General features: G+C 38.3%; 1 non-coding gene and 1 pseudogene across 1 annotated transcript; both read left to right on the top strand.

Moving 5' to 3' along the window:
- The first annotated feature begins 29,996 nt into the window (after nucleotides 1-29,996).
- On the top strand, nucleotides 29,997-44,971 carry LOC103297399 (elongation factor 2-like; annotated as a pseudogene).
- A 21,898-nt stretch (nucleotides 44,972-66,869) lies between these two features.
- LOC114227276 (U6 spliceosomal RNA) lies at nucleotides 66,870-66,977 on the top strand. The gene has a single exon (XR_003613327.1). It is a non-coding gene; the product is annotated as a U6 spliceosomal RNA (small nuclear RNA).
- The last annotated feature ends 5,112 nt before the right edge of the window (nucleotides 66,978-72,089 follow it).

Raw genomic sequence — 72,089 nt, forward strand, 5'->3', positions numbered from 1 at the left:
TCAGTCATCCAAGTAACTATGAAGTCGGTATGTGGGTTCTAGATATATGTTGAAGGCTGAGTCAACAAAATTTGCTGGTAATTTGGAATGTAAGAGAAAGAGATCATGTAGAGTGATTAGTTTTCAGACTGAATTGACTAGAAGGACAGAGCTGCCATCACATGAAATGGAGAAAGCTGCACATTGAGAGGAATTGGGGAACAGAGGTTATAATAGAAATTTTGGATATACTGATTTTAAAAGGATTTTTAGATATCCCAGTAGAGATGTTGAATATGCAATCTTACCTAATAATAGACAAACATGTAAATTGACCATACCTCCGCTACTCCACCAGCCAATCAGGAGTGATATGCAAATTAACACAACAAAGGAGGAAGTTAATTTGCATACACAGGCACTGAGTGATGGGGGTGGGATGCTTGGTCATCACCATGGCGATGACGCAGCCGTTCTGCCCCACCCCCGGTCTCTCAGGGCCTCTGGGCAGTGTGGGAAGGCAGGGCCAGAGCAGAAAGAGGCAGCTCCAGGGCCTGAGCGGAAAGGGGCTGGGCCGGAGTGGAAAGGCGGTGCCGGCAGCCAGGGAAAGGAAAGCCCATTCTAGCACGAATCTTCATGCATCGAGCTTCTAGTTAGATATAATATTCTGGATTCTGAAATATTCTGTCAAATCGAGGCATATCAGTAAGTACATAATAATGAAACAAGATTAGATAACTAAGGGAGTAACTGCCCATAGAGAAGGGAAGAGGATCAAGGATTGAACTCAATATGAAAAGGGTGAAGGGAAGAGAAGAAACAAGCAAAGGAGACTGAGAAGTAGCAATCAGTAAAATAGGAGGGGAAAAACGATGCGGTATCCTAGAAGACAAGGGAAGAAAGTGTGCCAAGGAAGAAAATTCTGTTGATAGTTCCAGTAACACAAGAACAGAAAAGTAAACATCTGATTTAGAAATGTGGATGTCATTTTTGCCTTGATTCAGTTATTTTGGGGGTGTGATAGAGATGAAAGTTTAATCAAAGTGAGCTAAGGTAGAATAAATGATTTGGAAAAAGCAAATATAGATGATTCTTTCTAGAAATTTTGATCCAAAGAATAGCAATGAAATATGGTGGTAGCTGATAGAATAGGGTTTTATCCATCTTAATATTAGAGTAAAATAATTATATGCTGCATCAGTTAAGATTCAACCAGGGAAGCAAAACCACTAAGAGTATACTAGAATAGGTAGTTTAGGAATAGGAATTTTGTGACAGTTATTTTATTTGCCAACTTGACTAGGCTAATGAATAACCAGATACCCAGAAAAATTATTTTGGGGTGTCTGTGAAATTGTGTCCAGAAGAGATTAGCAATTGATTTAGTAGACTAAGTAAAGAAGATATTTGTTACAGTGGAGGTGGCCATCATCAAATCTGTGGAGGGATTAAATAGAAGAAAAAGGTGCAGGAAGAGTTAATATGCGCACTGCTGACCTGGGACATCCATCTTCTGCTCTCAGACATCACTGCTCCTGGTTTTTCAAACCTTTGAACTCAGACTCAATTAAACCACTTACTTTCCTGATTCCCCAATTTGCAGATGGCAAATCATGGAACTACTCAGCCTCCATAATCATGTGAGCCAATTCCTACCATTTATATGTATGTATTCCTATATATCTATGTATGTGTGTCAGGGTTCTCCCAAAAAACAGAACCAATAGAATAAAAATACTATTTTATTATATATTATATGTTATATGTTGTATATTATATCATATAATATATTGTATATATTGTATATTGTATATTGTACATTATATATCATAGATCATAGATCATATTCTATATTCATATTCTCTATTCTATATTATATCCATCCTACATATAGTATATCATATATATCCTATTTTATTACTTCTGTTTCTCTGAAGAACCCTAGTACAAATTTACACATTTCTGAGAGAAGCTGAGAAGTTAAGTGTCCAAAAGCAAAAAGGCAGAGTTGGAAGGCCAGATAAAAGTAACTAAATTACTAACCAGACTTCCTGAAGCACTTAAGTGGTTGGGTAGTCAAGGGTTAAAAGTAAATCTGAAAAGGTAGGCATGGCCAGGTGTCAGAGTGGCACCATAACAAAATGCTAATGGAGAAGACTATGAAACATACAGCTTCTGCTTCTGGTGTTGTGCCTGAAGTTACTGTTGGTCAGTAGGAAGAAGACTAAAGAAGGGGAGAGGGAGGACGTGGAATCTTCCAGAACCTCTGCATCTGTTTCACACCACAAAAGAGAGCAAAGGAAATCTAGAACCTACCGCTACTAATGCACCTGTCTCACATTACATCCAAACCCAATAATCTCCAGAGAATGATGTCTACTGCTGCACTTCAACCTTCCAAATCTCATGCAAAATTTCCTTTTAGCTCTTACCTGGAGCCATACAAAGAAGAGGTTTCTGTGAAACTCTTAGCCAAATTGATCCAGTGTGAAACCAAACATATATGCTAATCCAATAGAGAGAGAAAAGATGATGATGTAGACAACAGAGAGGAGTAGATTTATAACAACGACCTTGAGTAGGCAAGAGAGCATCATAGCTATTATACAACTGAAGGAATTACGTTAGAACAGAGCAAAGGTGTTTGGGTTTATGAAAACTTATTTCCTGGAAATGGCAATCATCTCTGCTGAATGCACTAATAACAAGTATTAAAATCAAACATTAAAATCATCACATTAGAAAAATGTTGGTGTATATTAGGAGGTAATTACCATTTAGCTGGATACAAATCTTCATAGGTCAGTTACTAATAACAAGAAATGTATTTGTTATTGTAGCTCAATAATTTTATGGTGTATAAAATAAAAATGAAGGTACAAAAACATAACACAGTTGTTTATTTCTGAAGATTAAATAACCTCCACTGACCCTTATTTCAATGGTCATCTATAGTCTCATGAATTCAATCTGTTTTCATTTTTTTCTCTATTATATGGATCAATCCTCTGGTGAGTATATCTGATTGCCTATTTGGCAACTCCACCCCTAAACTCTCAAAGGCAAACCTGATTCAACCTGGCCAAAATCTGAGCCATGGTTTTAAGGACAATGATACCCCCTGCAACTGTGGTCCTTATCTAATTCTAATAACTATGTTTTCAAGCCAGAACTACAGTAGCATTCCTACCTTTAACACTCTTACTCGACCCCCATATTTAATTGCCTTACACTGTTCCTTTTATCACTTACACATCTCTAGAATCTGTTTTCACTTATCTCAATGAACATCAACCTAAAACTTTCTCCTGGATTACTAAAGTACTCATGTTTTTGGTCCCCATCATCATATTACTGCACTCTCACTCTAGTCCATTCTCCTCACTGCATCTAAGAAATCTGTTTGGTGTTTCCTTATAATTTTAATGAATGAATCAGACCCTTGTTGTTAAATGGCATTCTTTGTGTGTTTTTTATTACTCTCAAAATAATTATCACACTCTTAACAAAAACTACCAGTTTATGTGAGATCCAGCTCATCTCTCTCCCCAAACAAAAACTGTGGGAGAAAAGAGAGATTGCTATTGTTATATTGAAATTCAGTGAGTCCAAGAGAAGATGTCACAGTCAGAAGGTCGAATTTTGGAGCCTTTATTTCAAAAGCCTATGACTGCGAAGGGCTAACGCCTCTCCAAACCTCGTGATCCCAAAATGAAGTTAAGGGTAAGCTTATAAAGACAAAAAGAGAAAAAAAAAAAAAACAACTCTGGGATTGGTGCAGTGAGACCATATCTCAAGGCCTGGCCTGGCCTGGCCTGGCGCCAGCCCGGACAACTCCTTATGGGGGTTTTATGTTTATGGCCTTTCCAAAATGGGAACAGTGCTTAAGTAAACAGATCCCGCAAGATGGACGATTAAGAGGGAGCAGTGACAAGACCATAGACGGATAAGAATGTATACCAGATTTCTGTCACAGACTCAGATTTCCAGCCCCGCCCCACCTCCTCCCGTTTTTCTAAAAGTGACTTATTTTCCCATTATTGAAGCAAGTGCGTTTACAGAAGCTAGAAATAGCATAGCCACTTATCTGGTTTAGTTACATCCTGGAATTAATAGGACAAGGGACCATCTGTGCTCATAGGGAAACCCTAAAAGGCAGTTCTTACAAAACTTATGGGAATAAAATGGAGTGCCTATGGTTCAGATAGAGGGCAAGGGGACAGGATGGAGTCAGTTCTTTCAAGGTCCATTTTTCACTATGATTTTAATTATTTAGTAAAAAATATAACCAATTTGTAAACTATATTTTTATTTTATTAGTAAGGGAAAACATTATCCTTTAAAACACATGTGAAATCAGCAATTTGATGATTAAGAAACTTTTCTTCACAAAAAACAAAACTAGTAGATTTCTGGAGCACCGACCTCAGATGATCTAGAAGACTGTGCTACTGAGCCCAACAATACACTTATATCATAAAGCCATCATAACAAGTTTACAGAAGACATTATCAGGTGCTTTGAAAAAAGAGAAAACAGGGATTTCAAGATGGCTGCAGAGTAGGTGGAAGCTACACTCACCTGCTCTTGGAGTGAAACTAGATAGATAGCTAAATTATAGTGCAATCAACTTGAATAACCAACTGAAGGCTAGCTAAACTGAAATATTATAACTGAGGATTTACAGAAGAAGCCACATAGAGACTGGTAAGAAAGGTAGAGACATGGAAAAGGCTGGCCCCCCACACCCACATGTGGTAGTTGAGAAACTGGAGGGATATCTTGGCTGCAAAATTCCCTACCACCAGGAGTGTGGGGTCTCAACCCCATGCAGGGATCCCCAACTCAGAGCAACAGACACCAAAGAAGAGCCCACATAACATCTGATGGTGAAGAGAAGATAGTCTGCTAGAGTCACAGATGCTACCTTCCCAGGGTCAAGCACTCCTATTGTTACAGCACCAGCCGGGGAAGTTCACTGTTCAGTCCTCCAAGTACTGGCAATGCCACTCTGCCATGTTCAAGTCCTGCAGAAGGGTTGGCTGGCTATACCCAGCAGGATGCTCTTTTTCTGGAGAAGCTCTTGGCAGAGATTCAGACAGTGATTGAACTGTGTAGCTTTGGAAAGGGAACCATTCTTCCCCACCTCCAATGCACAGCTAGTAACCCCTCCACCTCCCACCACCACACACACACACACACACACACACACACACACACACACACACACACACCTGTAGAATCACTTGACCTGCCCTGCCACTCTGTGGCCCCACCCTGTTGAGTTGAGATATAGGATTGCACAGAGCTCGGACTTTGGAAGCACATCTCCCAGTGAGGCTTTATTCCAGGAATCAGATAGGCAGGTTTTGGGTTGTGTAGCTACATTGTGGAGGGGCTACTCCTATCTCCCCTAAGACCTCAGCCTGCACTATCCCAGGAAAGGGAAAAAATGCCCAATCCCTCCTACAGGCTTGCCAGCACCACATCTAATGGAAAACTGTTTAGACCTGCTCTAACAAGTCCTGGTGCCCCCTCCCAGTGCTGAGCTCAGTTTGGGAGGAAGAGTGTTCTTACTCAAAACTGAGACAGACTCTGTCTTCCTTGGAGACTATTGTCTGGGACCAGGACAAAGTGCTTGGCCCCCTCCTATGGGCTCAGCCAGCACCACCCCCAATAGGAGACTCTTTTGATCTACTCTCCCAAACCTCAGTGGCTGCGCTCTGCTGAGCTTGCTCCTACAGAGGGGATGGCTAGATGCACTCAACCTGAACCTGCAGCTAGTCTGAAGGGTTAACTCCATGCAAAACACATTCCACATTCAACTACAACAGGAGGGTGAACATAACTGACAAGAAACATTCCTGGTGCACCGAGTTCATGTGATATGAAAGATTGTGCTACTGAAACCAATAAGATGCCTACATCATAAAGCCATCATAACAAGTTTAAAAGTTGTAGCAGATCTACCTAATATACAGACAAAATGGGGAGACAAAGAAATATTTTCCAAATGAAAGAACAAGAGAAATACCCAGAAAAAGAATAAAATGAAATGGGAGCAATCAAGATACTAGATGCAAAGTTTAAAACAATGGTTATAAGGATGCTCAAGGTTCTTAGGGGAAGAATGGATGTTATCAGTGGGAACTTAAACAAAGAGATATTAAGCATTAAATAGGACATGGAAATCATAAAAAAAGAACCAGAATACAATATTTCAAATGAAGAATACACTAGAAGGAATTAACAACAGGTTAGATGAAGCAGAGGATCAATGCAGCGATTTAAAGGACAATATAACAGTAAGCACCCAAACAGAGCATCAAAAAGGAAAGACAATTTTTTTAAAAAGAGGACAGTCTAAGAGGCCTGTGGGACAAAATTACGTGTAACAGCATCTGCATCACAGGGTAACAGAAAAAGGAAACAGTGAGCAAGGGATAGCAAACCTGTTTGAAGAGAAAAAATGTCTGAAAGCTTCCCTAACCTGGTAAAAGGAAAAGTTATCCAAGCACAGAGTCCCAATCAAGATGAACCCAGAGGCCCACACCAAGACACATAATAAAATGACAAAGTTTAAAGACAAAGAGAATTTTTAAAGCAGAAAGGGAAAGAAATTGAGGTTGAATTAGTTAAGAGTATATCAAACAGAGTGGAATTGCTTTATAGGTGTTAAGGGGAGGAATTCCATTTGAATTATGTACTAAAGGCACGTTTGTTGTACATGGATGGGATAGGAAAAAGGGGAGTGGAATCAGAGTACAGTGAGGAGGTAAAGATGTGCAATATCATCCTTGGGTCAGTGTAACAGATTGCCAATTTGAGAATTTCACCTAATAGTCCCAGTCATGGAAGAAGGAATAAGTTGAAGGAGATCATCAAGTACCCTCTGATTACTTAGTACATATGAAAAGTGAAGAGTTTTATTTCCTTGACACTTGGTTTATGACTTACCCATCTGTATAAGTTCTAATCTTTATTATTTTAGAACTAGGTTGACCAAACCCAGATTATCCCAGAATAATTGAAATACCAGTATACTTTTAAGAGAAATAGCAATGCAATATATTTTTAAAGAGGACAAGCATTTCAATTTGCAAATTATAACAGAGTCTAAAACAGAATAAAAGAACAAAAGCCTCTTGGGCTTTTGAAAAACTTGTTTTGTATATTTGAAAGAAAAGGATAAGAGGAGTAAAACCACTTTTTACTTAAGCAGCATATATTACCAAAATATTGCTAAAAATAATTTGAGAAGTTTCTATTCTCAATTCCATATCTGGGAAAACAAAAATATATATGGCACCTCAAAGAGAAGCATGGGCCTTGTAAAATTCCAGTGGCCCTTCTAGAGAAATGAGTTGGATGGCCTTCTAGAAAATTCTCTGATAATTTCCCAACTTCTTAAATAAGAATGTAATGGCATATTATATAATTATTTAAAAAATAAACTTAAACATGAAAAGAACAATTCAAAGAAAATCTTTTTCACAATATAACTAATTTTGTGAGTTAGGATCTAACAAGAAAAAAAATGTGCCCATCTTTTTGTTTCCCACATGATTTACACAGAAAAAAAAAATGTAGGCAATCCTTTCTGCACTATTTCTTATTAAATTATCCCATGAATCATAAATTGCACCTCCCATCAGTGTCCGACTCCCATTTTCACTGCACATAGAAAGTTACCACCTCACTGATCACTTAACATCAGAATATGAGAAAGAGCACAGAACACAGAAACAGAGGAACATGGATGTTTTTTATATTATTTTAGCATACTCTTTATGTTATACAAAATCAAAATTCACAACATATTCTATTCATGTTAATTATAGCAGGATATAAACATAAAGTTATAATAGGGACTCCACGGATCAAAATTCTTTAAAGCAAAAAATAGATCATTAGATAAAATTTCCAAAAATGGGAACTCTACTTAGTTCACCACAACCCTCCACCCCCACAACACAGCCTTTTTAAACTTATCAAATAGCATAAACTCAGCTATACCTAATATTAAAGAGAGCACATCTATATGTTTTACAATTATTTTATGAGAGAAAAACGGAAGACAGATTTTGTTTCCTGGAACAACTTTTTCTTTGAGCAAACTCTAAACCTTCTCAGATAACTGATAATAGAAGGAACAACAAATAGTAAAACCCACATATAGAGAGCACAGTCCAGACTATATCCCACTAGTTTCCACTAATTATATGTTCCATAAAATCTTTTATCAAGGCCACTAACAAGTGCAAAATGACCAACCTGAATTTCACCTTTGTTGCCTTTTCAAAGTACTTATTTTTCCTCCAGACACTCTAATGAGCAGTGATATGGTGCAAAGGTAGACATCAAGAAGTAAGAAGGGAAGAGATAATGGCCTGTATTACAAGAAACTACAGAATCAGTTCCTGGGTAATTGAGTGTTGGTGGGGACTTGGCAAAAAGAAAGCCACTGGCTATAATGCATTCAGACTTAAAAGAAACTGTCCTTCCAATATCAAAGCATAATGAAGAACAGAGTGCAAAATGCATTGCCAAGTTATGATTATAGCATTCAGTGATCCATCCAAGGACTAACGCTGTCCAATCATGAATATCAAAGAAGGGCATGTAATGGGTACAAAAAATTATTCTAAAGGTGCGTCTACAGGAGACAAGCAATTATAACCCAATTCAATGGACTGGCACCAAAAACACTTCCGCGTGATTTTTTTTAATACTGATCAATTCAATTGAGTCTCTCCTATTAAGGCATTATGCTTTGGGGGTACAAAAATGTGTTTCTGCCCCTGAGATTTTTAAATATAGTGAGAGTATGACCATGCACATAAATAACTTCAAAAAAAAAAAAAAAAGAACACTGTGAAAGTTTAATAGAGTGAGCAATTAATCCAGAAAAACCCCTTACTATGTACTTCCTAGGATTGCTGGAAGGTTCAAATAGCATAACATAGGTTAAAATCTTTGTATAAAGTAGGATAAAACCACAAGAAAAATGATCAATCCATTCATATCAGAATTGGGAACCTAGTATGTACTGTGCATTCTGCTACATATGAAAATACAAAGGAATAATATAACAAATATATAACCCCTGATGTGAATGCAGTTATTGTACAATAGAAAATGAGACAAGTAGATATATGCAACACTAGAGAACTAAAATATTACAACCCTAAAGAACATTTCTCATTATGGTTGCTTCATTTAGTTAAATTTTCTATATAGATTGATAGAGATATAATTCTCTCTTCTATAAATTGATAGATACATAAACTTACAACAATTGATAAACTTTGTAAGCTAAGTAACTTGTGCTGCAAATTCTCAGAAATATGCTGTTGGTGCCCAGAAACTTAGTCTGCGGTATGCAGGGAAGAGACCGTACAGTCAATAGTGCCCAAAGGTGGCTGCAAGTCGGAGCTCTTCATGGAACTTTTAAAAAGTAGATACAGACATCAGTGTTGTGAGGGCCTGGGAGGGACAGGTGTGGGGTAGAGGGGGTCAATGGGAAAAAAAGGGGACATCTGTAATATTTTCAGCAATAAAAATAAATTAAAATATATATATAACAGATACCTAACCCGTGCCATAAACAGTCTGTGAACCACTTTGCAAACTTTTAGCCTAGGACATGTGAAGGATTTAAATTTTGGCAGGAGCACAGAGTCACTGCCGAAAGACCTGGCTTATGTGTTAGAGAAGGTCAGGAACCACAAGGAAACAAAGGATGTCATTGTACATCAATTCTCCCCTACTGCCTCCAGTTCACTTTCTGTGTTTCTTATATTTATTTGCCTTCTCTTCTTCTCTGGGAGATCTGAGAATCATATTTCATCTAGAATTAAAGGAACAAAATGGCAGTCCAGGTTAACATTTATATAATATAACAAATCACCCTCAGGAAAAAACACTGACTATAGTAGTAATTAATTAGGGGGAGGGGGGAATAGACATAAGAGATTGTGCCATACCTTCTACTATCTTCACTTGGAAATCATGGACTTATTAAGCATGAACAAGATAGATATTGATTGATGGCTTGTTTAAGGGGCAGAAATCAGCAATGTGATCTATGAGTTCTGTATTTTTAAAATTAATTCAACAAACATTTGACTATTTCTCTATGAAGAATTTAATATTATTGAGCATAAAAAGCTGTGGTACATTTACACAATGGAATACTACATGGCTGTAAAAAAGAAGGAACTCACCCTTCACTACAGCATGGATAGACCCAGAGATTATTATGATAAGTGAAATAGCCATTCAGAGAAAGACAAGTATCACCTGATCTCACTCATAAGTAAAATATAATGAACAAAATAAAATGATGAATAAAATAGAACCAGAGGAATGGATACATGCAACAGATAGAAAGAGGTCAGAGGGGAGGGTGGTGGGAGATCTGGATAAAAGAAGGTGAAAAAGTTAGCCAAAGAACATATATGCATAGCCCAGGGACACAGATGACAGTGTGGTGAAGGCCAGGAGAGTGCATGTGGGGGCTGGGTGGAGGTGGGCAAAGAGGGGGGGAATGGGGACATCTAATAGTGTCAATAATCTTAAAAAATGTTGGCTTTAATTCTTGGATTCCAGATAATAATAATCCAGTACTCTGACAGAGGTAATTCTTCTGAGTTTAGAAAATGGAAAATCTAAATAATGACATTAGGATTTTGGTATTATATACTTTATAAGAACATTTTTTATTCAGTCTTTATTAAGAATATAATAGTATTTCCTCCTATATTACTCTATGATGAGCCTATAGTAAATTAAGGAGAATGTACTATTATAACATTGACACATGGGCTATAATATAAACTTTATGTTCACTGATATATCCCCAACTACCTATAAGAGTTCCTGGTACCTAATTGGTGTGAAATAAATATCTGTTGAATTAAAAAATATGGGCAGAGAAATATCTCAATGCTACTAGCATGATTATATGAGGTACTCTATGTTTGACTTAATACATGCTTTCATTTTCATTCTTTCATTAAACAAGTACTAAATGAGTATTGATCATATGCCATGTTCTGTGCAGGAGATAAAATATTAAACAATGTGGGCCTAGACCTTGTTTTCTTGGATAATACTTTCCCTAAGGAATAGGGACAGGTATGAAAACTACATCCTAGTGTGACAAACAGAGAATGCTATGCAGGATTGGTGCAAGAATACATAAAACCAAATTCATGAGGATGGCAGGTCACTGAAGAGTTTCTGGACTTTTAACATCTAAACTGAGACTTGAGGTGCATGTAAGAGTTATTTAGGTGAAAAATAAACAACAAATGCTCCAGGAAAGGTGAATGCAAAGTTTTGAAGGCAAAGTAACATAATACATTTAGTCAACTGCCAGATAGTTCATGGCAAAGTTCATTGTGGCAGGTGAAGAGAGATGCAAACTTGAAGGGACAGATTTTAAGTTGTGAATCATGCTAGAAGTTTGGATTATATGTTAATAAGAGCACCAAAAAGATCCTCCTGTGAAGAGAGAAAAATCAGATTTGTCTTTCAGTAAATTCACTCAGCCTTTCAGGTTGAGAATAAGTTGGACAATCAAGGCTACCCTATGGAATACAACCAGTTAGGAAGCTAATCAAGTAACAGGCAGTGATGATGAAGGGTATGGCTTAGACTAAGAATAAGAAGAAGAAGAAAAAAATAAGTGATTGAAATTGAGCAAAGTTAGAGAAATAGCACAGAAGGTACTTGGTGATGTTTTGGATATCAGTGTGGTTGGTGGTTTAGATAAAAGCATAAAGCGAGAAAGAAGCTGGAGAAAATATTTTGGATATGTTGACTTTTCAGTGACGAAACAGACATCCAAATTAGATATCAAATAAGCAGTGGCATGTGGGGTGTAGAATGAAGTTCAGGAGAGACAGCAAGCTGAAGAGATAGGTTTGGGAAGCATTAACCCACAAACAGTAACTGAAGACATGGGAATAAATAATATTGCTCAGTTTAAATGTGTAAAGGATGTAAGATAGAAATAAGGCCAACAAAGGAAGAGGATGCTCAAAAGTACCAAGGAAAAGTAGCCAGAGAAAATTCAAGAATGTGGTTTAGGGGAAAGCCACGGGAAGTTTATCAAGAAGGACAGAGTGTTCAATCATGCCATATACAATTGAAAGTACAAAAGTCTAAGGAGTCTCAGGACTGTCAGTTGATTTCTCAACAGAAACTTTGAAGGCCAGAGGGAATAGCAGGAAATACTCAAAGTAATTAAAAGCAAGGATCTATAACCAATATTACTCTGCCAGCAAAGCTATCATTGAGAATTAAAGGACAGATGAAGATCTTCCAAGATAAGAAGAAGGTAAAGGAGTTCACTACCACCAAACCAACATTACAAAAAAAAAATGTTAAAAGGTCTTCTTTACGAAGAAGGGAAAAAAGATAAAAAGTATGAATAATAAAATGGCAATAACTACATATCTATCCACAATTATTTTAAATGTAAATGGATTCATTGCTCCAATCAAATTACATAGAGTGCCTGAATAAGTAAGAAATCGAAACTCTTATGAATGTTATCTACAAGAGACTCACTTTAGATCAAAATACACACAGAGACTAAATGAAAGGGATGGAAAAAGATCTATAATAATAAAAGCGTAATATGCTAATTGGACAGGACGACCTTCCGGACAAAGCCGGGGCTGTGAGGGTTGAGGCAGCCACCGTGGCTACAAGGGCCAAGCCCCTTGCATGAATTTCGTGCATCAGGCCTTTAGTATTTCATAAATATGGAAACAAACAAAAAGCTGGGGTATAACAAACAAAATAGATTAAAACAAAGGCTGTAATGAAATAATAACAAAAAAGGTCCAGAAATTCACTTCTGAGTATTTATTTGAAGAAACCCAAAACACTATTGCAGCATTATTTACAATAACCAAGATATGGGAGCAACCTAAGTGTCCATCAATAGATGAATGAATAAAGAAAAAGTGATACACACACACACACACACACACACACACACACACAGTGGAATGTGACCCAGCCATAAAAAAAAAAAAAATCCCATCATTATGCTGTAGAGGGTAGAGGGGAGCATAATGCTGTAGAGGGTAGAGGGGAGCATAATCCCATACATTATGCTGTAGAGGGTACCATAATTTATTTCATTATGCTGAGTGAAATAAGTCAGGCAGAGAAAGACAAAAACCATAGTATTTCACTTATATTTGGAATCTAAAAAACAAATAAAATAAATACAGAAATAAACTCATAGATACAGAGATCGTTTTGATGGTTGCCCAATGGGAGGGGATTTCAGGATATGGCTGGAAATGGAGAAGGGATTAAGAAGCACAAATTGGTAGTTATAAAATAGTCATAGGAATGTATAGTATAGGGAATATAGTCAAAATATTATAATAACAATGTATAGTGTCAGATGGGTCCTAGACTTTTCAGGATGATCACTTCATAAATTATATAAATGACAAATCACCATATATACACCTGAAACTAACATAATATTGTATTCCAACTATAATTGAAAAATAAAAGAATTATTCAAAGAAAATCTAAGGAGTCACCACTTGTTTAGCATAACCCTCTTCTTTTCGGATACCTTGGAATACATATCTATGCCACCTCTAGTCAGAAAATTGGTGTTGATTACTTGTTTTTTAACTTCAGTAGTTTTTTTTGCATGCTTACTCTTGCATAATAGAGGCTTTACTTTCTACCAATTTGAAACCAGGTTTGTAGTAATGCCTATTCTACGACCAACTTAAAAGGAATTATCATGGCCACAGTCACTAAGTAATTATTTCTCAAAAAATGTGCATTTGTCATCAGACATGACAAACTATGCTGAAATCCTGATATGAATTTATAACACTAGACTATAGGCTATATGAGAACATGAAGTAAATGAATTTAGTTTCAACACCATTATATGTCCCAGCACTAAACAGTATAACTGGCACAAATTAGATGCTCAAATACATTTTTGACTAAGTGAATAAGTGAATGAATGAGTGATGAATGAATGAATGAATGAATTCAAGAGCTAGAATTATCTGATATTTTTATTATAGATAGTCTACAAAATGGAGATTGATTCTATGGAAAGAATAAACTGAAATGCAAAAATAAATATAAACTGATCTTCTGAGGAAAACTGAAGGAAGTTTTATACTAATTAGCAAAAACAAAAATTTTCTGTCCAACCCTTTGATGCATTCATGCATATATAATCCAACAAAAGTATTTAGCTGTTAAGGATTATTAGAAAATACAAGCAAGCCAAAAATAACTGAACAAGTGAGTAACATGACAACAAACAAAATCAGCACTGACAAGGGCAAGATAGTGCCATGTGGAAGCAACAATTTAAATGACTCATTCATGATAATACGTTGCAAATTAATGGTGGGTCCTCAGTAAATCATTTTAAGTCACTTTCTTTAAATGTGGTTTACTAACCACCACCACACTAAATGTCATTTACTTGATCTTCATTTCCCTGCTAAGAATATTAGAGACAATAACTCTTTGGCTATAATTGCAATCATTGAATTTCCTTAGTTATTTTTTTTTCCTTTTATAGCATACTAGAGGCCCAGTGCATGATTGAATCATGCACATGTAGGGTCCCCTACATGAATTGACTTTTCGCGGTGGAGCTGGGTGCCTGTCCGCTGGTGCACCAGGCCTTTCAGAAGCCTCCGGCTCGGCGGAGGCTTCTGAAAGGCCTGGTTCTGGAGCAGACAGGCACCCAGCTCCCCCACTTTTGATGGTCCGCAGCCGCTGAGGGGGGACTACCCTGCTGTTGAGAGGCGCAGGGGGCGGGACTCCCGCCCCCTGCGCCTCTCAACGGCAGCTGAGGGGGGCTGCAGCAGACACCTGGCTACCCTGCCGTTGAGAGGCGCAGCTGGGTGTCCGCGGCAGGCCCCCTCAGCGGCCGCGGATCTGGTCGTTGAGAGGCGCAGGGGGCAGGAGTCCTGCCCCCTGCACCTCTCAACAGCAGGGTAGCCCCCCTCAGTGGCAGCGGATCCGTGCCTCTCAATGGCCGGATAGGCCACCCCGAGTCCCGCCCCCCAGCCTCCCACCACCCAATCGTGGGCATAGCGGAGTGATGGTAATTTACATGTTACTCTATTATTAGATAGGATTCAGTTAAATGATTTGAGTACAATCATCCATCGGTATCCATGGGGGATTGTTCCAGGAATCCCCTCCCAGTGGGTACCAAAATCTAAGGGTGCTCAAGTCCTTTATATAAAATACCATGGTATTTGCATATAGCCTATGCACATCCTCCCATGTACTTTAAATCATCTCAAGATTGCTTATAATCCTATATAATAAAAGCCTAATATGAAAATCGACGGAATGGCAGAACGACTGGTGGAATGACCAGTCGCTATGATGCACACTGACCACCAGGGGGCAGATGCTCAACGCAGGAGCTGCCCCCAGCCCGCAGGCCCCAGGCCAGCCAAGGCGGGTGCCAGCAGGGGACCCCCAATTGCCCCGCCAGTCGCTCCACAGATCAGCCCTGATCACTGGCCAGGCCTAGGGATCCTAACCGTGCACGAATTTCATGCACTGGGCCTCTAGTACTTAATGCAATAGGACTGAAATATAAACAATTGTGATACTGTATTGCTTAGGGAATAATGACAAGAAAAGTCTGTACATGTTCAGTACAGACACAGTCATCATAGGCCTAACTGCATAGCACATCAGCAAAAATGTAACTTTTCTTCCTTGAATATTTTCTATCCAAGGTTGGTTGAATCCAAGAATGCAGAACCTATGGCTATGGAAGACTGAGTGTTTATGCATATTATGAGTGTCAGAACTCCTGCCCAAGGATAAAATAGGAAATAAAATGTGGAAATATAAGGCACACCCCTATACCAACCACCCAGGTATCCCAACCCAAAACAGTCTTACAGAAACAATTGCAAGCATGTGTGTGGTGGGGAGGGTGGCGGGAGAAGGAGGAAAGGGGGAGACTGGATCTCTAGGATAAAAATAAAACAATGTCAAAAGTGAACTGGTAGCTAGAGATGGAAGAGTTACAACCCTTTCTGCCACAAGCAACAAAATAGTCAACCAGAATAGTTTAAACAATAAGTAAAATGACCTCAAAACAAATCCAAAGACAGATAATTCAGGGAATGGTTCAGTGGCCTTGAGATCCAGGATTTCTATTTTTGTGCTCCAACACCCCAGGATCATTACCTTCATCCTTTGTCTTGTCTGTTCATGTTGCAGGATGGCAGTCACAATTTCAGAGCTCTCATGTAGATAAAATACAGCTAAGGGAATTTTCTCTCACTCTTTTTTTCTCCTCCCTCTCCCTTTTTGGAAGATAAATATTTCTCAAAAGTCTTCCAAAAGACTTTTTCTCAAGTTTCATTATCCCAGGGTAGGTCACATATCCATGATCAAGTTGCATTCTAAACTCAAGCCCTGCCAACAAGGACAGAGGGAGATAAGAAGTGGTTGCAACCAATTCTCTTTTCTTTTGCACAGACTGCTCACAGCTTACACCCTTGGTATTTTCTTTCCTCAATCTCATTTCTCCCACTCTGTTCTTCCAAGCTGACTTCATTGCCTATGATATAAGTCTAAATAAAGGTAGCATTTTGTCTCATGTTGAGTTTATACACAAGTTGTATTGTAATTACCCTGCATAAAGTATTTTGCCCCTTGAATTTCAGGGTTTGTAACTGATTACATGAACAAATAACATGGAGGTAAAGAAGATTCAACTACACAAGCAAAAGTTGGAGAAAAGCTATTCTATGTACAAAACTGATATCTTCTGTTAGCTAAATGAACCATGAAAATTTTTAGTGATTTTAATAATATTTTATTTACAGAGTATTAAATTTTTTGTAACAAAAAGTAAAAGCTTAATGTGCTTAGAGTGTGGAAAATGAAAAATCTTATCTAGAGTCTTGCTATTTTAAATTAATGACAAGAAGAAACTACTACTCTACATTTTTTTTGAACATTAGCATTGCTGCAGTAACTAAAAAGTGAGAATTATCTCATGTCTATTCTTAAAAAGTATAGTCTATAAAGCAAAAAAGTTTTGTAACACAAAGATTGTGAGATTCTAAAATCATAATTGTTAATCTGTCATAATTTTTAATCTTGTTTCATAGATTAAAAAATGAATACACTAAGGTATAAAGTGACTTGTCCAGGATGACTCAATAAATAAGAAAAAGAGCTGGGATTTTCAGAAGTCTAACCAAAAAAAAATTTTTTTTCCTACTTCAGAATTTCCCTTTACACCAACATTTAATAATATTCTCTAATTTCAATCTAAAAACTAAAATGCTCATGGACTAAAGCAATTTGGCTAATTGAAAGTTGATCAGTCTCCTTTTTGTTTCAATTTTGGCAACCAAGTCTTTCTAAAACACACTTCTTTCCTTCCTTGCCTTATTAAAAAGGTTAAATTCGGTATTATTTAGTGCATTCTGGATTATTTCTGATCTGGAAGGCTCTTTGATATCTTTATAATGGGCACCATTTTTTATGGTTCTGTGATCAGATTTTGAGTTTATAAAGTTGAGCTGAATTTTTCATTTCTGGCCCTCGATCATTTCTTGGAAAATGTTCATCTGATCAGTTCATGTAATTATTTGTTTCTAAAACAAAGCTTTAAGCTCTTTTCTTTATATGTCCATCTTTGTGTTAAATAAGATGTCAAGCACACACAAAAATAACCTGATTGGGATTTGTCATTTACTTTCATTTTGGTCTTTCCATAGTTCTAATATTGCCCAGCGTTTTTATTGGGCAATCATTCAATGATGAATGATTTGAGGATATGAAAAATTTAGTCACTGTTCTAATTCTCTGGTCTTAACAATACAAGACCAGCATGAACAAAGGGCATCAGGGTTTGTTGAGAGGAGAAAGCTTTTCTCTTCTTTTCTGAAGGAGAGCTAAGAACACATGCAGCCCTCTTCTGCTCTGCCTTCCTTAAAATTAAGCTAGTTAGGTAAACCTTGGAGCATTATTCTAGAAGTGGAACAATTATTCCTGCACACGTGCTCCATCATTTTCTGTACTTCTCAGTAAATCAATTGTGGAAATGTGTAGGCTGATAGCTTCAAGGGCTGCAGCTTCAGAATTGACTTATCTTCCCTTATTTAACACACTGTTTTAGTAACAAGGGTTGGGTAGAGTCAGGTAGGGTGGGACAGGGTAAGATAGGGCAGGGCAGGGCAGAATCAAATAAGACTTCCTAAATTGGCAAGTATTTCAAAACTATGTCTTTCAGAAACTTGGAAAAATGTGTTCTCAAAATGTATAATTTAGTCAATAAACAGTAGTTAAAATAAGCATGAATACACTTATTTAAAAATATTTATTCCTTGTGAGAATTCTGCCTTCCACTTTGCTATGGAACTTACCTAGAGATAAGATTGCCTTAAAAATAAGATCCTCTTGTTATTTTGGTTACAAAATATTAATAAGGTATAAAATGCATCTGTTTTAAACCAATTACAGCACAAGATGAATACTGTTTTAGTAACAATTTAGCATATCCCATTGGAGTGTCCATTATTTTTTAAAAATATAATAACAAATCTTGGCAAGGAGAAGAAAAGGGAACCCTGGTATGTGTTAATGGGAATACAAACTGGTACAGCCCTTATGCAAAATTTGAGGTTCCCACCTATGTTCGTTTCCCTTCTAGCTCCTTGAAGATCAGGCACCATCATGAACTACACAGTACCCATTTAGACCAGTAGTCAATGGAAACAAATGGTCATTGACGTCCTTCACTCTGAGAAGGCAACAGTAGCTAAGAAAAATTCAGGAAAAACTAGCCAACATGTATAAAACCACACCAGATGTCATCTTTGTGTTTGGATTTGGAACCCATTTTGGTGGTGGTAGGACAACTGACTTTGACATGATTTATGATTCCTTATATCATGCAAAGGAAATAAACCCAAACATAGACTTGTAAGACAAGGCCTATATGGGAAGAAGACTTCAAGAAGACAGAGAAAGGAACACAAGAAAGAATGAAGCAAGTGAGGAGGACTAACTACAAAGGCCAGTGTTGGTGGCTTCATTTTTGGTGATTGTTCAGATTTTTCATGAGAGAATTAATAAACTAAGAACTTTAATGTGAAGAAAAAAACTATCCTATGAGCTAGCAATCACACTTCTGATATTTATCCAAAGGAATTGAAATCAGTATCTCAAAGAGATATCTACACTTCCGTGTTCATTGTGACATTATTCACAATAGTCAAGATATGAAAACCTAAAGATCCATCGTTAGATGAATAAAATGTGGAATTATATACATACAATGAAATATTAGTCAGCCTTTTAAAAAAAGAAAAGAAAATACAGCTATTCACAGCAACATGGATGGGCCTGGCTGTCATTATGCTGTAAAATAAGCCAGACACAGAAAGACAAAATACTACATAATCTCACCTATATGTGGAATCTAAAACAGTCAAACTCATAGAAGCAGAAAGTAGCGTTGTGGTTGCCAGGAGCTTAGGGGAGGGGAAAAAGGAGAGGTGACAGTTAAGAAATACAAAGTTTCAGTTATGTAAGATAAAGAACTTCTGGAGATGTACTATACAGCATCATGTCGATAGCTAACAGTACTGTATCGTATACCTAAAAATTGCTAAGAGGGTAAACCTTAGATGAAGTGTTCTTACCACACACAAAGGAGGCTGACGAAAACTTTGTGCAGTGATGGATATGTTCACAGCCTTGATGATGGTGATGTAGTCATGGGTTTGTTTATACTTACCCCAAACTTACCAAGTTGTATACATTAAATATGTAAAATTTTTATATGGTATTCATACCTCAGTAAAACGGTTTAAAACAATAAAAAAGAAATAAAATAGGATAGCAAGTTTAAAAATACAAAAACAATTTGATGGAATTAGATTTAGGGCCAATATTATGGGCAGCTTAGAGATTATTTCCTATCTTTGCATTTACTCTAAATTGACAACTAATGAGTAGTTTCCCTAATGATTCTTTTACCACTTAAGTTGGAGACTAGAGAAAGTGGGGGGAGGGGGCGTATCTCAGAAGCAATGAAGTTGTACTTGCTACCACCAATAATATTTTCTGATGCTGTTTTCCCCCATCAAGAGAGAAAAGTTATCTCCTCCATTTACTCTGATATGGTCATACACTCGCTCTGTTTCAAGCCATTTCCTCAAACACATTTCCTCGATACTGTCTGGATCAAACAAAATAGCACAGAACATTTTCATCATTGATATGCACCTGGTAGAGTATCTCCTGTATGTAAATACCTTTAGTTTGCTCAGAGGGCTTCCATCTTTAATATCCTATTTCATCCCGGAAACTTTTTTTGGTGTTATTAAGAGTTAGAATGAAATTCCAAAACCAAGAAGCCCACATACTTCCATCTTCAGTGGAACCTCAACTATGACCATCAGTGACTTTTTACAAAGCTAAATTCAACAAGTTCCTGGAACCAACAGCTTTCTCACCAACTTATAGTTTATTTGACAGCACTGTGCCAGTTAAACATTTTAGCTACAATGAAAACCAACCCTGGCTAATTTACACAAACAAACAAAAAGGGAGGATTTTTTAGTTTTTGTTTTTTTTTTTAATAAGGCAGAGATAAAAGAAACAAAGAAAGAACCAAAGAACCAGGTCAAAAAAGGGAAGAAACAAAGCAGCGCCAGCAATTGGTAACAGGAACTAATAACAGTATCTTAGATGCTTTCCTCATAACGAAAGAACCACTGTTGGTTTTGGTCTTTGAGTCTCTGCTCAAGTTTATAATTCCAGGGATCCTGGAACTTGCTAACAACAACAACAAAATGGGTAGGGCTGCTCTTTGAAAACTGGCATCACAACCATATCTCACAACAAAGATGTTAAGCCCAGAGGAAGATACCAGATGCTAATACCAGCAGAAGAAATGCATGCTGGTTACATTAAAACAAGATCTGCCCAAAGCAAGTAGATGGTTCATCATCAAAAGTATTCAAGATAGTTTTTATTACCAAAGTTAAGGGTAAAGACATTGAGGAAAAAGGAGTTAGGAAGTTAGAAAAATAACCGGGAATAAAACAAAATCATGGAAATTTTTATTTTAACTCATTTTCCAGCATACAATCGGTACTTCAATATCTATAATAATAAAAGCTTGGACCAGATGGTTGAACGACCTTCCTGATGACCTTCAGGACGAAGCCGGGGCTGTGAGGGCTGAGCGGCTGCAAGAATTTCGTGTATCGGGCCTCTAGTATAATAATAATACTTGGCACAGTTGTGAATGCAATTCAGATCCTTAACATAAGAACTAGAACAATGGGAAGAAATTTCATTAATCCAAGAAAGTCTGCATTAGGGAAATTTATAACTTTTAGAATATTTTAGAATATTTATGTAACTGTTAAATGCATAAATTTGATCCAAATCATAATAATTAATAGAGATCTAGACCAAATTTCTCCTTTTATAGTTAAACAAGGACAAAAAGTAATGTTTGATATAACTAACAAATAGCAGTGAGCACACTGCTAATAATAAGTTTCAAAAACAGCTAAAACATTGAAGAATTGCATAGTCCAGATACGGCTTAAGAACTTTGTGGGTATTTACCCATTATCACTCGCATGCCATGATGTAGGCTCCATTAGTACTACCATTTAATGGATGAAGGAGTTCAAACACCAAGCAGGTACTATTATTATCACTTTTACAGATGAGGGAATTAAGAACACACAGCCAATAACTGGAAAGGTACAGATAATGAACTCATAATAATGGTTTTCAGTCTAACAAATGTTTAAAGTGCCTATGTAATATATTTTATTTCTCAATCAGAAATCACTCCAGAACTCTTATTAAGGATGTTATTTTGCTTAGCAACCTATTTCTTAGGGTGACAAAAACAAGTAAACTTCAGCCAATCCCCTTTGGAAATGATCCCGAATCAAGAATCAGCAGGTCTGAGCTAATAAAATGTCACTGCTTTTGCAACCACCACGGAAAGCACCGAGAGCACCAGGACAGACGTAAGAATGGGTCAAAGACAGCGATGCTGTCATAAAACCGTTCAAAAAAGGAACATTCCTGCCAACAAAGTTATTTTTATTTTCCCATTCAACAAAATTTCTTTAAATATCGCTGAGTCATCTCTTTAAAAGTGGGTTTCATATGAGTCATGTTAGCTAACAATTCACAAAATCCTTAATAAAATTTACAACCAAGTCTAAGGACAACAGTGTGTGCTCCTGAAAACCTGAGTGCAGGTAGGGCTGAGAAAGCAGTTGCAAACCGTTATTTACTGGAGCTGATAGTGTTTGAATTAGAAGAAAATCATAGTCTTCGGCAAAAATTCAGGAAATAAATTAGACAGACTGCCTTTGCATAATAATTGGTTTTTGAAGTAACAGTGCATGTTTTAGAACTTAATGACCCTCCTGTTATGCTTCTCAGAATAGTGCCCTCTTAGTAGGCTCTTCATGGCCAGTAGTTTCAGGTTTCAACCCATTAGCCAGTGAATAAAGTACTGAATACCAATTATTTATTTACTATGGTATTTGTGCTATTGGTGACACAAAGGATATGATTGCTTTCCACAAATAGCTCATTTCACCCATCAAAAGTTTTCCACTATATGCCAGGGTCGCTGAACTTCACTTAGGATAGCTAGTGGAGAAAACGCCTAGCCTCTCCCCTGAGACGTATCCAGGCCACATCTCATACACAGGCTCTCCGGATTCAACCTAATTTACTTTTTGTATTTTAGACCACTAGCCAATATTAAGGGACAGTAGGAAGATACCAATAAATAATATAGAATTTTGTTTGTTTGGACAAATTATTTTCTTACCCTTAATAATCAGAAGTTCAAAGTAGAAACTATCACTTAAAAAAATACATCAGTAAAGCAATGAGGAACGTTAATTCAATAATATTGTAACATAGCATTTTTTTTCTGGTAATTGTAGCAAATTTGAAAATAAATAATGACTTTTACTGCCAAAAGGAACTTTTCCTTTATGAATTTAAATATTTCACTGTAAGTTAAGTAATTAAGTTGTGTAATTTCTCTGAGTGCCCAAGCCTAGAGAACTTATCTTTTTTTTTTCTTTTAATCTTCAAGCCCTTACTCTGGTTCTGGTGTATAGTAGGTTTGAAAAGTATTTGTTGAATAAGTGAATAAAGACAGAAATATAATGATACAACTAATTACTCATGGGTAAAAGATTTAAACATTGCAAAAATGTTATACATAGGCAAGTGTCTAGTGGAGAGAGGGGATTGTTTCTTTAGTCCCTCCACTCCCATCTCGGGTAAGTCTATTCCTCATAAATCTGCTAGGAAGCCGCATGTCACTGGAATACTTCATTATAATGGCTCAAAATTCTTGTGTTTTCCTTCTACAACCAAAATGTGTAACAGGAGACAGCAAGTTAATCTTTGCATGGTAAACCCAAGTTATAGAGAAAGACTCAGTGGAGACCACGTCTATCTTTTCTTCTTTACCTGCACGTAAGGATTGAAAAATTCAGACATGGAAACAAGTGGTTTCAAAATGGTGTTCCACGGACCCCTGCAGGGCTGCTCAGAAAACCAGGAGAAAACCAATCTAGGCTTCTCACCACTACTATCCCCTCCACCCAATTTCAATGAGAAAAATCTGTTTTTCATATTTTATATGTAAAATCTAAATAAAACTATCTTTGGAACAAAAACATAGGATTTTAAAAATTGGAAGTCACTTCTAAATGAGTTGTTTCTTTTATAGTAGCAAAATTGAATAATCATCTATTTATTGTAGTGCTACAACCACTCAAAACATTTTGGACACTTCTCTGGAAAGTCCCTTTCAGTAAGATGGTCCAAACTGTTTAGTTTCTTCTTTGAAGAAAAATACTTAACTCTGGGTTCTAGCTGGGATGGCTCAGTTCGAATCCTGGTCAGGCCACATGCCTGGGTGAGGGGGCTCCAACCTTGGGAGGGGGTGTGCAGGACGCAGCCAATCAATGTTGCCCTCTCACATCAATGTTTCTCTCTCTCTCTCCCACTCCCTTCCTTTCTCTCTCTGCCCTCCTCCCCCTGGAAAAAAAAGGTTAAAAAAAAAAGATGAATGAAAAAGAAAACAGAAAATATTCAACTCTTACAAGCTGACAGACTTACAGACAACTTATTCAGACAGCTCCTATATTCAAGGTAGAAGATTAAGCTGCATAATTAATATCATATTTGATCAAATGTAACTATAAAGCAATGAGATGTTCAATTCCCATTGTGGATGAGGACAGGGAAGATGTTGGAAGATGGAAGGGTGTCCTTCAGTATTGCTCATTTATTTATGCAGAGGAAAATCCTGAATAGCACAGGAGAGTTTAATTATAATATTTACTAGAGGGCCAGTGCACGAAATTCATGCATGGGGGGGAGGGTGTCCCTCAGCCCAGCCTGCACCCTCTCCAATCTGGGACCCTTGAGGGATGTCCCACTGCCCGTCTAGGCCCAATCCTAAACGGGCAGTGGGACATCCCGCTCACAATCCAGGACTGCTGATTCCTAACTGCTCGCCTGCCTGCCTTCCTGATTTCCCCTAACCGCTTCTGCCTGCCAGCCTGATCATCCCCTAACCACTCCCCTGCCAGCCTGATTGATGCCTAACTGCTCCCCTGCCAGCCTGTTTGCCCCTAACTGCCCTTCCCTGCAGGCCTGGTCCCCCCAAACTGCTCTCCCCTGCAGGCCTGGGTCCCCCGCAACTGCCCTTCCCTGCAAGCCCGGTCACCCCCAACTTCTCTCCTCTGCCAGCCTGGTCACCCCTAACTGCCCTCCCCTGCAGGCTTGTTCGCCCCCAACTGCCCTCCCTTGCAGGCCTGGTCCCTCCCAACTGCCCCCTCCTGCTGGCCATCTTGTGGTGGCCATCTTGTGTCCACATAGGGGCAGCCATCTTGTGTGTTGGAGTGATGGTCAATTTGCATATTACTCTTTTATTAGATAGGAGGATATGACCAATTATTCCAGGTCTTCAACTGGCTTAATATATGCAAACAAAGAGAGAGAGACAGAGGCAGAGAAAGAGAGGTGGAGAAAGAGGAATATTTTTTTTTAAGAACCATAAAGAACTTAGCAAATGTTTGTTAGCTATCCCCTCACTATAGATTTCACTAATTTGTATTGTTCCCTGAATGGCCCTTAAAATCCACTGATTCCTGCCAATGGAATCTTTTAACTTCATTGTTGTGATCAAGACCATGACTAATGAGCTTTAGATATAAAAACAAAGTAAATAAGAAAATTTGCTATATGAATTTGCTGCCAATCCCACAGAAATTTTCAATAAAGTAAAGGCAATTTTAATAACAGAAAAGTTAGAGATGCTAAACAGTATTTTAATTATTAATTTGAGTTTATTAATAATGTGCATTATTATTAGCTACTACCATTAAGTCCCTAACTCAATGCCCTTCAATGGCCCTTTACATACATTGTCCCACTCCATCTCCACAGCAAACCTTGCCCACAGTCACGTGGCTTATAAGTGGCAGAGACTCTAAGTCAGTGATTCCCAACCTGTTTTTGGCCAGGCCCCACCTAAGCATCTCTAAAATCCTGATGCTCCCTGCCCCGTGACATATAGTTCTTATTATTCAAAAAGTGAACTCATATCATGTGAAGGAAGCCTAAAAGGCCATTAACTTGGTCTAAACAAGCTTCAGAAGAATATGACATCCATGAAAGAGAAAAATAGGAGAAAGGGCAGTTGAAGTACTGAGGAAGAAATCACTAGGAAATTGTTAAAAAATAATAATAATAATATGAAGTGCTATGAAAAAATAGCAAATAAAGTTTCAAAACATATAATAGAGAATAGAAATGCACAAATATGTCACAATATATATTTATATACTGTCTATGAGGCCTCTAGAACCACAAGAAATGCAAAAAATTCACTGCTAATAACTCATTCTCAAATTAAAAATCAAATTGCCCCCCTGTGGGGCGTGTGCCCCACGTTGGGACACTGCTCTAAGTGACCCCATTCTCACTCTCCCTTCATCTAGGTCTCTGCCCTAACCTTGCTTTCCTAGCCTCTGACATTCTCTACCCTATGTCTGTTTTGTTTTCATTCATGGCACTTTTCCTCATAACAAATTATACATAGGTTTATTTGTCTCCTCTATCCGCAGACTGTAAGAGCAATATTTTTTTCTATTTTGTTTACTTCTAAATTTCTAGTGCAATATAACAGTTTTCTACCCATAATTGGTCCTTGATAAGTATTTGTTAAATAAATGACTAGAAAAATGACTGTTTGATGAATAAAAAAAAAAATGGGCAAATGGACAAAAATTCTTCTCTCCATCAATCCCAGATGTTTTCACTATCTCAAATTGCTTCACAATTTCAAAGACATTTTTAAGAACAGCAAACTCACTTCTACCTATCACCCTTAAATAACATTCCGCAATCATTGTTAAAAACACGGTTCAGGAAGGCTAGAGCTGCCGCTGGAAGCTGCAGGATAACACCAAGGGCAGTAATCATGTCCTGCTGGTGTAGAGAGCCAAATCTAGGACTGCAGCAGCCAGATGGCCCCCCTGAGAGTTCTCACACTTCCTAGCACTGGAATATTTAAAAGGAAGTTTGCCTTCTGAGGACAAGAGCAGGGCCTGCAGAGAGAGACTGGAAAGCACTCTATAGTAGGGGAAATAGTTCTGGTAGTGGTGAGCATAAATCCCAAACTCACAGTCTCATAATTTTAACCCACCCAACAGATGGCAGGCCAGGCCATCTGTTGTTTCCTCTCTTTCTAGGAAATAAAGATTGGCTTACAGAGAAAAATTAAGAGGCATGTAAGGGACATGAGAACTATTTTAGAAGACAACAAAGAAAAAAAAACTTTTAATGGAGAAAAATGAACTAAAAGAAGGAATATACAGACATTTAAAACAAGGTAAGAAAAAACAAGTAAATGTACTTAAAGAGAAAAAAAAGAAAACTTTTTGCAACATGCAGCAAGACTATCAGATACAAGTGTCAAAATTCACTGAGTTGGAAAACCAAGAAACTAAAGAGTGCAAGCAGAGAATAAAATAGATGGCAACGTAATAACCAAGAATCTTTTCAAAACTAAAAATGGCTTCATAGTAGGCTTCAATTTGATAGTGTTCTGTGACAGAGACAATTCTGTTCGTACCAAACTGTTTCACTGAACCCCTAGACACACAAGACTACATTTACCTCCCCTCCTTTGTATCTGGGTGGAGTTCAATGACTGTAGATCAAAGGAACCAGGGTAACTGAATGATCACATTGGACAACTTCCTGCCAAGCAGCTAATTAGACTGTGGTGAAAGTGAGAACATACCTTTGCCTAGATTTGGAATTGTTTTCTGTAGCAGTTAGCCTAGACCAGTGATGGTGAACCTATGACACGCATGTCAGCACTGACACGTGTAGCCATTTCTGATGACACGCGGCCACATGCCGAGGATGAAACATTTGCTGCTCCTGAGGATGAAACATTTGCGACTAGAGTCTTGGAGTTAGTTTTTTCCTCAAAGTGACACACTACCCGAGTTATGCTCAGTTTTTTGGCGAAGTTTGACACACCAAGCTCAAAAGGTTGCCCATCACTGGCCTAGACGCTCCATTCCAATAATTACGGGCTGTTGTTGTTCCTTGTGATTAAGCCCCTATCCCAGTGGTCGGCAAACTCATTAGTCAACAGAGCGGCAAACTGCGGCTCGCAAGCCACAGTTTACTGACCATTGGCCTAGTTTGATTCATAGAGCTCATACTGCACTGGGATAGATAATCAAAATAACAAAAATCACACCTAGACACATATCCGCCAAGAAAATTCCAAAATCAGATCACGTACAATGGAATTTAAAAATCATATTGCCCTAGCTGGTTTGGCTCAGTGGATAGAGTGTCGGCCTGTGGACCAAAAGGTTCCAGGTTCGATTCCTGTCAAGCACACATGCCCGGGTTGCAGGCTCGATCCACAGTATGGGCGTGCAGGAGGCAGCCGATCAATGATTCTCTCTTCATCATTGATGTTTCTATCTCTCGCTCTCCCTCTCCCTTCCTCTCTGAAATCAATAAAACTATTTTTTTTAAATCATAGTAACGTATCTCTGCAATAACAGCATAATACAAAATAATGAATAAAAATAAAATTGAACTATTGCTTTAATATTTACTTGGTAAAATAAAGTTTCAGCATAAAACTTCTCAGAAATTTTATCATACATGTGTCCTCTTTGAAAGATTCTTTAAAAGATATATTTCTTTTCTTTTTTTCCTGTAATACGATTTTATTGTCATTTGGCCACAGCATTATATGACTTTCATGCAGGAAGCATGAGTTGAAAGTAAGCAAGCATGTTACACTGAATCAGAAAATGGTCTGTGCACACAGTAAGGCTGAGCAGGGTACCATATGTTTCAAAAATAGAGACCTTTGTATTTTTGTATTGCAGTCATCTCATCCTGCAGGTAACCTTCTATACCTTCCTTCCCTCTGCCTACCACCCTCCTCCTGGAAGCAATTCTGGCCTATGACTGTCCATTGTCATAAGCCGGAACACTTAAGGCACAAAAAGTAATTAAGTAATTAAGAATTACCTTTTTGAGCCCTAGCCGGTTTGGCTCAGTGGATAGAGCATCGCATCGGCCTGCGGACTGTAAGGGTCCCAGGTTTGATTCTGGTCAAGGGCATGTACCTTGGTTGCAGGCACATCCCCAGTGCCGGGGGATGCAGGAGGCAGCTGATCGATGTTTCTAACTCTCTATCCCTTTCCCTTCCTCTCTATAAAATAATCAATAAAATATATTTTTAAAAAAAAAAGAATTACTTTTTGACACTGGATCGTGAACTCTCCATTACACGCTTGAGCTTCTCCCAGAGCCATCGCCCCACACCTGTGACCTGTCCACAGCCACAGGCCTCAGCACCGCAGCAGGGGCCCCGCCCATTAGGAGGATCGTCTAGGTCCTAGACTCTAGAATATAAATGCACGCTTGGGAGCTGCCCAGGGGTTTCAACACCAGTGGAGAAGCTGTGAGGTGTGAACACACTGACAATGTGGCCCATGCTTTCCTTCCCACTGAAATGGAGTACAACTGAAAAAGTTAAGTCCAGTGGTCCCCCTTTTCGGAGGGAGATACATTCCAAGACCCCAGTGGATGCCTGAAACTGTGAATAATACCAAACCCTATATATATTGTTTTTGTTCTACACATATATACCTTCGATAAAGTTTAACTTAGAAATTAGGCACAGTAAGAGATTAACAATAACTAAAAATAGAACAATTAAAACAACATACTGCAATAAAAGTTATGTGAATGTGGTTGTCGCTCAAAATCTTCTGTCCTGTACTCACCTTTTCCCGGCGTCCCTTTGGCCTGCCCAATCCGCCAGCACCACCACTCCTGCGCTTTGGAGCCATTATCGATAAAACAGGGTTACGTGAACACAAGGACTGCGACAATCCATCTGATAACAGGATGGCCACTCAGGGGCTAATGGGCGGGAGCGGGTACAGCTGACATAGGCTGCCCAAAGGGTTGACTCATGGCCCCCACGGGCCAACGCGAGATTTCACCACGGGCCAACGCGAGATTTCACCACGGGCCAACGCGAGATTTCACCACGGGGAAGCGTGAGATTTCGCCACGGGCCAGCGTGAGATTTCATCACGGGACAGCATAAGATTTCATCACGGGATAGCTCGAGATTTCATCATGGGACAGCTCGAGATTTCATCACGGGATAGCGTGAGATTTCATCACGGGATAGCGTGAGATTTCGCCACGGGCCAGCGTGAGATTTCACCACGGGCCAACGCGAGATTTCACCACGGGGCAGCATGAGATTTCATCATGGGACAGCATGAGATTTCATCACGGGATAGCTCGAGATTTCATCATGGAACAACGCGAGATTTCACCACGGGGCAGCATGAGATTTCATCATGGGACAGCATGAGATTTCACCAAGCGGCAGCCTGAGATTTCGCCACGGGCCAGCTCGAGATTTCATGGCGCTTCTCAGGACAGCACACGAACAAGACAGCCCGCTACTCGGAAGAGCTCACTACTCGGAACTGAAACCCAGGGAATCAAAACGGCAGGTAAGCGGAACCACCAGGTCCGCCACAGACCTCGGTGGGGGGCCGCGGGGGAAGCCAGGCCTCTGTGAGGTGCAGTCTGTGGAGCAGAAGACAAAGCTCCCCCTCTAGCTGGGCCCGTCTTCCAAGTCAGCGGAGGCCGGATCCACACCACAGGAAAATGATAAGCACTGAAAGCCATACTTACTTCGTTAGGAAATACAAGTGTCCATTTAACTGATTAATGTAATAGTTGGCATAGAATCACCTTCCCCAATTTCCCCCGTGAGTGAGAATTATGGTGTGTGCTCAGGAAGTATATCCACACGCAGTGACACTTATAATTCCTATGTATACACCTACTTACAGCAAAAGCATGTTCATGTTAAAAGATATATTTCTGCAAGAACAGTGTATAGAAAAAAGAGCTTACATTGTAACTGAACAAGGAATAACAATACAATCCTAAAACTCCTTGTAATATCAACACAGGGTGAAGGAGTTCCTTTGGGTGGGACAAAAGATATTCATACAGAAAAACATAATTATGGGATCTCAAATACAATACATAATTTCCAAATTAGGAGAAATATTGTTACAGGTAATGGTAGGAAAATAAAAAATAAAAACCATGGTAAATAAAACTCATCAAAAATATTGAAGAACCAAGTTCTAGCATAACTGAAATTACACAGTAACACAGGCTAAACTTAATAGAAAATTAGAAGTATCAGTTTTAATTTTTAAATATATATACAAATCAATCAGGAAAAGACATGGAAGAAACTTAAGTGAATATTACTACGTGAAAGAAGTCAATCTGAAAAGACCACATACTGTATGATTCCAACTATATGACATTCTGGAAAAGGCAAAACTATGAAGACAGTAAAAGATCAGTAATATTCAGGGGTTAGATTAGGAAGAGGATCAGTAGGCAGACACAGACAACGGGGGCAGTGAAAATACTCTGTATGATATTATAATTGTGGTACATCATTACATATTTTTCTAAACCCATAGAATATACAACACCAAGAATAAGGTAAATGATGAACTTTGGGTGATTATGATGTGTCAATGTAGGTTCATCCTTGGTTAAAAAAGAAAAATATATATATGTGTGTGTGTGTGTGTGTGTGTGTGTGTGTGTGTGTCCAGCTGTTTAGTGATGTTGATAATGGTGGAGACTATGCATGTGTGGGGATTGGGGGTATATGGGAAATCTCTCTACCTTCCTCTCCATTTTGCTATGAAACTAAAACTCTTAAAATACACACACACACACACACACACACACACACACACACACACCTGTCCAGAAGTGACACATTTTAAAAAGGGTGAGGGCATAGAAATATTAGGGTGAAAGCAAGGCTTAAAAGAATATATACCATTAAGTGAAAAGAATATGTACCAAAAGAAAGCTCTATATTAATTTTGATATCACCAAAAATATAGTTTTAGATAAAAGCAAAATAATTTCTCTATTTCACTAGTATGTTTTTAATGCCAGGCACTGTCTTAAACAGTGGAGTTAGAGGAGAAAACAAATCAAAAATTTTCTTTCCCTCATGCAGTTTATATACTAAAAGAAAACATATCATGTGGTAATGAGTACTTTTAAGAAAAGTAAATTGGCATACAAGGAATTAAAAAGCAAGGTGGTATTTTAGCAGGGCCCAGAAGAAGAGAGGTAAATAAACATGAAGCTATACAAGGAAACCAAATTCCAGACAGGAAAGAGCAATTTCAAAGACCCTGAGATGGAAGGGTGTCTTGCATATTCAGTAACATCAAATAGGCCAGTGTGGCTGCAATGCAATTGGCAAGTACATATTATAGGTGAGCTTAGAATAGTCATGTAGGAATGCTTGTTTTCTGTCATTTTAAGGATTCGAGTTTAACACGAATGAGATTTTTTTTAAAAAAGACTTAGGAAATGAAAAATATGTTTTGAAAGGTTACTATGTTTATTAAAGTAAATTGCTGTGTTAGGAGGCTATTATAATAATCCAAGCAAGAGATGATGTTGGCATAGACCACAGGGATAATGGTTAAGTATAAAGGAAGGCATTTGGACTTTGGATATATACTGACAATAAAGTTAAGAGGATTGACTGATGTATAGGTGGTGGGATATGAGAGAATGATATAAGTAAATGACAACTTCAAGATTTTTTAATTTGTTTAGTGAAATAAAGGAAGACTGGCAAAGGGGTAGGGCTATTTTGGAGGTAAAGAATGGTGATTAAGAGTTCACTTATTGACATGTAAAATTTAAGATACTCATTGAATACAGAACAGAATGTATTATGGAGGCAGTTGGCTATAAAGGAGAAGTCCTAACTGAATATATAAATTTGGAAGTCATCAGGACATAAATAGATATCTCATCTAGATTTATGGCCTTAATAACCAAAAGAGTGATTATAGCTTCAGAAGAGATGTTTCAATATTGAGCCTCTGACACACCAATATTTACAATTTAGAGAGATCATAAGGAGGCAGTCAAGGAAACAGCAGCACTACCTAATGATGTGACTGATGGCTAATAATAATTATATTCAACCTCACTAATGAGAGAAATTTAAACTAAGATAACATTGTGTTATTTTACATCCCTAAGTAACATAGGACAAAATAGCATATCAAGTAACATCTTTTGTTGGTAAGTATTTGTGAAATCTTGTCAGTGAGAGTGCAAATGTCATTTTGGAGTATAATCTATTAGTACTCAGTAAAATTGGAATAGGAAACTAAAAGAACATATGTTAAATAAATGAGGAATAAGATATATAGAAGGAAGGCAAGTGAAACAGGCTTGGCAATGAAATATGAAAGGAAATAATGATAAAATTGCATAGTGTTCTTGCTCAGACCAGTTAAGATTCTGTGCCTTAAATTGAATCATCTGAAATGTCTTCATCCCTTACATGAATACAAAAAAAATTTTCAATAGTCAAGCAACATTTACTCTGGTTTAAAAATAAAATTTCCTGTTGAAAGAATTTTTTTTAAAATATAAAGTCAAATTACCTCTAGGAGTTATATTCATTTAAGAACTAAGTGATGCCCTGGAGTGTTGCTAAGTGGTTAGAGCATCAGCCCACACACCAAAGGGTCCAGGGTTTGAGTCTCAGTCAAGGGCATGTACCTGGGTTGTGGCTTTGCTCTCTGCCCCTGGTCAGGGCAAGTACAGGAAAGGCAGCCAGTTTGATGTGTCTCCCTCACATTGTTATTTCTTTCTCTCTCCTTCCCTCCCTCTCTCCCTCACTCCCTCCTGCCTCCCTTTCTCTCTTTATCCCTCACTTCCTCTTTGAAAAGCAATGGAAAAAATATCATCAGGTGAGGGTTAACAAAAAAAAAAAACAACAACAAAAGAACTAAGTGATAATTCAGAGAGTCCTCCAATAACTTTGTTCAATGTAATTTTGCAATAACATTATTGAGAGGAATAATAAAATACATGATTCCAACTGGACCCACTGTCTGTGTGTTTATAAATTCTCCCGATTTATAATATTGGCCTGATACTTACCTTCCTTCTATTTTTCTTCCTTCTATTTTCTTTCTGTTTTTCTTCTCTCTACATTTCTTCCTCTTTGAACTCTGGGTCTTATAATCCTTTTCATTCTCTGAATTTACCCTTATGGTCCCTGGTTTTTGTTTAAAGTGAGTCTGATTTCATGGCCAGCAATAGTAATAAATTTAGTCAGCAAACCAAATAATAAAATTTTATGGAAGTGGCCATCAGGTTTGTTTCTTCCCTAGGGAAGCAAGCATTCACAGCACCAGAAATGGGATTAAAAAAGAAATGGGCATTTGAATTCTGCAACTTAATAATTGAGTAAATTCAATCAAATTAATTAACGTTTTTAAAGCAATGGCATTCTTTCTTGTTTGAAAAGAGACTAATAACTTCTAGTCAAGTTGATGGATAGATAAATGCAATACTCGCATCCTCTCACAACCACGTCAAAATTACAACTAAACTAAGAATAACCATCATTCAGAATCACCTGAAATCTAGCTAAATAGAAGTCTGATAACAAAGGATATAAAGAAGAAGCCACATGGAGATTGGTAGGAGGGGGTAGAAACTAAGAATGAGCTGCTCCCACATCCACATGTTTAAAATCAAGAGGGATTTCTCAGCTGCAGAGGGCCCCCCTGAAGAGTCAGGGGTCCCAGCACCACACCAGCCCCCCACTACCCCCTCCAGTCCAGGGGTTCAGTCCCAGGAAGAGAAGTCCCCATAACTCTTGGCTGAATGAGAATTGGGGCTGAGTGAGACAGAAGGCTGCTAGAGTCCCAGGCATTCATCTTAAAGGGCCAGCACATAGACTTCGGATTCACTTGCTCTGAGCTCCAGTGATGGGACATCAGCTCAAAAGGCATAGGGACACACGGGGAGGAAATTAAGTTTCTGGCATCAGGGTGAGAGCTGGAAGGGCAGCTTTCTCACAGAAAGAAGTGTGGCAGAGGCCATTATTCCTTTGCTGAGCCTGACTCCCACCGAGCTGACATGTGGGCACCATATCTGAGTCTCCATCAACTGGCTAACACTATTGACCTCGGTCTGCTGATTCCCTGAGACTCCATTCCACCCAGCTTTCCAGTCAACCCAAGCTAGTTCCAGTGGCTTATCCATACAGACAACCTGTCTTGGCTAATACTTCAGACTTTCCTAAAATCTCTTAAAGGTTCACAATCTCCAAACAAGCAGCATCTGGTCTTGGCCTGCCCCATACCTCTTGCTAAGTGGCCCCCGTCTCAGCACTAGTGGCAGCCAGCCTTGGTTCACAGCTTAGCCTCTCCAAGGCATCTCCAAGCCCAGCACCAGTAGCAGCCATCTACAGATCACTTTGTAGCTCATGCTATGTAGACCCAATCAGGGCACAGGCAGTGGCTGACCTTAGACTGCCCCTGCAGGGCAGGCTCCAAAGTGACCAGCTTCAGAATATGCAGAACAACCACCCAACACATCTATGAGCAACACAAGGGGCAGACTCATTGGGCACCAGAGCCCCACTGAAGCAAGTTCTGCTCTGTGATTTCAGCCCCAGCAGATCCTTCATTGTGGTTGCAGCCAGACCTCACTGCCATTTGGCCTGGGGGTAAATCTCTGGAATTAATGTGCCAAAAGCATCCAAGGCTCAACTACAATAGGAGTGTATGCACTGCCCATGTGGGGGAGGGGGATGGCATATGTCCAGGTAGGCTGACCAAGGATGCTGTGCCACTGGGTCCTACAGGACACCTACTGTATAAGGCCATTCACCCAAGAGTGGGAGACGTAGTAGCTCTACCAAATAGAAAGAAACAAACACAGGGAAGCAGCCAAAATGAGGAGACAAACATGTCCCAAATGAAAGAACAGAACAAAATGCCATAAAAAGAACTAAACAAAATGGATATAAGCAATTTACTAGATGCAGAATTCAAAATACTAGTTATAAGGATGCTCAAAGAAACTTAAGGTAAGAGTAGATGAACTTAATGAGAACTTAAAGAGATAAAAAAAGAACCAGTCAGAAATGAAGAATACAATAACTAAAATGAAGAATACAATACAAGAACTCAACAGTAGAGTAGATGATACAATACAAGAACTCAACAGTAGAGTAGATCAAATCAAAGGTTTAGAAGATAAGGAATCAGAAACACCCAATCAGAATAGAAAAAAAAAAATTAATGATAATAGTTCCCAAAAAAATGAGAATCCAAAAAACAATGAGAATAGTATAGTATAGCTGGGACAACTATAGGCGTACCAACATTCACAACAGGAGGCTGCTGGAAGAAGAATGGACAGCAAGGAATTGAAATTTTTTTCAAAAAAATAATGACGGAAAATTTCCCTAACTGGGTAAAGAAAATAGACATATGAATTCAAGAAGTACAGAGAATCCCAAACAAGCTGAACCCAAAGAGGCCCATACTAACACACAATATAATTAAAGTGGTAAAGTTTAAAAACAGATAATCTTAAAAACAGCAAGAAAAAAGCAGCTAGTTACCTGCAAAGAAGCTCCCATAAGACCTTTAGCTGATTAAACAACAGAAACATTTCAGGCCAGAATGGATTGGCAAGAAATATATAAAATGATGAAAAGCAAAGCCCTACAACCAAGAATACTCTACTCAGGAAAGCTATTATTTAGAATCAAAGGACCCATAAAGAGCTTCCCAGACAAGAGAAAGCTAAAGGAGTTCATCATTACCAAACCAGTACTATAAGAAATGGCGATTACTTTATATCTATCAACAATTACTTTAAATGTAAATGGTTTCAGTGCTCCAATCAAGAGACATGCTGTAGCTGAGTGGATAATAAAATAATACCTTTATATATGCTGTCTACAAGAGACTCACTTCAGATTAAAAGACACACACACTCTGAAAGTAAAGGTATAAAAAATGATATTTCATGACAATGGACAAAAAAAAAAAAGCTGGGGTAAAAAAACTTATATCAGACAAAATAGGCTTTAAAAACAAAGGCTATGTATAACCAGAGACAAAAAGGACACAGCAGTTCCACTTCTGGGTATTTATCCAAAAACACCCAAAACACTAAATTGAAAAATTAACTAAATATACATCTGTATGCTTACTACAGCATTAGTTACAATAGCCAAGATAGGGAAGCACCTAAGTGCCCTTCAATAGGTAAATAGATTTTTAAAAGTAGTGTGTGTGTGTATACACACACACACACACACACACACACACACACACACAATGGAATATAACTCATCCATAAAAAAAGAGTGAAATCTTGCCATCTGCAACAATATGGATGAACCTAGAAGGTACTTTGCTGAATGTTAACAAGTCAGACAGAGAAAGACAAATGCCATATGATTTCATTTATATGTAGAATCTGAATAAACAAACAAGCAGAACAGAAACAGACTCATAGATACAGAGAACATTTTCACAGTTGCCAGATGGGAGGGGAGTTGTGGGGATGGGTGAAAAAGATGAAGAGATTAAAGAAATACAAATTGGTTTTTACATGATAGTCATGGGGATGTAAAGTACAGCATAGGGAATATAATCAATAATATTGTAACAGCTATGTAGGGTGTTTGATGGGTACTAAATTTATTGGGGTGAATATTTCATAAATTATATAAATGTAATCACTGGGTTGTACACCTGCAACTAACATAATATTGTCAACTGTCATTAAAAAACAAAATATTATTTTTTAAAAAGACAAAAAAGGGACTAATAAAACTAAATAAACTCTATTTTGAAGATTAAATGAGACAAATACATGTAAAGTATTTCTCTCTGTGCCTAGTTCATAAAATACTTAATATTCCCAATAATTTTGATATTTATTTTCAAATGTAAATTACCAACTATGCTATTTTTTTCTAGATTCTATAATGTTTTAAGTTTATCAGTCAGAAATCTGTCCAGTCAATAAATTGAGATGTTCTAGGTAACTAAAATGTTAGTTTTTTACCCTAAATTTCAAAATCCTTTTACGTCTTTTGAATAAAATTTTAAAATGTATTAATCTTTAATTACCTTTTGATCATTCATTAATATGATATTGCAACAATGAATCAGAAAATAAGATATTATACTACCCAGATTTCATTAGGGTGACTACTCAGTATATTCACAACACTATATATTTTTAAACACTTTAGCCTAGGTTCCTAAGAAGATTTATTTCATTGAACTATATATATATATATTTCTTCTAGTTATACATGCAGAATTATTTTTAATCTTAGAATGACACCATTCAGAGGTTGCTGCCTTTCGGACCTCACGGACCACCAGTAGTCTGTGGACCACCAGTTGGCGACCGCTGTTCTATATAACACTTGATGAAAAACGGAGATTATAAGACACAGATCTAAATTCAATAAATGTAAGGTTAGGTCTGAGAAGAAATTTGTGGAGATTTGTAAAGCTGGTAATTGGCCCAGGTCCAACTTAAACTCTGGTTCAATTAGTTTCTCTAGGATTGCACAGAGGAGAAAATACAGTTTGATTTTTATCAGATTTGATGCTATTCTGTCACTTGGGGGATATGAAAATTAACTAAAAATTTCATTAAAACTTCCAGACATCTGAAATTCAAAATATGTTTCTCCAACATTTAACTTCATAAGCAGACAGTGTTTGTCCAAAAGTTCTTGTCTGTGTGCCAGTAGAACAAAGGTCATAGATGTACCAGCAGAGAGAAGACAAACAAGATAAAGATTAATGAGATAGTGTGCTGAAATCAAAGTCTTATATAGTGGGATATTCTTGAGAAAACATGCCCTAATTAAATTCCAACACATTATTGATCATTTCAGTGGAAGAAATAAGTTTTATAGGCCCTGTCTGGGCTCTGGTTCTCCTAATAAAAGCATATCTAAGACATAGGTTGACATGTGAGTAACTTGTTTGGAAACATTCACAGGTAACAGGAGTGAGGGACAGGGGGGAAAAATAGAAAAGTAAAGAAAGAGAGCCAATACAAGAATATCATTGTTCACTACTATGAGAAAGTGGAAAGTGGTTACTCCACCCCTTAGTAATAATCTGAGAAGCTTAAGAAACGTGTCTAGAAGCCCATCTGTCCATTAGAAGAGAAGGTGAAGCATTTATCCATCTGATTCCTTCCCCACATTTATAGATTTTGCATGCAGAGCAAAAGAGTTCCCCTAGGTCTCCATGATGTATCAGAGAAGGTCAAGACCACAAAGTTGGAGGCACTCAGTTCAGGTCTTAGGCTCTAAGGTGGAGTTGCAAGGTGCTGTCAGATTCACCTGTATGAAGATGCTGGAAACTTTCAAAGAACTGATTGCTGTAGCAGTCATTGGAATAGAAAGTACAGCCAGAGGATTTTAAATGTTGCACAGAAGGCATCCATATTAATCATCTTCCATAGAGGAAATAGAATACTTTCCCATAAGAGGTAATTACTTTTCCAGTCTGTCAAGTCACCAAAAGAATAGATGCCAGGAACACAATATTGTTTGGAGAGTTCTGTACCTCAGGAAGTTGGCGGACAGAGGTGTTTCAATATTACTGTACTAGGAAAGTATCAATAGAAAGAATTTAGTTCCCTAGTCTTTAACAAAACAAAACTTTAAGCAACTTTGTTAAACTAACCTTTATTGTGAGTTTGTCTCACATGTTAATTTATCAAATGACAATGTATTTTCATTGAAACTCCCTTCTGTGCTGTTAATTTTAATCAATGTATTTAATATTGAATAGTCTATGTCAATTTCATTTCTGAGTTACTCAGCAGTTTGGAGCAAAGTAATAACCAACCCATACCATGAGGAAAAATTAAGTAAATAAAATGAAAAACAAAACCAAATAATAATCCCAAATGCCTCAGCTTCATAATTAATATAAACAAAAACATGTTTAATCAGCTCTCAAGTATAAATAACACCAACAGCATATTCACAGCTCACAAATGCAATTTGTGAAACAATTTCACAACAATAAAGAAGGAAAACCAGTTTGTCACAGCATGCTCCATATTTCAAAGAGACTAAGTTGCTATAACTTTAAGGAAGGCAATTCAGAAAACTCGTTACAACAAGAGAAATGAAATCAATTGAGCTTTCCAAGAAAAATTATGAGTGACCCTATTTATTATGTTTTATGATACCTTTTAAAAATCTAAAGGAATCCTAGTTAAACATTTCTCCTATTTTTCAGTTAAAAGACAAATAGATCATTTCAATGGAAAGAATGCATATATTCATATTAACTTGAAAGAGTGACGAATTGAATTAATATAATAGTTACTGTCACTCTCACTGGTGATTGGTATCATTTGCTGGCATACTTTTGGTGAAAATTCAGCAAATATTACCTACTTCCAATCCTAGAGTAACCTATAGACTCAAATTCTTTGCCATCCTATTCCGGTAGGCTACTCTATTTATAGTCTTAAATAAAACTCTGCTTATGGTAAAATTATATCTGATGTGTTTCCCTGTTTTTGTGTGCTCTTCATCATTATATACTTCTTTCTCTAGTCGAGGACAAGCCAGACATCCCTTTGCCTAGCTATTCCTTGCCTGGCTGTCTTTTCCTACAGCTCCCAGACACTGGAATTGTCTTTCTCAAAAGCCATCTATAAAGAGATAATTTACCATAATTTAAGAGGCCTTTGTGATGGATTAAACATGGCAAAAAAATGACTTAACTCTTTTTTCTTTGAGAGATGGGGTGTATTTTCCCTCCCTGTGAATCTGGACTGGCTTGTGACTGCTTCAACCAACAGAGAACAGTGGAAGTGGCATATGCCAGATCCAGGCCTGCCATTTAAGATGGCTGCCAGTTTCTGCCTTGCACGTGGAATCCCCAAGCTACCATATGATGTTAAACTACTACGTAAAATGTTCAACTGCCTTGCTGAAAAGACTACAAGGAGAAGTCATGAAACTATATGGAGAAAAAGAAGGGTACAGCTGTCCCCACCAAGATAGAAGGCATATGAGTGAAATCATCTTGTATACTCCAGATGAAACTAGTTCCCAGTTAAATATCACCAAGTGGCTCTAATCAATACCAGATGGTGCACAATTACCCAGCAGATACTGCTTGCATTGCTGGCCCACAAAGTCATGAGATATCACAAAAATGGAGACACAGTGAGTGTTGGGGTAGTTTGCCAACTATCCCAAAACAATATAATCCTTTTCTTCCCATATATGTGTTCTACAGACCAGTTACTTCAGCATAATATGGAGAAAGGAGTTGTTCTTGTTGTTACTGCTGCTATTTTTTAATGTATAGGAGTTGACTCCATTCTTAGGATATTGCTATTAAAAGGGTCTGGAGAAAAGCCCAGAATAGATGCACATTTTACATTTTAACATGAAAAGCTTTCACTGAAGAAATCTCCTCTAAAACAAACTTGACAGGCACCTATTCTCTTCTTGAACATTCAAATGATAGGGATATATCCACCTCACCAAGTAAACCCAGTCTTAATTATGGAAATGCTTTTGCTGAGGGCAGAAGAGAGTGACTCATAGGTCAAATGTTTCTGAAAAACTCAATGGCAGGAATTCAGAGACACTAATGCTTTGCTATTAATTGATTCTACTGCATCATATGCTTCTTTAGGTCCAGCTTTGAACTGAGACTCTTGGTTCAAAACTATAAAAGAATCCATTTGGCTCAAGTAATTTATCTGTAGGCAGGAAAGGCAAAAGGGAACACCAAGGTATCACAGAGGTGGTAACTACAACCATTGCCCTAAAACTGGGGAAACAGAGGAAGAGGATAGACTCGTTAGAAGTAGGGGAGTGAACCGCATCCACCACGGCCAGGGGTGAACCTGAGGCACGGTGGTGAAGGATTAAAGAAAACAGACAAGAGAATACAGCTGGGGCTAGGTTGGATCACTGTGCCTGGATGAGGAAACAGTGACACAGCCTGTAAGCCGAAGCTTTATTTTATAGTCAGATCACACAAAGCAAAACAAGGGGAGTGGTCAACATGTTTACAATGTTCTTGTGAGTTTCAAGTCTATTTCCTTACTCAAGCCTTGTTTTGGCAGCACTTGCTGCACCTCCGGCAGCCTATTAGCTACCTAGGAACAAGGGAGGACTATAAGGTCAAGCTTAATTGTGCTAGGAGGGCTCTGCCATCCAAGCTGGGACTTGTATGTTGCTCTGCCACAGGTCAGTCCAAAGCTTGACCCTATAAGCGCTCCCTACAGGAGAGATACTACAAAGTAGGGCTCAGACCTCTGAGAAAAAGATGTAGCTTTGATGGCACTGATGCCTCAAGGAGCTTAAAAGATGGAATTAATGGGACTAGGACATACACCTCTAACAAGGAGGTGCTCTGAGTATTACTAAATTAGTACAGCAATAGAATCAAAACAAACAAACAAATAAAGATCAATGGAACTATTCATTTGTTTAGGCTACTACATTCCTATCATAGACAAGGTGACAACCATGCCACACTGTAAATTTATACTGACCTTTCAGTGACTTTTTTTTTCATATGAATCCCTACTGTACTAGTGGTTAATGTACTAGGTGCTACCCAATCTTTGCTTAGGTATTTGATTCTTTAAACTCAGGAGCTAAATTACAATTAATGTAGAAAAATGTTTGTGCTTAGTTTTGGTCATTCTACTGAGATATTTTTTTTCTTATTTTTTCATCTCTGTCACCAAAAACACATATTGTCTCCCCCAACTTAATTTACAGAAGTTTGGTGCACATTTGCTGGGTCCTTATCTACACTACATTTTAATTTTTCTTCACATGATTGATGATAAAAAGCAAAGAAGCAAACTAGATGTTAAATCAACTCAAATTTTTCTGAAACTTTTTTCCATGTAGTCAACATATCTCTTGATCTTTCTTCTGAACAAAGTTTTAAAATAAAATTTTTGATGTCCTTAACATTTTTCCCAAGTCTACTCTCATTCTATTAATGCAATTTAGTGGTTTGTTTTTTGTTCCTCTTTACCCTTCATCTTTGACTAGACATCCTAACACTCATATATCTTAACATTTATTATTAAAGACTGATTTTTTTCTTAATATCATTCTGGAAAGGGGGCACAGAGGATTACAATCATGATTGTACAAATAGGCTAAACTCTGTAAAGCTAGACTTGAAGCTATGGTCTAGTACTTGAAATTCAAATGAAAGAGATTTAAGCAGAGGCACTTAATGTAAATGACCTGAGGAATTTTTATTTCATTGATCTGTGTATCAAACATGTGAGAACATAATTGAAGATCTTAATTTAATTAGTTTGTGCTAAGACCCTGGAATATGTATTTTGGGGGTGAGAAACTACCAGGTGACTCTACTATATACCCCAAATCAAAAACCAGAATTTTAAAGTACATAACCATATACAGAAAACTACTTTTTTTCCATACCTAATCTCAAAAACTCTTCACCCTGATAACCCAAGAAAAATTCAAATTCTATCCAGTCAAATGATTCTAAATAAACATTTCTATCTTGGATAATTAACAAAATTTGTCACTGAGAATAATTCCCTGCTTAATAAAGTGTAAAGTGGAACCATTTTTGTTACTGAAGTGACTATATTCTTGCTTCATTCTTTAATAGTTCAAAAATTAATGAGCGCCTATCTGTACTAGAAAATGAATATACACGTGATTTGAATCTGTTTATTTTCTGTAAAAAGAAAAAAGATTAAAAAACATTTCTTGTAGTTTGAATACTAAATAAAAAATACTTAGAGAAAACATAAAGACTTATTAAATAGTAATGCACTGCCTTCTAAATGCATATGCTAAACAGGCTGAAATATAAGTTTTGGCAGATGTAGAATTTCCTGTTTGATTGTTTAATACTATAACCATATATTAAGTAACAGATACTATGGCACCATTGCAAAAACAGAAATGGCTATGATGTGATTATTGGCCTCAAAGAATGCAGTCTCATGAAATGGAAGACAATGAAAGACTAGTACTTTCTCTGAATCGTGTTCTCATGAACTCCTTGGAAGTACTAAATTTTGGCATTTTAATTAGTACTCATCACCCTCCATCACTGGGACAACTATAACTTATTTTTCCCAGTCATTTTAGAGGTCAGACTAACCACACTGCTGTCTGACCCACACATCTATTAAATCATGGGTATGTCCCAGAGAGATGGCTGTCCAAGGTTAAGACAAGAATTCAGGTGTACAACATAATTATTTGATATTTGTATATATTGCAAAATGATCACCACCAAACACCACCCCCCAACCAAACATGAGGAAAGGAGAACCTGTACCTGTAGCCAATCCATAGAACAATCCTTATGATTGGCAAGCTATTATGTGGGGCCCATGGAAGACATGCCTTGCAGGAACATCCCGATCTGGTGGGTGTTGACCAGTTCCTGGTGAAGACAGGGCCACCACCACCTTACAGCACATCCACACATGCAGGTGATAAAGTTCAGCATGAGCCCCATCATCAGGGTTGCAGTGGAGGCCAGGGACCAGGCAGATCTGCCCAAGCTGGCAGAGGATGAACTGCTGGCCAAGTTGGACCCCATTGTGCAGAGCATCCCTGAAGAGCTGGGGGAGCACATCACTGCAGAGACTGCACTGGAGAACTGCCTGAAGGACCTAGAGGAGTACCAAGCCCATATTCCCGTCAGGAAATGACTCAGGCATCTCCAACCCTGAGACTGTCAGCGAGGAGTGGGGCATGCTCTGCCTGTCCAAGTCCCCCAACTATCATAGTCAGCTGCTCATGGAGGCACAGCCCTAACAACGGCCTGACCAAGGGCCTGACAAGTGTGCCGGCTACCTGGCTGAATACTAGTGGGAGGTGGCTGAGGTCCGCAAGCAGGTGCTTTGGGCCTGACTGTGCCAGCCCTGTCATCCTCACCATCACCAAAGGCATCAGTACCTCAGCGAGATCAAGGGCAGGGTGTCAGCAGGCGCTGTGCATGGACGCAGGGCCTGTGCAGCATGTCTGCGGTGTGAAGCTGTGCACAGAAACTATCCAGGTGACACCCACCAGGTGCTGCCCTACAGCAACCCTGCCTCCTGGAGCTCACCCACCTGTGGAAAGCAGTGTCCTGAACAAGTGGAAGGGAACATCTACGGTATCCGGAAGTTAGTGGGGCCACGACTTGGAGGAGTCCCGAATGGCTGGTACCCCCTATTTGTCTTGAAGGCCTATCAGTCCATCAATGAGCCCTTTGGCTTCACCACCGACCTGAGGTCCCATATGGGCGACCAGGCCTCCCCCAGTGCATGTGCCACCACAGGTAGAGCTAGAAGGCCCCTTAGGCACAACCAGCCCCCCACTATCCAGCCTGGTTTTGTTGACACGTGAGGGAAAAGGCCTGAAAGACAACATCCCAGCCCTGGAAAACTTCCTACTGATTGTAGGCAGCCCCTTCCTGCACCCCTCAAGGCTCCGATGGGCAGGACTCCACGCAGCACCCACATCTTGCCCTTCTAACTCTCCATCTACCATAGCAACAAGCTCTCTCATTCTCCTCACACATCCAGACAGCCCAGACACGGTGATGGGTTTCTGGGGGCCCATCCCATCCCATCAATCAACATAAATATAGAAAGAAATGGCATCTGTTGTGTGTTTCTTTAATCTTTTTTGTTGAAAGTATGACATATATCCCCTTTATCCCCCATTGACCTCTTCCAGCCTGCCCCAAGGGCCCCTTCCCCCCACCCTACCCCCCACCCCCCGCCGCCCGGCCTTCACCACCCTATTGTCTGTGTCCCTGGGTGATGCATATATGCTTACAAGTTTATTGGTGGACTCTTCCCACCCACCCACCCTCCTCTGCCTTCCCTCTGAGATTTGACAGTCTTGATGCTTCTATGTCTCTGGATCTATTTTTGTTTCAGGATTTCAGAGGCAACAGAAATGCCCTCACCACAGTGCCCTCACAGCAAGTACTTACTTGGCCAGTGAGAGTGGGAGAAGAAATGGGACACCCAACACTTTTTTTTTTTTTTTTCATTTCTTCAGATGGAAATACAAATGTCTGAAATAAATTTAGAATAAACACATTAAAAGGATTTTTAAAAATATAAAGCCCCATAGAAATGATATTTATTTATAATAGGGTTTAACCAGATATAATATAATTTTCCTCATTTGTTTATTTGTTTTAATATTTTTTTTGTTTTATTGTATCTAATCTAATAATAGACAAATATGCAAATTGACCATACCTCCGACACACCCACAAGCCACGCCCACAAGCCATGCCCACCATCCAATCAGAGCTAGCATGCAAATTAACCCAAACCAAGATGGCTACAGCCACAGAGAGCAAGGTTTCCTAGGTAACAGAGGAAGCCAAGCTTTCTGCCAGCCGTTGCAGGCCTAAGCCTCCACTCAAGCTACAAAGTTTCAATTATAGAAGGTAAACAAATTCAAACAAATGGCCGCAGAATGGAGCTTGAGAGAGCAGGCCAGGGTTGCTGCCGGCAACAGGGGAAGCAAAGCTTTCCACACACCCTGGCCTGGCCCACCCACTTAAGGCAACAAAGTTTCAATTATAACCCCAACACAAATGGCTGTGGGCCTAGGAGGGAGCCCCAGGCTTGGCTCTGCTCCAGGCTACAAAGTTTCAATTGTAGAAGGAAAATAAATTCCAGATACCAGGGCCTTCGCTTGCGTTGCCAGGGGGCGTGGCCTGCCTGCAAACCACCACAGGCCCCTCACTCAGGCCGCCCCACACCCCAAGGGAACCCCACCCTGATCAGGGACACCCATCAGGGCAAACCAGCTGGCCCCCACCCCTGTACCAGGCCTCTATCCTATCTAATAAAAGAGTACTATGCAGATTTATCATCACTGCAGCACACAATATAGCTGCCCCCATGTGGTCAAAGATCCTGCCCCCATGTGGACACAAGATGGCCAACACAAGATGGCCAGCAGAAAAGGGCAGTTGGGAGGCCTGCAAGAGAGGGCAGTTGAGAAGGACCAGGCCTGCAAGGGAGGGAAGTTGAGAGGGACCAAGCCTGCAAGGAAGGGCAGTTGGAGGTGATCAACCCTTCAGGAGAGGGCAGTTAGGGGTGACCAGGCCAGCAGAGGAGGGAAGTTGGGGGCAAACAGGCTGGCAGCAGAGTGGTTAGGGGGTGATCAGGCTGGCAGGCAGAAGCGGTTAGGGGCAATCAGGAAGGCAGGCAGGCAAGCTGTTGGGAGCCAGCAATTCTGGATTGTGAGAGGCAGGCAGAGCGATTAGGGGCAATCAGGAAGGCAGGCAGGCAAGCAGTTGGGAGCCAGCAGTCCTGGATTGTGAGAGGGATGTCCGACTGCCCGTTTAGGCCCGATCCCTGATCGGGCCTAAACGGGCAGTCAGACATCCCTTGAGGGGTCCCAGATTGGAGAGGGTACAGGCTGGGCTGAGGGACAACACCCCTCCGTGCACGAATTTCGTGCACCGGGCCTCTAGTTTATAAATATTACTTTTGCCCTTCAGCTCTTAAGCCTTTTTTGTGCTCTTCAACCATTTAAGAGACTAAGTTGTCATCTTCCTTAAAGCTATTTTGATAGTCACTTCTTTGTAAAAAGTTCTCCAACTTTGTGGCCTTTAATGATTCAGATAACTTTTGTGAGTTCTGCTGCTCATCTTCTAAGACCTTCAAATAAAATGCAATAATCATGGGGAAAAAACAAATCCTTAATAAAGAGTTAACTCAAATATACCAAATCACAACTGTTATTGGTCTCATTAGAGATTTACTAGCAATACATCCTATCTAATAAAAGAGTAATATGCAAATTGACTGTCACTCCAACAAACAAGATGGCCATCCCATGTGGTCAAAGATGGCCAGCCGGGGAGGGCAGTTGTGGGCTATCAGGCCAGCAGGGGAGGACAGTTGGGAGGAACCAGGCCTGCAAGGGAAGACAGTTAGGGGTGAGGAGGCTGGCAGGGGAGGGCAGTTAGGGGCAATCGGGCCAGTGGGGGAGCAGTTAGGCGTCGATCAGGCTGGCAGGGGAGTGGTTAGGGGGTGATCAGTCTGGCAGGCAGAAGCAGTTAGGGGCAATCAGGCAGGCAGGCAGGCAAGCAGTTGGGAGCCAGCAGTCCTGGATTGTGAGAGGGGACCCAGATTGGAGAGGGTGCAGGCTGGGCTGACGCACCCCCCCCCCCCATGCACGAATTTCATGCACTGGGCCTCTAGTGTACTCAGAATCCACAAACATTAAGTCTAGGAAATACCTAAGCAACCTACAGAATGACCTGGAATTTGGGGTTGTATTATTGCATACAAAATATTTTTTACTACTTGCTTCTTAGGTGGAGTTAGACAAAACAGCATAATTAAAGTAGCCCTGGGTCTACTTTAGCATTTACTTATTTCTCAGACTATTTCTCTGACTCAATCATTTAGTCCTCTTCAGGACCTTGTTGGTGGGAATTTAAAGTAATACTTTTGGAAAACATTTTGGCAGTTTCTCAAAATATTAAACAGAATTACCATATGAATGCAAAATTTCCATACAAAACAATTCCACTCCTAAGATTCTGCTCAAGAGAAATGAAAACAAATGTCCACATAAAAACTAGTGCACAAATGTTGACAGCATTATTATTCATAATAGTCAAAAAGTAGAAATAATCCAAATATCCATCAACTAATGAATGAATAAACAAAAGGTACTGTATCCATAGAATGAAATATTTTGCTATAAAAACAAATGAAGTATTAATGCATGCCATAACATAGATGAACTTTGAAATTATTAGGCTAAGTAAAAGAAACCAATAACAAAAGACTATAAATTATTTCATTTATATGCTATTTATACAGTAGACAAATCTACATTAAAAAGAGTAGATTCGTGTTTATCTAGGACTGGGAGTGGGGGAAGAGAAGATGAGGTTGATGAGTACTGACTGCTAATGGCTACACTGTTTCTTTAGGGTAATGAAAATGCTCTAAAACCTGATTATGGTGATTCTTGCATAATACAATAAACATACTAAAAACCATTGAATTGTGCACTTTAAATGGGTGAATTTCATGGTAAGTAAACTATATAACAATAAAACTTTAAAAAGAAAAAAACCTGTTGCTGACTAAGGTGCTATTCTCATTTACAAATGAATAAAATGGAGACTCAGAAGATAAATGCCTTGTTCTAGTTTTAAATTCTTGAGTTTGCTAAAAGAGAAAACCTCTGTGTTCAAATACTATTTCCACTTTATGAGCATTTCCTTCTTCTTGTTGAAAATTAATCCTTTTATGTTCTGGTTCTAGACCCATATTCATCTCAAAGGAATTCTTTAATTGTGTCATTATTTCTTTTATCTCTTTCTTCTCCTTCTAGTAACTGTTTCCCCTTAGCAAAAGTTCTCAAGTCTATTTTTCCAAGGGGAGGGGAAGGGAATGCCTTAATTATATGTCCTTCCATAGCCAAGTTAGTTGATAATAATCTTTACTTGTCTTCCCTTCATTTCATACTTCATACCTTTAAAATATACTAAGATCACCAATATTCCTAATATTGTTAACAAATCTTTCTCTCTTTTCTTTCATTTCTCACTTTCCTTTATTTTTCAATTATAGTTTACATGCAATATTAGTTTGTTTCACTTTCAGGTGTACAGCATAGTAGCTAGAAAATCATATACTTTACAAAATGGTCTTCCTGATATTTCAAGTACCCACCTGTCACCATACATTGCTATTACAATACTATTGACTATATTCCCTATGCTACAATTTACATCACTATGACTATTGTGTAACTACCAATTTGCACTCCTTAATCCATTCAACCTTTTCACTGAGCCCCACTAACTCCCACCCCTCTGGCAACCATCAGTCTATTCTCTGTATCTATGAGTCTGTTTCTATTTCATATGTTTATTTATTTTGTTATTTAGATTACACATATAAGTGAAGTCATATGGTATTTGTCTTTCTCTGTCTGATTTTTTTCACTTAGTATAATACCCTCTAGGTCCAGTCATGCTGTCACATATGGTAAGAATTCATTCTTATCGCCGAGTAGTATTCCATTGTACATACTATCCACTCCTCTATTGATAGGCACTTTGGTTGCTTACATATCATGGTTATTGTAAATACTGCTGCAATGAACATGGGAATAAATATATTTTTTCGAATTAGTGTTTTGGGTTTCTTCAGATATATACCCACAAGTGGAATTACTAGGTCATAAGGCAATTTCATTTTTAATATTTTGAGGAATCTCCATAGTACTTTCCACAATGGTTTCATCAATCTGCATTCCCACCAACAGCGCACTAGGGTTCCATTTTCTCTACATCTTCACTAACATTGTTGCTTTTTTATGATAGCCAGATGTGGGGTAGTATCACATTATGGTATTTATTTGCATTTATCTGATTATAACTGATGTTGAGAATATAATTCCTGTTCGGAGAAATTCTATTCAAGACTTCTGCCCATTTTTAATTGGGTTGTTTGTTTTTCTGGTGCTAAGTTGTCTGAGTTCTTTATAAATTTTGGATATTACCCCAAATAGTGAAATCAATCTTAAAAAGGAAGAACAAAGTGGGAGGTGTCACACTACCTTATATCAAATTATACTGCAAGGCTATAGTAATCAAAACAGCATGGTAGTGGCATAAAACAGACACATAGATCAATGGAACCATATATAGAGCCCAGAAAGAAACCACACATATATCGTCAATTAATCTATGACAAAGAAAGCAAGAATGTACAATGTGGTAGAGGCAGTCTCTTCAATAAATGGTTCTGGGAAAATTGAACGGAGACATACAAAAAGTTAAACTAGACCACCTTCTTAAACCATATAAAAGGATAAATTAAAATTTATCTGAAACCATAAAACTCCTACATGAAAACATAGTAAAATCTCAGACATTTCCCTGAGCAATATTTTTTTCTGACATATCTCTTCAGGCAAAGGAAAGAAAAGAAAAATATATACAAATGGAACTTCATCTAACTAAAAGATTTTGCACATCACAAGAAACTATCTACAAAACAAAAAGCCTACTGAATGGGAGAATATAATCCCCAGCAAATCTCTTTCTTAACATTTGTTTCTTCTTTGGGTTCTGTAACACTTGGTTACTTTCCTATTTCTGGTATGTTTCTTATATCTCATCTTTCCTGGTTGTTCTTTCTCCAACAGGCCATGAGAAGATGATGATTGCACAGAGTTTCTTCTTCACTCATCATACTGCCTCTGATCTGACCTTTTATTGCTGCTGGTTCCTTATCTCTATTGATAGCACTGCCATTTACTTGATTTTCCAAAACATCAACTTGAGCATCATTTCAGACCTTTCTCTTCCTCTGTTTTCCCTTTTCAGCCAAAAGATCCTTCAGTGCTGTCCATTCAGTCTCTTAAATATATCTCAGATGTGTTTCCTCTTTTCCATTTTCATAGCCACAGACTTGAAGATCTGATCAGATATCCTATTCCCAATTTCAAAAGCCTTCACCTTCCTCCAGCTAGCATGCTAACCTATCCTCTACAATGGTGCTAGTATAATATTTCTAAAATATAAATCAGATCACATTAGTTCTCTTTTTTTAAAAAATTCCTTCATGGCTTTCGATGCCAACATATTTAAGTCTTAAATTCTTAGTATATAACCCAATTTTCCACATGGCCCACCTACAGCTTGCTGAATGGGACACACTTTCTCAAGCCATCCTGCCTTTTCTAATGCTATTTCTGCTGCCTAGGATGTCATGACTTTTCTTGTAAGTCTAGTGAAATATTATATCTTCCTTAAGACCATTAAGTCTTACTTTCCTAAGAAAGCTTCCTTGGCAGTTCATGAAGCTTTGTACTCCCTTCTCTTGAACACATTCCTATGTTATACTTATTGTAGAGGATTACAATATATACTAGTATTTTTAGCTCATATAATGTAGTCTCAACAATAATAATACCAAGAATATTTTGAGATGTATGTGTCTAGTACCACTCTTAATTCATTTAATGTATTAACTCATTTGATCCTCACATAAATGTTGAGGTAAGATTCATCATACCATCATTTTACAAATGAGAACATTGAGACATAGAAAGTAAAATAATCTGCCTGGCATCCAATAAGTAGTAAGGTAAAGATGCAAACTAAGATAGATTGGTGACAAAAATCTTTCAAACCTGAAGACTGCAAATTCTGGGAAGGCAGGGTCCATGTATTACTCATCTTTCTACCCAGTGCCTAGCATACTGCCTGCCACAGAACTGGTGCCCTAATATTGTAGGTTGAATGAAAGGCCAAACCCAAGGGAAGTTACACTAAAATCCAAATATATATTCCAGTGAAACTGATTTATGTATGTTTCCGATGAAATTAAGCAAAATGTTTTCTATAAATAAGTTTAAGCACCTGTAGAAATATTTTTAAAATAATTTTCAGTTGCAGTAGACAAAAAATATATACATGAAGGTATTAGTCATGCACACCAACACAATAAAAATATATCACAAGACAGATGGCAAATCTGAAAAGTCATAGGCTTATTGATCAGATAGGCACTGAAACAAACTCTGTTACTCATTGGGCTTCAAGGACATGAAATAGAAGTTTGTGCCATGAGGCATTTCTACAAATACACCATGAAATATGGTGTTGCTCTAAGTTGTAAGATGTTTCAATCCAGAATCATTGTCCTAAATTACCACAGGGTCTTTTCTCTCTTTGTTTCATCTTGTAAGGCATTAAAATTTAAGAAATAGAAACTGCTTCAATGAACACAATAGAAAGGGGGTGTTGCTCCTTATAGACAGGAGCAGATAATGTTAAAGAAAATACTGTTAGGGCCACCAAAGACTAGCCAGTAAAGAGCAAAGCAATGGCCAGCCCTGAAAATTATTTATTTGAAAAATAAAATGGTATAAAATTCTATTTCAATTGCAAAAACTATATCAGAGAAGAATTCATCAATTGTGTAAATTGCAACCTGTAAAATTTCAAGTCAGGGTGAAGGGTGGGGGCATATTTGGAGTGAAAAACGTGGCAACATTGTTTGCAAAAACTCTGGAAGTCGGCCACCATTTGAAAAAACTGTATATATGGAAAGGTTGATTATCTCTCTCTCTCTCTCTCTCTCTCTCTCTCTCTCTCTCTCTCTCTCTCTTCTCTTTCTCTCTCTCTCTCTCTCTTGCACACACACACATACACACTTAAAAACCTGTATAGTGTACAAACAAAGGCAGCAGTGAGAGTGGCAAGGGCACAGGCAATGTAGACCTCAACTCTCCTCTGGCTCCACCATTAGCTAAACTACATGATAAGTGACTTTCTGTGTTTCTTTCCTTTTTTTTCTTTCTCATACTATCTAATAAAGCGGGAATATGCTAATTGACCCTCACACCGTTGCAAAGATGGCGGCACCCACAGCCAATAAGGAGGGAATATGCTAATTGACTGCCCAACTCTCAAAGATGGTAGCACCCACAGCCAATAAGGTGGGAATATGCTAACTGACTGCCCCGCCCTCAAAGATGGTGGCACCCACAGCCACAAGATGGTGGTGCTCAGTCCCCTAAGACCCGCCGAGGTGGCAGGCATGAGGCAAGGTTGGGCCCACTCCCCCAGGCGGGCCAGGCCTTGCCACGTGCCTGCCTCCAGAGTCCCCCAGTCCTCTCAGCCCTCCAGCCACCTAGGGCCAGCCCGAGGTGCAGGCTAGCCTCGAATGGCAGCTGCCCAGCTGTCCAGGGCCACCCAAGGCTCAGGTAACCAGGGCTGACCAAGGCTTGCACTGCCAGCAGTGGCAGCATCAGAGGTGTGATGGGGGCATTGCCTTCCCCTGATTGCCGGGTTGCGTCCCGCCCCTGAGGGCTCCCAGACTGTAAGAGGGGGCAGGCCAGGCTGAGGGAACCCCCATCCAGTGCATGAATTTTCATGAACCGAGCCTCTAGTTTTTAATATGAAATTACTTGCCTTAGAGAATTATTGTGAAAATTAGAGATGTGTAGAGTTTCTATCCTTATCATTGGTGTCATTATTCTATCTAATAAAAGAGTAATATGCAAATTGACCATACCTCCACTACACCCACAAGCCACGCCCAACAGCCAATCAGGAGCGAGTATGCAAATTAACCCAACCAAGATGGCTGTGACCACGGAGAGAGCAGGAGGCTTGGGTTTCCCTGGCAATGGAGGAAGCCAAGCTTTGGCCGGCCCAGGTCTCTGCTCAAGGCTACAAAGTTTCAATTATAGAAGATAATGAAATCCCAACAAAAATGGCAGCAAGCCATGGAGCTGGAGAGAGCAGGAGGCTTGAGTTGCCCCCAGCGATGGAGGAAGCCAAGCTTCCGCAGCCCTGGCCTTCCTTGGCCTCTGCTCAAGGCTAGTAAGTTTCAATTATAGAAGATAAATAAATCCCAGATACCAGGGCCTCCGCTTGGGTCACCGGGGGAAGTGGCCAGCCTGCAAACCACCACAGGCCCCTCACCCAGGCTGCCCCACACCCCAAGGGAACCCCCACTCTGATCCAGGACACTCTTCAGGGCAAACCAGCTGGCCCCCATCCATGCACCACGCCTCTATCCTATCTAATCCTACATAATAAAAGAATAATATGCAAATTGACTGTCACTCCAACACACAAGATGGCTGCCCCCATGTGGTCAAAGATGACTGCCCCCATGTGGACACAAGATGGCCGCCACAAGATGGCCAGCAGGGGAGGGCAGTTAGGGGTGACCAGGCCTGCAGAGGAGGGCAGTTAGGGGTGACCAGGCAAGCAGGGGAGGGCAGTTAGGGGCAAACAGGCTGGCAGGGGAGCAGTTAGGCATCAATCAGGCTGGCAAGGGATTGGTTAGGGGGTGATCAGGCTGGCAGCCAGAAGCAGTTAGGGGCAATCAGGAAGGCAGGCAGGCGAGCAGTTGGGAGCCAGCAGTCCTGTATTGTGAGAGGGATGTCTGACTGCCTGGATTGGGCCTAAACTGGCAGTTGGACATCCCTCGAGCGGTCCCAGATTGGAGAGGGTGCAGGCTGGGTTGAGGGACACACACACCCCCATGCACGAATTTCGTGCACTGGGCCTCTAGTCATTAATAAAATCTATTCCATATTAATGTATATGGGCATATGGAGCCTAACCCTGAAAGAAAGGCAACTCAAAACTAAAATTATGCATGACAGAAAAAAGAAAGGAGAAGGACAGCCATAAAAATGGGAGCAAGGATGGAGTGAGAATAACTTATGGTGTTAAATAGCAGCACCTAGCAAAGGTGTGAAGTAGGAAAACTGTCCTAATACCCCTTATACCATTTTAAAGAGGCCTACTTACAGACTTTAAGCCTTTGGCTCCTGCAACTGTAAATTATTTTTAAAATACTTCTACAGGTGCTTAAATTTATTTTATAGAAAACATTTTGTTTGATTTCATTGGAGACATACATAAATCAGTTTAACTGGAAAAATATATTTACTAACCTTAGGTCTTTTCCTCTATTTCTTATCACACTTGAATCACACAGAGATGAAAATAACTGATAAAAGTATCTTACCTGCTCTGTGTTCTTTGCATATGGATCCCAGCCTTGGATCACTGTACTAACAGTCTATAGATCCTTCCTGTTGTCAGTATTTAAAAAAAAAAAAAAAAGGCAAGAGACAGGCAGCAAATACTAAGTTTATAAGATTAAAAACCCTGCTAAGCTTACTCTAACCTGCAAAACTGTCATATACAACTCTAGGAACACAAAAACTATGTCAAGTATTCCTAAGGAAACAATACCTTAAGTACCAAGACCCATTAGAGACATTACACACAGCAATATGAGTTTTAGACACAGCCCTGTAACATTTTTTTTTTTTTGCGGTAAAAATAGAATAACAAAATACCCATTAAGTAACCCAGGCAAGAAACAGAGAAACTTACCCTGTGATTATGGGGGAGAAAATAGAAAATATAGATAGTCAAGATAAGTAAAAGATGAACTACAAAAAAAATGAATAAATAAAGCAAAGCAGCATAATGAGTCTAAATGTTACACTACAATAAGCTAATTGTGCATAATCAAAATGCCCTTGAAAACACTGTAGGATGGTGCCATATTGGAGAGAAACATGCCATTTCTCCATATGGCTAACAAAGTCAGCTTTTCTCTCCAACATTGAAACAAATCGATGTTTATTTGGATGAGCTTGAATTTGGGGCCATGTAGTATAAAAAGCATATGTTTTTAAAACAATAAGACAAAGGGGGGTGGGGGCCAGGTGGAATTGGGTATGGTGAGAAGGGGGTGGAATGGGGACATCTGTAATAGTGTCAACATTAAAAATAAAGTTAAAAAATAAAATAGATAAAGCAATAGGAGCAAATTCAGTATGGGGAGATGCTTCCAAGATAAGTCAGAACAAAAATTGTTTTTGAGTAGAAAAGCATGTGTAAATAGCTATGCTATTTAAACTCCTTAAACTCATAATTATTCTTTCTCTCTCTCTCCCCCTTCCCACTGAGTAGTTAAATTTATCTACATTAAAAACTCCCATGATAGGATAAAGATAAAGATAAATACTGAAAAGAGAAGAAAATCGGACAGTTTACAATTCACCAAGTCCACCAAGCAATCCCAGGACACTCTGGTGTGCCTGCATTAATAGAACATACTCTAGTCTAACTTCCATTATTAAAGTTCTTACTCATTTATATATTCCTGGATGGTAGAGTCTAGGAAAGGCACTTAAAAAGATCACTCTTAGGTGTTGACACTCAGTTCATTCATTTAACACTATAAGGCATATAATGAAACTCTGGCTGAGGAGTAACTTACTCCAGGTTAGAGCTTGCAAGGAGCAGAGCAAAAATTAGAATCCATAACTGTTTGACTCTCTAGGTGCACAATCTTCCTATTCCCAGAGTCAGTAAGGCAATGAGCCCCCAAGTCATGCGCACAGCAGACACCCATAATTGAACAGACCATTCTTTCCTCTCATCACAGTGATGGCCTTAAGGAATATCCAAGCATCTTTTAATGGTACATCTAAAAAGGCAGAAATAAATGAAACCTGTGGGTCATGCTGACTACAATCCTGGGATGGTAGCATTCCTTTTGGTGCCTCGTCTTGCCAAGGAATGCTACAAATATTTGTTGAAAGAATGAATAAAGTACTAATACTGAAAGAGAGAAAAACAAATTTGGAGATAAAAATGGAATAGGGAACTAACAATGCATACAAATAGAAAGGAAGTCTTTTGTTCATTTCATGCACATTGGGGTTTGCATGAAATGAATAAGCTGAATAGACCAGCACACTGCATTTCAGCAGTGGTTTGGCTATTCACAACAAAGACATGATGAATATTTCAAACTAAAGGCTTACCACATTTCCTTGGAAGATGGCTTCTCTTAGAATCACTTCATTTCACAGTAAAAAATTGAAAAGTTCAGAGTATTTCTGGAAACATTTTCCTCTAGGAAGACATTTCCTAAAATGACAGCCCTGCAAAAGGCTTCATAGCATCCCCAAAGTTTGGTGGCACCTGTGAACCCCTTTTCAGCAATGGGTTCCTATAATTTGCATCCAAACTACTTCTATAAATTTGCTTACTGACTCATGATCGATGTCTTTGAAAACTGCAGTTCTTTTATTCTTTCTAACTATTGGGATTAATGATAGATATCTTGGGGGCTACAGGAGGGTTGAGATAAAGGATTGAAATAGATAATATAGGTTTTGTGCATAACTAAAGTAAAATAGCAATAATTAGAGCAATAAATATCATTTATTACCATGTAGCTGATATGGTATATATTACCACCAATGGGTTTCCAGCTCAATGACAGGTAAGTGTATAAACCCCAAAATGGAATATACAGTAAAATTTCTATTTTTCATTAAGCAGTCTCTATTAAATAATTCCAGAAAAAAGTATATACTTCAATCTTTTGCCTTAAACAGGTTATAATCAATTATAGCCATTAGCTATTATAGTAATCAGGAAATATTAGTAGATATTCTAAATAGCTCATTTTTTTCTCCAGGTCATGGGCAGGTACCAAGAGAACACAAAATGCACCGCTTACTTGCTAATGAGTCTTTCTTCCTCAGTTGTAAATACTTCAATGGCAAGAGCTTGTCTTAGACCTCATCTCATTGCTAACAGTCACTGCTCATGGTATATTCTCAGAAAGTTGCCAGTGGAATGTTGTTTGTGAAATGGCCGCTACACATTGGAGTCCCTAAGCCACCTGTGGATGGAAAGGGCTGAATAAAAACTCTCCAGTATTCTCTGTAACTATATGTTAACATTGCACCAAGATCCCTAGATCCTACCTTATCCACCCTAGCATAAAATCTCCCAATTTCATTTCTGCTGTAGAACCTCATGAGAATAGGAAGAAGAATAGAGCAACAATGAAATGGGTGTTCCTCTGGTGTCTTGAATGAAGAAGGAAGACAGGGAAGTGGAGAAACAATCTTAGAGCCACTCCAGGAGTTCCTCTTCTCATAATTCACTCTATCAGGACTTAACTTTGATAATCTCCAGCATCAGGCAATTATGACAAAACTGTGAACAAGTCACTAAAGTCCTCTGTCTCTCCCCAGGTGTTAAACAGCACCTTCTACTCTGCTGTTCTTTTCTTTCTATATGTCCATCCTGTATATACAGAGCACTAAATCCAATGAGCACATCACTGCAGAGTATTTGAACAAGGAAAGGAACAATATAGTCTGACTCTTATTCTATTTAATGCAAAAAAACAAATATTCTGTCATTAAATTTCCTTAAAACCCAAAGCATACTATTTCCAGGAATCTATTCTCTTTCATGAATATTCTATATTTATTAAATCAAAATATCATTTATATTTCAATATACATTGGCATGTTCCTTTTGAGATGGGAGGGAACTATCTATCTTTATGCTTTTATTGTTTTTCTACCAGATGCTTAGGAAACCAAAAGATGAGCTTTATAGATGTCGGAAGCAATCCTGTTCTGTCATTTTTTTATGCACATGCTGACTCAATGTCATAGAATAACTGGGTTGCTTTCTGCTTTCCCTGACAGTCCAAAGAAAGAGTAATGCATACAAATCATTTTACTGTTTAAAAGTTTTGAATAAAACATGCTAACCTTGTCATACTAAGTGACAGACAGAAATGTCACCATTGTTTGCCAGGGACAAATAATCCATATACTTCATGTATAATTCATCTGATCTTTAAAAATGTTTAACAATATTGAATTTAGATAAATTTCAATGTTATGATGCATCAAACTTCCTTTATCAATTTACGCATGTGCCTCATCAATTTGTCTTCATTTGTATTACTCTATTTTTGTATTAACTATGACAATCTAGGGGATATTCTGATTTTCAGGGAAAATGTACATGTTTTGTCCATATTACAGCCCCCTCTCTATGTCCCTCTCTCCATCAGCTCTTAACTTAGAAATCTCAAATAACCCAAGGGTTGTAAATCTGCCACAGAAGTCCCAGCTGCAAGTCACAGGTATCTACAAGTCTTCTGACATAGAGCCTTTGGTCTCCAAACAGACATTGATGAACTCAGAGACATAACACTCCAATCCTTTCTAAAATAAGGTTTCAGTGGCTTCCAAGTCCTTCCTGTCAATCAAAGCTAACCAGGGGCAGGTCTGAAATGAGTTGGCTTGGGGTAAAATCCATGAACAAGAATGTTTTGAACAGGCTTTAAAGTAAGCTGGAATTCCCTATACTTTGAATCAGGAGACATGATGTTGGTGGCCTTCTGCTAGGTCCCATCTCCAGAGCCACTGTCAATGCAGGTGATCTTATTGTTTCTCTGAGTCTGAAAGGACTTCTCACTGTCTTCATTATGTAAAACGAGTGCCTCTAAGAGGAGAAGAAACCATTTGGTTGACAGTGCCCTCAATACGGTTAGAAAATAAAATACAACAGAATCATCTAGTAAATTATTCATGGAGCATAGGAACAAATTGAGCAACTAAATGTAAACCAGATTAAAGTTTCCTATTTTAGGAAGAGTAACTAATTATTTCTGTACAACTTAAGTTTGCAAAGGGCCATCCTGTTGTCCCCTTCTCCCATACCTCAGAATTTTTCTCCTCTGTGAGTCTTAGGAAGTTCTTTATGCCCTTGAAGATAATTTTACTTCAATTAACAATATTTGATAGTCCATCTGAAACCAAAACAAAATAATATTGAAAATAGCTGTAATTGAAAAATTAAAAAGGGGGCGGGGGCTGGGTGGAGGTGGGCAAAGGGGGAGAAATGGGTCATCTGTAATAAAAAGAAGTAATTTCTTTAAATTGATTAATTAATTAAAAATTTCATAATTCAAAAGAATAGTTGTTTTTATTTTGTTTTTCAGAGAAAGTAGAGAGCAGGGAGCTAGCATACCCATGCATATTACATTTCATGATTAGCAATTCATACATTCTCTTCAAGTTCTTACTTTATTTACATTCTTATGCATACACCAGTTCACCTTCTCTGAGTGACACCTAGATGTGCACGTGGGTACATACAAACATTTAATTATACATGTATCTTTTTCCTCTTTTCAGTGCATTGGAAAAAGCAAACCATTTTTCACTAACTGAGCTGTCATCTCTGTTGTAGCCCATTCACAAAGCAGTAGAAAATTACCTGAGGAATTCATTTATAACTTCGAAGGAGAAAAAACAATAATATAAATAGAGTTGGGTAAATAAACCTATGGGAAATTATTTAAATTTATACATTAGACTTAAGAAAGAGCTTCCTTTTGAGAAATGCCAAATGCAATAAGGGATTCTATAGAACCCCTCTTTCAAAAAAGTATTTGCAATAGCATTTTGTTTTGTTTTGTTTTGTTTTAATCACTTGAGTAGCTTCTGATTTTTTGTATAGAATCTGGGTTGAGTGTGTAAAATTTTCACTTGATCTTCCAAAGTGTCACGACACCAAAAATATTTAAGAACCACAGTTTGGAGTATAGGGACTCTTATTTCTCTATAAGGGTTTGAATTACTTCTACCTGAAGGTTGGAAATTGCATTGGCTGCAGTATAAAAACTCAAACTTTGCTAGTTTAATAGACTTAATTTGGTCCTTAAATAAGTAATTTTCACCACATACCACTGACAGATTTTCACATTCACTCACAGTATACACATGTCCATAGATTTCCATTATTTTCCAACAGTTCTAATTTCATTGTGGAACATTTACCAGATGGAAATGGGCCATTATATTGGGCTTTTGGCAGGTAAAGTTGGCTTTGCTAAATGAAAATCCCACGTTTGAGGATCCCATGAAATTGGCAATAATTGACTTTTGAACACACAGAGAATTTTAACCTTTTTTTATTTGCACAAGACAAGAAAGTCCTTTGAAGAGTTTTCTGCTAACCATTTAAACATTTTTATTGTTGTTAAATCTGGGCCTTGAACTGGCATCCATTTGGATAGAGGATTTACTAAATGAGTTCCAATACTAATTCTCATCATTAACACCACCATGGCAATCATTATTTTGTTGATATTATTAAGCAAATATTTAAAGGATGGAAATTATAATTCATTGAATGATTCTTTGGAAAGCCCCTATCTTCCAGAGTACTTTAGAGAAGTCTCAGAATGGAGTACATTGAATATATATATATTTCAATGTACTAGTATTTAAAATATATATATATATATATGTATTTATATATATATATATATATTAAATACTAGCTACTTGATAGAGCTATTATTTCTTCTCACCAAACACAGCTTACTTTCTGTTCTCCAGATTTTTGTAGTCTTTTAAAAATCCTTCTGTTATTTTAAACCTACCCCTTCCTCTACTGTAATTTTATCTTGGGGATTACATAAAATATTTAGCATTTCTTGAGGACAGATTGGATTTAAGATTAAGACAGGTCTATTAGCCTAATAGAATCTTCCCCCACTCTTCTATTTAACACACTTCTGCTTAGTATTTTTTTCCACTTAGAACAAGCTGGTGGGGAAAAGGTGAGTGGCAAAAAATGATATTAATTCTTAACTTGGGGGGCTGGAGAGGGAGAGAGATTTACCAGGCCAATGCCAAGTTTAGCATCAGCTGGAAGGCTCTGACTATGGATTTTTGGCATATACTGTGTGAAATCAACAAGGCAGTGTGGAGAAAAATGTATTGCAGTTATGCTTCTGATAACTATAAACAAGCTTAAAACTATTTAGGACCGCAATGAGCCAGAGAATAAATGGTGATAACAAATGCTTCATAGTATTCTGTTTGTCATTTTAATGGTAAAATAAATAAATAAAATGGTAAAACCTGTCCTTTCATTTGAAGGAATACTTCTTATGAACCAAATTCTCAGATAAATGATCACAGGAGTGGTTATTTTAAGAGTATGCTTTTCAACTACTATTATTAAAATATTTTCCCAACTATGAGCCTCATGCACCACAACAAAATTTATAATACTCATGTTTCATTGTTTAAAACTCATCATTGTTCATGCTGCCTCAACAATGGTGCATTTCACAAAATAAAGTATGTTGGTGGAGCGACACCAAGCATGCCGCAGGCAGCCTTGCCTGTCTTCCTCAGCTCTATCTGGGAAGCCTAAGTATTAGCCTACATGAAGCTACATTTTCTGTGCTCATACTTTTCTGATTTATTTCAGCAAATATTTCTTAAAATACCTTAATGAGGATTTCACATGAGAATACTTAAACAGGGTAGAAAAGGGATAAAAATTGGATAATCTAGGAAGAATGGGGAGGAGAAGGAAGAGGAGATTTACATCTAATGTAACAAAAAGTGGGCCACAGGGGACTGCGAATCTCAGTGTAAGATTGCAGGGCTGGGTGGCGTCATCATGAGCACTGAGGAGCAAAACTGTTATGTATAGAAAGCAGTTTCATCATTAAGCCAAAGGTGATAATTTATGTTTGTTTTACAAAACTTCTTGATGAGTAATTTTGATACGAAATGATTAGCCCTGGGAAAGGACTGGAAGGTAAGAAAGAGGGAGGGAAATGAGGGAAATTTGAGTTACTTTGTAGATAAAAATAAGCTAGACTTGGATTTTGAGGCTTGGGGGAAATTTAAGGATTTAATTTTTTAACTTTTAGGGGTTCTTAGCAAAATACCAAGGATGGATTCTCCTTGCCAATGCTCTATATAATTAATTGGTTCCTTTCATAAAACAGTAAGAAACTTAGAACTCCAAGACACAGATCTCAGTCAAAAAGGTTTTTCAATAATGTCTCTTTAATTTTCTACTCAAATGAGTATTAAGAATAATCACATATTACCTATATAGCTGCCACAATAATATGCTGGCAAGGTTTCTTCCTTTCCATTACAAAAGTCCTAATAGCGGTGACCTGTCCCTTCTGAATTAAGATAGGCAGAGAGAGGTCACTCAAGGTCCATGAACATAACCTTCCCTGGTGGTGAGGTGGCTCAATACTTTGTTTTATAACCAGGATAATGGTATGAAGTAACTGTCAGTTACAGCTTTTCAGTTCTTATGTGGGCCACTGAGAGTGAGACACACACTTTCATTTATCTCTAAAAGAAATCATTCAAAATAGCAAGGCTACAACACTTCTTATAACCTAGAGGAAGAGGGAAACATTCTCCAGGACACTTCATGCTTTCCCTGTCTCCTCAGCTGAAACATGTAATCTTAGCCTTTGGAAATGGAACCTTTCCTGTTCTAGGAGCATTCATGATAGTAGAGCAAGTCCATATGTTTGCAGATAAAGAGAGGTTTGTCATCTCATAAACCTTCACAGCCTGCTTTTCACAAAAATAGGAGGAGAAAATGAGAATTTGGGTAGCTCTGGCACAATCTCAGAAGAACAGCAGCTGCCTATCCAGAGAGCAGAAGGTTGAAGCCCCTGAGAAAAAGATGATCATTGAGAAATACCTGCAGTGGTAATGCCTGGGAACTTTAAAAATAGGGATGTCTAAAATGCAAATGTAGCTCATTTGCAGTGCAGCAGGCAACATAACCAACTTCTAATGCCCCCAAACCCTCAATAAAATCTTCAAGTACAGATATGCCTTTGCTAATGTTGCTTTGGCAAATGTGCAAGAATAGAAAAATAAACAGAAAAGTTGCAGAAAGTGGGATACACTGGAGAGATTTTAAAATTCAGAAGAAAATAAGAAATCAAAGCAAAGGCAACTAAGAGAAGAAGTCATTCGGCAATTCTTTGGGGGATTTCCACCAAAATGTGCACATTGGCCAGTTGGTGATGGTGATAGCAGAAGTTGTGTTTATTGGTTTGGTTTGCTGATTGTTTATAACACTAAAGGGCATAGGCTATCCAGCCATTTGATGCTTGGAAAATGTACATAAAACAGGACTTTTATTCTGATGATCACAGCAAGCCCACAATGACATGAGACAGACAACCAAATTAGAAATATTTAAAATAAATATGTTATTGTGCCATAAAGGAATAAAGAAAGATGGATCTCTTGTTGTATTGTTTTGACTGAATGTCACACAAGGTGCTATTTGTTTGTTTGACATTTTTATACTTTTGCCTGGGGTGATCGGTAGAAAAATAGCAATATGGGCGGGAATAATTGAACAAGAAAGCCAAATGCCTAAAAGGAGATTTGTAGAAAGACTAAGAATGAAGGCTACAGAAAAATAAGTCAGACCACTAGTATATTTAAAACACTGACCTCACAATTAAATCGTGTTCTTGCAGTTCTATCCATGACTAATGTTGTGTTTGCCCAGGCCTTTGCTTTATTTTGACAAAGGAACTTAGCTGAGAGGCACACTAATGAGTCATGTGATTTTCAATGTCCAGAGCTCCATGCATGCTTCAGAAAGCAGTTCAGTCTTTCATTAATTTATACACAAATTCTAGAGCCTTTACCCAGTCCAGTTATGAGAGAAAACAGTTGAAAGCAGGGCCTCAGGGAAAGTGCATTTCTGGGCAGAATCTAAACTTGGCCACTATCTAGTTCTGCGATGTGGGAGCAAGTTGGCTAACCTATCTGGACCTCAGTTGCTTCATCTGTAAATGAGGACCATATATATATATATAAATATATATATATATAGTATTTAAGAACAGTGCCTGGCACATAAAAAGCACCTTAAAAGTGTTAGCTATGACTGTGATTTTTATTAATAGTAGTATTATATAAAGCAGTAAAATACTTGTTGCATAGTTGCTACTAAGTAAAAGGGAGTTCCATCCTTCTTCCTCATCACCTCCCTCCCTCATCCAATTTTAGACAAATGTGGGCATCCCTTAGCCTTCTTCTCCATCTGTACAGTGCTTGGCACATTCCCCATCTCTGATAACCATACTCATATAGTCAGGCCAGAACTCAAGTGTCATTTATTATTATTTTTTTTTAATATATCTTTTTTTTTCAATATTTTTATTGATTTTCTACAGAGAGGAAGGGAGAAGGATAGAGAGCCAGAAACATCGATGAGAGAGAAACATCGACCAGCTGCCTCCTGCACACCCCCCACCGGGGATGCGCCCGCAACCAATGTACATGCCCCTGACCGGAATCAAACCCGGGACCCCTGAGTCCACAGACCGATGCTCTATCCACTGAGCCAAACCGGTTTCGGCTCAAGTGTCATTTAAACATTGACAGAGACAGGTGATAAGACAGGGGGAAAAGACATCACTTTTTCTTTTCATTTTCTTTGATATTTTGATATTCTTTTAGATGTCTAAGATATGAAGAGAACATATTTAAATATAAGGACTATCTGCTTGGGAAGGATTCCCATCCCTCCTGGGGCAGCTTCTGGACTAATTCTGACTTTCGGTAATTCTGAGTAGTCTACACTTCTGCTCCTGGGATGTCACCAAGTGCTCAGTCTGCTGCCAATTCTCAGAAACCTATTCAACAAGTAGAATTACCCTCGCTCTGACAAGAATACCTATAGACTAAAAAAATTAAAAGACTGAGTGTAAAAATTGCAAATCCATATTCCTAGTGCCATAAGTATGCAAATTGGTGGTATGAAAAGTCCATATGACAAGCACTGAGGGATATACCTGTATTAAAAAAGGCCTTGTTTGTTTAGTTAGTCTCTTTCCCATCTCTTACCTCCTCCATCTAAAGTTTATTTTTGTACCTATCACATTATGAAAGGAAATGAGCTATCCTGCCAAACAGGAACTTGACTAAATCTATATCTATATATCTATATCTATTTCTATAGTATCTCTCTCTATCTCTATATTTATATCAATATCTATATATCTACTAGTATCTATATCTATATCTATTAGTATTAGCAAATATCTCCATTTCTATATATCTCTCTCTATATATATATATTTATATATATATTTATGTGTAGATCTATATCTATAGTATCTCTATATTTATATCTACATCTATATAGATAGACATGATTTTACCTTAAAGTAGACTGAATATGTGTTATTGGAATATATTTGTGTGTGTATTTGCTTCTGTTTGTTTTTGGGATAGTTGGTGGGATAGAATGTTGAAAATATTTTAATATAAAGCATTAAAGACATTAACTTGTGTTGCACAGCATCTCGTAGCTATATGGCTGCTTCTCTCATCTTGTTTGACATTATTCAATTTAGTATGCAAGACCAAGGAGTAAGATTAGTTCACCCACATTTTGTTTCAGGCACAGAGAAACTTCCTCAGTATGCTCTGATAGGAACTATCTTCCCTAATGTTTCATTTGATCTACAGATCATGGGCCACGTAGCAGCCCATCTGATTTTAAAACATCAAAGATCTCAGTAACAGAAAAGAATATAAATGTGAGGCTTTGGATATAATGGGCTATTTAGGTCCTAGAGCTCTAAACCTCATGTCAGGACTTCTCTAAGTCACTTTATTGTTATGGCATCAAGCAGAGAAAGAAGGAATTTCCCCTTTAAAAGTAAGAAGGAACTAAAAAGGAAAGCCTGAGTGAACAGGAAATGTGTCAGCTCTCCCACGGCATGCTGTGCCTACTGCTGCCACAGGACTTGTCCCACTGCTCACCTACCTCCCCTGTGATGCTGAGACTCCTTAAGGGCAGACCACATCCGGCCTGGCACACTGACACTAGGACAAGCACTTGCTGAATCAATAAATATAATATCCCCCACCTTCAATTTAGGGAGACATGCTCACGTTATAGAGAGGGGAAAATCTAATAAGGCACAATGCTTGCACATATGCTTGCTCTCAATCCCAGCTTTTCCACTTACTAGCTGTGTAACCTTGGACAAGACACCTACTACCTCTGTGCCCCAGTTTGCTCACTCGAAAAACAAGATCAGTGCTTGCTTCGACAGCACATATACTAAAAATTGGAACAATACAAAGAAGATTAGCATGGCCCCTGTGCAAGGATGACATGCAAATTTGTGAAGCATTCCATATTAAAATAAATAAGTAAATATAAATAAATAAATAAAAATAAGATCATAATAGCACTTACTTCACAGGGCAGGTATAAGGATTAAATATATTTAAAGTGCTTAGAACAGGGCCTGACACATATCACATACTACAGTGCTAGCTATTGGTTAATTCTACCTCAGTATTCCCAACATCCATCTGAAATAGACAGAATCAGCCCACTTGACAGATATGAAGCTGAAGACTAACTAGGCTCTTAATTGGCAGATGTCTTGTTTAAATTGGTTCTACCTATTTTCAAAGCTTTTGCTCTTTGCCCTACCTCTTTTGAGCTTTACTTAATTAAATTCAATCTCTCAAGTTTATACCAGATGTAGAAATGTGTATGTGATGCTACTTACAACAAAAAAAGATGAATAAGGAATGGTCTTCAATGGGAACAAAGTTAACACTGGAAGAAGATATGGACACAACTAATTTTAGTACAAGGAAAACTTAGGTAATGTAACAGATTTTTGCGGTTCTAGGAATGAAAGGCAGAGGGAAGATTCTGGCTAAAGGTAGGAATGGTTTTATAATAGAAGTAGTTTTCAACTAGCCAAAGAGATTTGTGTGTGGAAATGACAGGCAACAGTGGAAGTAAGGAGAAGAAGGAAAGAAAGACATCTCAGAGGAAATCCTAGCATTAGCAATCCTAGAGAGGCAAAAACTAGGCACACACATGTCTTGCTCAGAGAGAGGGAGACTACTTATGTTTGTTACCATGAAGTATAACGAAGCTTGGAAAGGTAGTACATGGCTACTTTGAGGAAGATCCCAAAAGTCATGCTAAGCAATTAAAACTTTGCTTTATAAGTCATAAAGAAATTAGTCTATATTTATGAATAACTTACGAGAAGAAGGGTGTGAAGATGGTCATATGACCAAAGCAATATCTTAGGCTATGTAGGGAAAGAAAAAGGAGATGAAATGCTAAAAAACAAGGCCAGGGAAAACAATTCAAAGAAAAAGTAATAATGTCCTGAATTGGGATGGTAACAGTGAGAAAAATAAGAGAGAAAAAAGGCTAAAAGAGATTTCTAGAAATAGAATAGAGAGTTAAGAAGAGGAAGGGTAAATGTAATTCCAAAATTTACAGAGCATTTCTACAATGCTGGAAATCTGTACACTATCTCATTAAATTCTCACAACAACCTTGCAAGAAAATCCAATACCATTTCTCACAAAGGGAACAAGCAATCTGACTTTGAATATTGACTCCTGGCACTTACTGTATGAAACTGGAAGAATTACTTAGCCTCTCTAAGAGTCTATTTCTTTATATATAATATGTAGATGGCAACATCTATCTTACGGTGGTGGTGTGAAAATTAAACCAGATAATGTTTATAATTTGCCTTTAAGGAACTAGCATATGTTATCTTTCATTAAGTTATAGAAATATTATTAGAAAAATGTTACTATGAAATAATGTTAAATTGCTAAGATAAAATTCAATTTCATAGCCTTAGGATTTCAAAGTCTGTCCTCTAACATTTCATGTTTCACTTCTCAATGGAGAGGAACCACTGTCACATCTTTAGAGTGTGGGATGAGAACCAAAATAATGAAAAAGAAAATGAGATCATGGGAATCCTCAAATGAGTCCCAAATTGGCACTTAATTAGAAGATAGTTTGTTTTGTCCTAAATCTGAGCCTGGACACCATTTATCAAATAGACTCTTTATAAATCACATAAAGTTCCATATGTAAAAATTATAATTCAAATACTAGATTAGAAAGTTAAGATTCACTGCCTAATATATAACATGCCAATGAAAGTTTCATGAAGCATAGAGTGCTTCAGAGACATCTTTTTAATTGGTAATACCCATTGGTCAGAGTTTGCCCTGTTTTGCAAGCCCATTAGCTATGTGAGATTATCTGAAAATATTTGACAAGATTTTTAACTTTTCATCCCAAGGTGTTATCAATATATTAAAGCTGGTATTCACAAGGTATGTTAGGACTTGGAAAGGGAATACCTGTCCTTTAATAGCTAGAATGACATCTGAAATTTTCTTTTTGCAAATGTTAAATATTCAATCAAGTTAATTTTTAATTTCCTAATTTCTTAAAGGGCAAATCTTGAAACAGGATTTTCTCTCTCACAATACTGAAAATGTAAAAGTGTCAGAATCAGTGATCAAATAGCCATAATTACAGAAGGGTACAACTTCTGTTTTAAATGTAAAATCACTTTGGGCTGAGTAATTGTTGTTTGGATAACAGACACCAGCTAACCATTTCAGCAACCAGAGTTTTAGGCCAGTGGTCGGCAAACTCATTAATCAATAGAGCCAAATATCAACAGTACAATGATTGAAATTTCTTTTGAGAGCCAAATTTTTTAAACTTAAACTTCTTCTAACACCATTTCTTCAAAACAGACTAGCCCAGGCTGTGGTATTTTGTGGAAGAGCCACACTCAAGGGGTCAAAGAGCCGCATGTCGCTCGTGAGCCGCAGTTTGCCGACCACAGTTTTAGGCAATTCTAAAAAGGCATTAATATTTGTGCTTCAGTTTATTTGGCCTCATTCCCATCCCTGTGTTCAAAAAAAAAGGTGGGGGGGGGGGGGGAGCGGGTTCATAGCTGGTTGGAGCCTGATGGTTATTAAGGGCAGAAAAGGTAGCCAATAGCTCACCATACATTGAGTGGCCAGATTATTATGATCTCTGAATGCATAAGAATCTGGCCACTCAATGTATATATTAAAGGCCCAGTGCATGAATTCATGCATGGGTGGGGTCCCGCCAGCCTGGCCAGCGGAGGGGACATAGGCGGTTGATCGGCCTGCCTGCTGGTCAAACTCCTGGTCGAGGGGACAATTTGCATATTAGCCTTTTATTATATAGGATATATTGTAGATTGTCATGGTTGTGCTTTCGTCCTTCGTATGAATACTGGAAATGAGGAAGATGCACATATGAATGGAGGAGGAAAATCATTATTTCCCAGAAAGCCAAACACCAAGTAAGAATAGGAGTAAAGAAAATTCCACTCCCACAAAAATATCATCCAATTGATAAATCTGCCAGAGGAACAAAAAATAAAGGAGAAAACGGTCAGGAAAGTGGTTTCTCTGAGAAAAATTAAAGCTTTTCTTCATTCAAGGTGATGTCACTGACCTTCCATCAGAAACATTACCCACATGTATAGTCTATGAAATCCAGTCCCACTCTCCAGCCTGGTTCTGACAGAAGTCTGCAATTTCAGAATAGAAAGCAAACTTCCATAACCAACATTAGCACTGGCTAACCAGATGTTGAGCAAAAGAGAAAGCAAGGCTACGCCTAGAGTAGCAATGTAGAAGGGGAAAAGTCATTGAAGGAGATTTCTTAAAAGTTCAAGCTAAGATACAAAATACTTTTAAAAAATTCCATGTTTAAAGCTGTACAATTCTCCTCCAATTATAAGTTACATATTTTGTTGATTAAGTACTACACCTTCCCCCATCTCTCTTCCTTCCCCGAAAAAAGAATACATTTTCATTCTGACTCCATTTGCCTGGAACCAAATATTTCTATACAGAACAGTTGGGATAGGGATTGTCATAAACAACAACAACAACAACAAAACACACACATACACACACAACTTGTTTCACTGTGGTTTAAAATAACATAAGATAGAAAAAAAGCTTTGCTTTTACTTAAATACTAGTGTATACTCATTGCCACTACCTTCGGCTTCTCACACATTTCAACTGTGTACCATTATCTTTTGCTTCAAGATCAGGGATTTGTCAGTAACACAAATGGCCAATCTGGAGGAGACTGGACAAAGAAGGTAGGCTGTCCCACCAGGGCCAAACTGGACAAATGTAAAGGCTGTTAAGAAAAGCCTAGCAGCAAATAAAAGGAAGAGTGGCTGGTCAGGGAAGGAAGTTCAGGCACACAGGTATTAGCTTTCATAAGGTCTAGAAGTAAACAACAGTTGGCTAGCCCTGTAGGTAAACAGAGTTTACCATCAGGCAACTCTGATGGCAGGCAGTAAGCAGAAGCTAGATCAATCAGACAGACAGCAGCTGGGGATTTAGCCCCTCATGGTAGAAACCCAACCACAGAAACCAAAGATAAGTAGCAAAGCCCAGCAAACCCAGAAGCAGAGCTGACTCGAGGCTGAATTCATGAGCTCTGGATCCAAAGTCTAATGTTTCCACCACCGGGGAAATTTTTTCAAGAGGTAAAGGTAGGGGTCAGCATGTAATAAGATCAAGAGTCTCAAGGAAGTACATGAAGTGACTTGTACAATATCTATAAGATAATCCCTAGGCAGAAAATAATTTCAGGAAATATAAATGTGTGCACAAGTATTTGACCAAATAAGAGAAAAAAGAAAAAGACTATAGTAGGCTACAGCAAGATTAAACTAGAAGAGAGAATGCCCATATTATTCCATTAGGCTCACCAACTACTGACCCCCAAGCACTAACAGCAAGAAAACTTACACCTGCTGTTCTGGAATTTGGCCATCCACAGCCAGAAGAATGAATGTGGAACTCATGAGCTCCCTTTTATTCAAACCAAGTAGTGGTGGCATAGAGTGTTATGACATTAGCAGCTTTGGAAACTCTTAATATTAGAAGTTTTACCCCATATCATCTTAAACATAATAAAACACATCCATATATCACCATAAATAAAATTTACAACACTTTAAAAATTTGAGTGGAAAAAAGTGAAAAAGAAAAGTTGAGTGTAATTGCATTTGACTACATAACACTGTTACATTTTATATTTCTATTTAAATATTAATTTTTTTATTATTAATTTTTATTCTATAGGTTATAAAATTATTTCATCCAGAAGGATATCCGGAATGACGACTAGAAGGTCTTTCAGCTGTCCAGTCTAATTAGCATATTACACTTTTATTATTATAGATGCTGCTATGAACATAGGGGTGCATATATTCTTTCTGATTGGTGTTTCAGAATTCTTAGGATATATTCCCCAAAGTGGGATTATTGAGTCAAATGGCAGTTCCATTTTTAGTTTTCTGAGGAAATTCCATACTGTTTTCCATAATGGCTGCACTATTCTGCATTCCCACCAACAGTGTGCAAGGTTTCCATTTTCTCCACATCCTCGCCA

Source organism: Eptesicus fuscus, chromosome 15 (assembly GCF_027574615.1).
Source record: "Eptesicus fuscus isolate TK198812 chromosome 15, DD_ASM_mEF_20220401, whole genome shotgun sequence".
Taxonomy (NCBI): domain Eukaryota; kingdom Metazoa; phylum Chordata; class Mammalia; order Chiroptera; family Vespertilionidae; genus Eptesicus; species Eptesicus fuscus.